General features: G+C 40.1%; 1 protein-coding gene across 1 annotated transcript; it reads left to right on the top strand.

Annotated features, from left to right (window-relative positions):
* Window positions 1–24,972: 24,972 nt before the first annotated feature.
* LOC135473161 (uncharacterized) lies at window positions 24,973–62,170 on the top strand. Its single transcript, XM_064753001.1, has 11 exons — window positions 24,973–25,122; window positions 34,300–34,467; window positions 36,877–37,044; window positions 44,530–44,645; window positions 51,217–51,398; window positions 54,937–55,087; window positions 56,068–56,124; window positions 57,037–58,187; window positions 59,071–59,351; window positions 59,838–59,929; window positions 60,492–62,170. The coding sequence occupies exons 1-11, from the start codon at window positions 25,046–25,048 to the stop codon at window positions 60,602–60,604; spliced, it is 2,556 nt and encodes an 851-aa protein (XP_064609071.1). The 5' UTR covers window positions 24,973–25,045; the 3' UTR covers window positions 60,605–62,170.
* The last annotated feature ends 9,919 nt before the right edge of the window (window positions 62,171–72,089 follow it).

The following is a 72,089-nucleotide window of genomic DNA, read 5'->3' as shown; positions in this document are numbered from 1 at the left end:
ATGATTGACCATAACAGTTGCGGTCTAAATCAAGCTACATAATATTACCCGGTACCCGGTTATAACTATACATATTGGTGTGTTTGAATGAGAATGCTACTATGTCACAGAATTATACCCATGGGAGCCCCGCCCTACATGTAGCTCCACAATGTTACTAGGTATTCAGAGAATTATACCCATGGGAGTCCCGCCCTACGTGTAACTCCAAAGTGTTAGTAGGTATTCACAATATTATACCCATGGGAATCCCGCCCTACATGTATCTCCACAATGTTCCTAGGTATTCACAGAATTATACCCATGGGATCCCGCCCTTCATGTAGCTACATAATGTTACTACGTTGTCACAGAGTTATAACCATCGCCACGATATGGCTGAGATATTGCCTATGTGGCGTTAAGCCATAATCATTCATTCATTCAGTTATAACCTTATAACCATGGTTTCCAACCTTACACTAAGTGGTTAACTGATTATATTCCACCTTACACCGTACTCAACAACATGTCACTTATACGACGGCGGTCAGCATTATGGTGGGAGGAAACCGGGTAGAGCCCCAGGGAAACCCACGATTATCTGCAGTTTGTGGACAAACCTTTTCATCAGACAAAAAATTTGAGAACCCTATAGTATATTACGAACCGATGGCGTTTTCGTCTGGAATCTGAACGATTGTAGTGGAGATTAACCCAAACAGCAGAAATAAGTATTTGCACGGAACGAACAAAATCCATGGTGATATCATCGTCCATTTGAAGTATTGCTTCATTGTAACGGCTTATGAAGCTTTGTCATTATTATGAATACACTGAAAACAAAATCTGTTAGACATAACAGAAACTATGTTGTCTGATTGATGCAGGAACGTATTATCTTATTGCAGCAGATTATCCTGTTGATTAAAACACTATAAAATAGAGATTGTATTAGATTTACAGATATTATGTTGAATGTGACACAGTATTATCTTACAGAAAAAGTGTTATGTTTCTTATCAGAGTAAAGGTAGACTATTGATTTTGAGGTCACTGGTCCAAAACCATATAAGCGTTTTCATCCAGTTAACATACCAAGAATTTATGTTCTATCAACTGTAAAGTGTTCTATAATTAGTAAAGTTGATTACCTTCCACAATGGGGTGGATAAAGTTATTTTTGTCAAAGACCTACAAGACAACAACAAAAATGAAGTGAAAAAAATTATTTGCTTGAAATTAAAGGTGCGTGACAGGATGGATTTTGATCTTCATGCGATAGGTGATTTCTTATCTTACCTCACGTCCTTCGCACTACGGTTACCTCGAAACACGATACACAAACGCTCTGGCGTATCGATGTTCTTCTTAGCCAATGCTATACATGGTGTTCTTGATGGATAAGTTTTCGATAAATGCATTACCTTTCCAGTTTGTTCGATCTACGCACCATAAGGGGCCCCGTGCTGGCAGTTCACCTGGCAGAGACCGCACTGAAACCATTGTCTGGCTGCCAGTCGTTGAATGGTCGTCTCGGACCAGTCAATACTGTCACTGATCTAATAGGCGTTATACCGGCGCTAATTAAAGAACACTCATTGTATGGAATTCTCGAGCCAATTCGAACAAGTTTGCTGTCAAACTTTTATCATGGAGATCAGCTTTTCATTGCCTGTTTCTTTTTTCCACTGTTAATCGATTAATGGCGAATCACGTAAGCAGGCACACAACACAGGTATTCGATGTTATTTTTTTTTTTTTTTTTTACTGTCTCCCGTATTTCGACAACCATTCATAGAAAGACACCTGAATATACAGCTGATGTATAACATACATTTGCCAAAATAAAACTTCGAATGATTTCTCAGATTAACTCAAAGCTGTCCATCAAACCATGTGAACATGTTAAGTGCCTAGTTCCATAAAGGACTGCAGAGTGTGTAAATCCTTTCCTTACTACTGGTTTGTGTACTAACCAAAACTTGTGCCGCAGTAATAGTTCAGAGGCTACTTTCACAATATTTCGTATGTCATATTTCTCTTGACTCTGCTCGTTAAAGGCGTTATCAAGGCCGTTTTTATAGGCCTACCTCGTAAGTTTTGTCCTTGTAAAACATTTCATGTATCGTGAGTTATGTATAAATAGGCCTATGTGACAAAATGACTCGCAGATGTCAGTCACCTGTGATTCGGTTTCCACAGCCAAGGTCACATATGGCTTGAGATCAACAATACATAAACCTATTCTGTATGGGTTAATGTACATGTGGGTTGAACGAAACAACCTTGTTTACATGTATATGTGAATTTGGAGTTACTGTAAAAAAAGTTATGATTTATTTCAGATAGATCTGATGTTATGTGAGCTTCCTTGAGACTTCGTCTCCAAACCGTCTGTTAGAGATTGAGCAGTTGACAGTGTAAATATAGATTGTATAAGAGTAAATTGTCTTTCATCTTACATTATCAATAAGGAGCTAAGTCTGTTAAACGATAAATGGATGCATTGTAAACATGGCAGTATAGCGGACCGACGGCATAATGACTTGGATGTAATGGAAAAAAATGTCCAGTTGCAATTGATCAGTAAATCGCAGCTACGAATGTATCTCAGTTCGACATTTTCAGGGTTGATTTTGTCCGTTGTGTGGACTGATATTTTTTTCGCGTTTCTAACGTCCTGATCTGACCGCAATTTTCATGGACGATTTGTCACGATTGAAAAAAAAACAGTACCTGGTTGCATCATTGTTGCTGTTTCCATTAGGCTTTGGACGTAATGAGTATGTAAGAGACAACGGACTGTACATAATGTGAAAGCAAACTATTATTTTGTATAATTACAATTACAAATTATTATTTGTATTGTTGTGAAAAGGCGTTCAGCTTAATATTTGGAATGAAACTATATGCACTGGGAAATGTTCTCTGATCATCGTTGGTATCCTTTTTCATATGTCCATCAATTGTTATTAAACTGCTAACAGCGAATCCACTGACATCTGTGGAAATTTCCTCGGGGTCATCTTTTCCAGTTATTTATACCTTATTCACATTTTTGCGTGATTTCCATATTGTTTATCAATTAATCGTTACTGTTTCAATCGATGGGTTGCTGACGATTGGTGTTACATTTATATACACTCTAAAAATAATCTTTTAAATTTATAGACCACTTTACTGTCTGAGTGATAACAGAATATATTATGTTATTGCTACAGAATATTCTGTTAAATATTGCAGACTTGCTCTGTTATTCCAACAGAATGCCATTGTCAGCGCAAGTGGGTATTCAAAGCGAATACGGAAATGTCCTGGCAATCACATTAGTATCAACATGGTTAGTTTCATCTCTTCTTTCCCCGACACTTAACACTGTGACATGGAGCTCGATTGGTTCGAGGGTAAAGTGACCGACATTTGTTTTCATGAGAGATCACAATCTAGTTTCTGAAAAGTCACGCATCTAAGAGAATGCAAATAGAAAATGACGGACAGAAATCCGTGGAAAACTCTATACCGGGATTTCCAGCGAATACAGATAAAGGTTTAACGAAAGACTCGTACAAGACAATGCATCCAAAATCACGAGTCAACCCGTACAACACCAAAAAAACATAGCGGCTACTTTATGCCAGTAGCCTGATAGAGTTGTCTTGAACGAGTTGTCCCGATATTTGGGAAGAGTTATACGAGTTGTCTTGTACCAGTTGTCCTGAGATCTTGGACGAGTTGTCTTGTATGAGTATAGTTCGTTGAACGAGGTGATCCGATACCAGCACTTCTCTGTATTTGCTTTTCAGAAGAAGCTTAATTCTTTGAAAAAGTTCTGGATTTCATTTCGTAAATCTTTACTATCCTCGATTAGACAGTTTGAAGAGAACAATTGGGAACCGAGACCGAAACTCACCTCAATCACCATGGAGCACCTTGTAGGTCGTAACTGCGCATACGGAAGTTTCAAATTTAGTTTGTTCATGCGAGTCTTGCAGAGATGAAGTAGCGATGGCCATGAATGACGCATATTACACGTAGCCCATCACTCTAACGTCCTGTGTTCAGGTTGATGGGGTATAATATAGTGCATATTATGTTGCAGTAACAGAAAATTATTCTACATACTAACAACACAATATTATATATATGAAAAAGTCAACAGATTGGTTCTGAGAGTGTAGCTCATTTGCCATACCAAAATAACTTACCTTGGGTCCTCAAACTGGGATAGAACAGATGGTGTAATCGCGAATTTATCGATAATTTTTAAGAGAGCATTTATCTTTATATTATCAAGCCGACAAGACCTTCTCTGAAGAAGATAACCATTATCAGAGATATGGTGTGAGATACATAGCCTTAATAAAAACCACATGTAGGCGTATAAAATGATAGCATTGATGGTTAAAACCTGTGGTTTCTGTTGTTCTTTCTGCGTCATCCACAAAGGGAAAGTCTGCATTACGACCTCAGCATCTCAGACTGACCGCTGGGATTTATGCACGATAACCCCAGCCTTCATACGCACGCTTTTATAAAACTGTATAGGTCTGAAAACTATTTCACCTCTTCTATTTCTGCAGTTATTTCAGTAAATTCTGAAAACTTATACAAACTCCCGCTTGAATTAAGTTCGTCATATACAAATGGTCCTCGACATATTTATCCAACATGGACAAGTATATTCACTGGTTGACAGGAAACGTATGAGTTCTTCACCAAAAAAAGCTGCTAAAATGACAACTGTATCCTGGAAAAACAGTCTGATTCTTCATCAAAACAAAGACAGAATCAAAAAAGACCTATCAAAAAAAGACAGAAGAAGTTAATGCGAAGCTCTAATGGTTACAAGTTAACAAGTACTTGATTTATACCAGGTGTATACCGTGCGGTTTAGATAACATCATACAAGGTTTTGTATTTGTCTCATTTCTGACGCGTCATCCAATATGGACGGATTGGTTTGCGCGAGAGAATCCCGCCTGTTGACTATCCCGCAGATGTACGGTATCAATAGAATCGTCACAAAGCATGATCGATGACTACCACAAACGTGGATGAAAAGCAGCCGGGCCAGGTAATGCAAAAACACAACAACCCTGTGTGAACAGCGAACAATGAGTTAAATCTAGAAATACCTGAAAGGTATAGCCAGACCTACAACGAAAGCACTGGACAAACACACGAACACGCCAGTGTTCTGCCACAAAGAAAAGTATGGATCAAAAATGAAATATCAACATGACAAAGACATAATATGTCATTTTGTGTTTCCGCTTGACAGCTAATCTCGTGTATAGATTACATGAAAACCTAAATGGCAACCGTTCAGGCACACGTGCCACACAGCAAACAGGCATAGGCTACTTCATGCCCCAGTGGTGCTGAAGTCAATGTACAGCTACATGTATGTATACGGCAGTGTGAAAAGCAATCTTTACGGTAATAACCCGTGTGCTCTTGCGTCATTTTAGAAAAGAACACCACCAATCTACAATATGTATATATTTACCGATACCTTCGATTTCCCCCACTGGACTGGACACAAAATCGAACCACTTTTATTTGGAGACAATGGATCTATCTTCCGCAATAAACACGACAATTGGGGACATAAATGTTTTATGTTGTGTATCAGTATGTACTATTCGATGAGTGGATGTCCCTTTTGACCATTTTATGTTTATATTTTTTATCATTACAAAGCAGTTTATATCTATAGGCTTTACCTAAAGCACCAATCTGTATATCTCGCGGTGGACATTGTTTGATTATTTGGAGACTTAAGTTGCCGCCATATTGCCTAAGCTCCGTCTGTCGTTTATGAATCTGTATAATGAAGGAGTCTGGCTAGTTCAAGGTTTGCCCCCAGGTTGCCTTTATTGTAACACCAGACAGTTTGTGCGAGGAGGTTATGAGTTTCTTGCGTGCCAATTTCTACCCCAGTAATAACCATATTGTGAAAGCATGCGCTGCTGATGAAACTTACAGTATGGGTACCTGGAGGCTACGGCTATGTACTTACTGAGAAAGGGTGTCTGACATGATATCATGGATTAAACAATGTAACCCCAGGGATACTAGGTCTCGGCCACCGATATGATGTGGGGCGTAGGCCGCATGGGGCATCTTAGTGTATGTGATGCGCAGAACATTGATGGTAGAACATTTTCTTCTGTGTCCAGAAACCCTAGAAAGAATTACGACTCAGATTCTTTAAATTTTGAAACCAAATGAAAGATGGTGGTGATCATATGTCTACTAGTGAAAATGAGTTTGATCACTACTGCGTGCCTGCCCCACCAATATAAACCAAATAGGGAAGATGATCGTACCTACAAGTGAAAGTGCGTGTTTACTACTTGGCTCCTCTGTTACTATAGACCAAGTAGTAAAGACAGTCGTGTTTGCAAGTGAAAGAGCAGGTCGATCATTATTATGTGGCTACTGTACCGTTATAAAACAAATATCCAAGTTTGCCATGCCTACAAGTGAGAATGCGCGTTGGTTACTGCTACGTGTCTACTGTACCACTGAAGAAATACCGAAATGTCTACAGGTGAGAACGTGTTGATTCTATTATGGGACTACTGAAAATAAGCAAATAACAAAGGTTGTCATGTCTACAAGTGAGCGTGCGTATCGATCATTACTTCCTGACTACTGTGCCACTAAAGCAAATAGGGAAGGTTGTCGTGTCTACAAGTGAGCGTGCGTATCGATCATTATTACATGACTACTGTGCCACTAAAGCAAATAGCGAAGGTTGTCATGTCTATAATTGAGCGTGCCTATCGATCATTACGGTACGCGACTACTATACCACTAAAGCAAATAGCGAAGGTTGTCATGTCTACAAGTGAGCGTGCGTATCGCTCATTTACCACGTGACTACTGTACCACTAAAGCAAATAGCGAAGATTGTCATGTCTATAGGTCAGAGTGCATGTTGATCACTAGTGGCTTCTGCATGTGTCAGGAAGTAAATGGCGACGGTTTTCACACCTACAAGTTGATGGTTATCATTACTACGTGATACTGTACTATAATGCCTGACTGAAACAAACAAGCCAATTGTCACGATATACGGGAAGGGTGTTCGTCCTGATTCCATGGCAAAAAAGGACTTATTAGTTTGTAAACATGTTTAATACTCGTTTTATTCCACACTGTTGATAGTGTGTAAGAATCTAAAATACAGCTGAACTTCCTTGATACAGTTGAATTCTTTTTGTGTGGCAAGATAACGCAAACACCGCACACAGACGTTCAAATAGAATTTTGTGAATGTCAGGTGAATGTCCGTCAGAAATATTTCCCTATTAAATCATGTCTTCGTTGTAACGATCAAACCCGTACCATTCTATTCCTTTGTGATACACTTATGATACATCTGGAATGTTACTGCGTTTTGAAACTTGTAAAGTGCTTTCACGGAGTAATTTTGATGGCTCTTTCCACGATGCAAAAGCATAATGAACATTTCGAAATTGCTGCCTTCAAGTCTGTATAGTATCATGTCGATCGTAATCTTCTTTTTTTCATTGAAGATATATAGTTAAACAATTTGCCTCGGAGGAAGAGGGGTGAGTTGTGGGTACCGTTCTCATTTAAGATATTTTGGGCCTAAGCTGTATATGTCTGTTGGGCATCCCTGTCTCGCCAGTGGCAAACTGATAACTTACAGTGCTGTAGTATTACAAGAAAACAATTCTCAGACTCACTTGCCCCCATTGCATTCGAATTTGTCTGGAACAGTGAGACTAATGATATACACTCATTGTTACATTTTAAATGCAGTGTCTGTAACATAAACATCAGTCGTTCAGTTGCACTATTTGGGCCATCCAACGACTATACTTACTTCAATGAAGCCACGGCTTCTGCCAACGTTGACATACGACTTCTGACAATGCTTATGTTCTGTCAGCGGCATGAGTCAATATGTCATAAATTTGCCCCAAATGTTGAGCAATCACTTGAAAACTAAAACCTGGATTTACTTAATCATTTTAGCGCCTTTTGAACAAGATATTGGTAATTGTTAATAGCGTAACATGCTGTTTGTGTATATTCAGTTGCTTCGTGCAATTTCTGGTGACATTGGAATTAATGGCAGTATGGATGGGCAAGAAAAGGTCTAAGGACAGTGTATACCAATAGTATTATCCCTGTGTACATAAGAAACCAGTTTTACCCGGAGAAAATCTATACCATAACTCCAGGCTTCCTATGCGATTCATGCCTGCATGCGGATTGGCGTCACGTGATCATAGCTTCGGTATTGTTCCAATAAAAAAGGGCCACTCGTCGGCCATTTACTTTATCAATGTTAAACCATTGATTTCGTTTTGTTAGTAGTAACAGACAATAAGCCCAGAGCCACACTGTGTGATGGGTATAAAGACACGTGGTTGTGGAGAGGAGGGTGAACACGACATGCAGGTGACTAGCGCTTTTAATCGATGAGGGGTGGGGCACTAAAGCCAGGTGAATACCAGAAGTGATGCATGCTGAACAAATAATAGAAAGTGCTAACCTACCTGAATAACAAAAAAGCGGCCAAAGAGAAATGTGCCAGAAAACTGCTGAACAAGAACACTATACACTTGGTAGACTTATGTTATCATATGCCATATTACAGTGTGATGTTATCAGTTGCCACAATACTGAGTGATGTTATCAGTTGCCACAATACTGAGTGATGTTGTCAGTTGCCACAATACTGAGTGATTTTGTCATTTGCCTCAATACTGAGTGATGTTATCAGTTGCCACAATACTGAGTAATGTTGTCATTTGCCACAATACTGAGTGATGTTATCAGTTGCCACGTTACAATGTGATCTATAATGTATTTACTTTTATGCCTTATGCACTCGCCATTTTACGTCGGGGTAGTCGCACCGTTATTCATCATTGTGGACCATGTAATGGATATTTCCGCGTTGACCTCGTCGACTCAGACTTGTGACAAATCTTTTCTTCTCTGAGACCAATTACTTATATCTACTTCAGCGATGTCTTAATATATAGCTTTCCTGCCAAGATTTACATTATTACTTCCTGCGGCGAAATTGCGAATTGTAATATATTTTGTGAAGCCGACCTTTTATTTTATTTTATTGCAAATAGCGCATATCTGTAACAGACCTTAAGTCATTGTGTATTTTACTATTTTAAATAGAAAAGATCAATCCCAATTCTGGGGGGTGGGGTGGGGGTGGAGTAAATGCTTTATGGTCTTTAAATAATTCCTTCTAGAAATGCATCTTAGATTATTACAGGCAACCTCAAGGTCTTACGCTTGTATTAGTTTATCCTCAAGACAGAAGGCCTGCTCAAATTCTGCTACATCATTATGTGGAGCCAATGCTAAATGAATGCATTACCAACTTTTGTTGATTGTTATATGAAAGTCATTGTGTGCAGCATCAATGCTATATGAAAGTCATTATGTGTAGCGCCAATACTATATAAAAGTCATTATGTGTAACACAAGTGCTATATGAAAGTCATTATGAGTAGCACCAATATTATATGAAAGTCATTATGTGCAGCATCAATACTATATAAAAGTCATTATGTGTAACACAAGTGCTATATGAAAGTCATTATGTGTAGCACCAATATTATATGAAAGTCATTATGTGCAGCATTAATGCTATATGAAAGCCATTATGTGTAGCATCAAGGTTATATGAAAGTCATCATGTGCAGTATCAATGCTTTATGAAAGTCATTGTGTGTAGCACCAATATTATATGAAAGTCATTGTGTGCAGCATCAATGCTATATGAAAGTCATTATATGCAGCACCAATACTATATAAAAGTCATTATGTGTAACACAAGTGCTATATGAAAGTCATTATGTGTAGCACCAACATTATATGAAAGTCATTATATGCAGCATCAATGCTATATGAAAGCCATTATGTGTAGCATCAAGGTTATATGAAAGTCATCATGTGCAGCATCAATGCTATATAAAAGTCATTATGTGTAGCACCAATGTTATATGAAAGTCATTGTGTGCAGCATCAATGTTATGTGAAAGTCATTATGTGCAGCACCAATTCTATATGAAAGTCGTTATGTGCAGCACCAATGTTATTTGAAAGTCATTGTGTGCAACATCAATGTTATGTGAAAGTCATTATGTGCAGCACCAATGCTATATGAAAGTCATTCTGTGAGGCACCAATGTTATATGAAAGTCAGTATGTGCAGCATGTTATATGAAAGTCATCATGTACAGCACCAGTGCAGTATGAAATACATTATGTGCAGCACCAATGTTATATGAAAGTCATTCTGTGAGACACCAGTGCTATATGAAAGCCATTGTGTGTAGCACCAATGTTATATTGTTATATGAAAGTCATTCTTTGAGGCACCAATGTTATATGAAAGTCATTGTGTGCAGCACCAATGTTACATGAAAGTCATTGTGTGTAACACCAATGTTATGTGAAAGTCATTGTGTGTAACACCAATGTTATGTGAAAGTCATTGTGTGTAACACCAATGTTATGTCAAAATCATTGTGTGCAGCATCATTGTTATGTGAAAGTCAATGACTGCAGTACCAATGCTCTATGAAAGTCCACGGCTTCAGTGGCCTAATGGTTAGAGCGTCCGCCTCGTCCGGGTCGGGGGACACCGGAATTAAACCCGGGTCATACCAAAGACTTAAAAACTGACACTTACTACTGCCTGACTTGCAAGCATTGAAAGGTTAGAGCAAGGAAACATGACTGGTTGACCCGGTGTCAGTATAATGTAACTGGGTGGGTTGGCATGCCTTGTTCATTATATGTTCACACACCTAATGCTTCGTCTTATGACTGAAAAGTTGCGACGTTAAACGCCAAGCATTCATTCACTCATTTTTATGAAAGTGACTATTTGCAGCGCCAAGGGTATACGATGGTCATTATGTACAGCACCAATGCTATATGAAAGTCTACTGAATCTTGTTCCAATCAACCTTTAATGCACAGCATAGCCGATATGCGTTCTCATATGTGGTCATGTATTATTGATTCTTATATACGTAACGAAAGGTGAACAGAATTTTGCACGTTTATTTATTTTTTGGCTAGTATAGCTGATTAGAATAAAAACGCCTTATTCAAATAAATTTCCACTTCCAACACAGAGTTTACAGATTTCGCCAGGTATCTGAGAAACAGGAGCGAAAGCTGGATTCGAACACGCGACCTCGATTAGTCAAAGGCTGGTGAACTTTACGGGGAGCGCCGCTTTAGGTAGAAAAGTCAACGGGGACTTTTTATCTGTACAGGTGCGAACGATACAAAAAGGCTTTGCAAAGGAAAGAACGTGTCACCAACACGACATCTTCGCCACCTTTAGGGGCCACAGTCCACAATCTATATGTCGCCATCATAGCGAAAATGCTGTCAGTCTGAATCATTTATTCATTAATCATTATATATCACCCATTCGCCGCTACATATTATTTGAAACAATGCCAGATGCACAGTTTTCACATAAAACATAAAAAGTCTATGATACGTCGCCTTCTCTTCACAAAATAACGCATGCTTGGCGCATCGCGAAACGTCATCCACAAAGCACTTCAACAACGAGACACGTAATCGCAAGATACCATTTAAAAGAGGCTTATCAAACAATAACCAATCAACAGAAACCTTATCAAGACCACACTATACACGCGCACCTCATACTCAGCAACTGCTTATTCTATTTCCTTGCTCGCGCCTACGTCGAGATACTACTATCAGCTCTAAACCATGAGTGAGCCATTTATCTTCTCACAACCTTCCCCTAGTTGTAACAAACTATACTCGTCATGTCGCAGAGGTCACCACGTGATACCATCATGCAGAGCCAACCAAGTAACATTATTTCAAACCAGGCTATCAGAATACGGTTTGTCTGCAAAATTTGTGACAAACCTTAGAGTGGTATCGGAGATAATGGCTTTGTAGGCGGAAACATGTTATTAAAACGGAGAACGGTCTTTTGCAAACGAAGTATATTAAATGCTATAGGCTGGAATAGAGAGTAACATCTGTCAGGCTAATATCATGGTGAACGCCGCCATCATAGATCTATATATATTTATTTTTATGAGTCAGTTTCTTTCGCTCTCAGTTTATTCTGTTTTGTTCCACGCTCAATTTTAAGAGTACTCTGAAGCCAGCATTATAAATACTTTATTGCCGGCTTTCAGAAATTATGCTCAGGTTTAGTAGCAAAGATTCACGCGCAAAATGTCAAGATCTTGTTAGGGGGCAGCTCTAGAGAGAATGCTAATGACACGACACTATCCCCACACCTCTTCATCATCAGCCCAAATCCATTCACCTCACCCACTCAAAATATCCGCCCACCCCAAATCCATTCACCTCATCAGCTCAAAATATCCGCACACACCAAATCCATTCATCTTATCCACTCCACACGATATGTGAGCACCTCGTCCACAGCAACAAAGGCTCATTCACCTCGTGCGCAGAACACCATATCCTTACAACTCCCATCAACAGCAACCCAAATCCATTCACCTCATCCGCACATCATATCCGCACACCTCATCTGCAGCAATCCCAAATCCATTCACTACGTCGGCACGATACCATATGTCTGCGCACCTCATCCACAGCACTCCAATTTAATCCAATTCATCCGCACACCACCATATCAGCACACCATCCACAGCAAGCCAGATTCATTCGCCTCGTATGCATGACACCATGCGCGAGATATCCATGTGATACATCATCCGCCCCACACCACATCTGCGCAGAGTAAAGCACCTTACTTGTACTTTCCCGCTCGAACAAAATTCCATATTTTTGCAATTGTGGCTGTATTTCACAACTACGCACTAATAAACGGGCAATCGGTATATTCAGCTAATCAGAAAACAATAATCTATAATTGGGATAATGAATGTAGTCCGAAAAATGCCCTGGAGGTGGGCTACTTAGCAGTTCAAGCTAATGTTTTGGGGATGACTTGGTGAGAAAAGCCATTAATGCGGTTGCACCTCAAGGCAACGTGGAAGTCGGGTTAACGGAAAACAATGGACTTGTGGAGTGGGCAGTCTGAGAGTTCAACTAGCTCTAGGCTGCGTTTGGATCAGGTATATCGCCCAGGGGCGGAGGGGAGTGCTATTTTCCAACGCATCCCACGCACCCGATATTCTCAGTAAGGTTGCGTTCACCAGTACTATATTGCATTAATGTTAATTTCCAGTTCACTGTTCTCTAATCCGTTAGATATGCTCAGTGGCATTTTCTATATGTATAATACCTTTGCAACGACACATTCATATTTATATCACCAGCTCCCAACCAATTAAAATGTCTTTATGGTTCGCTATTATTCTACACATAGATGATTTAGGCTATATCTTAACCTTTGAGTAGACTATAAACTGACTTCACAGCGGTCCAAAATAGACCAGATAACGCAAGCTAAACGGTAATCTATCACAAATGACGTCATGTTAAATGACACTGTCGTCCGCCGATCCCGTCTTGACATAAATCAATTGTATCAAACGGTTAACGATGTTCCAAAAGCATTGTTACTTAATACATGTATAATGAAGTTGTAGTCCTTTGGTTCGTCCAATACATAGTTTTGCGAACCATCGAAAAACCGAATCGAGAATAAACTCACAGAATTCATCTTTGTTGCGTTACAGTGCGAAAGGTAACAATTTGAAGTGTTTTTGCGGACGCTGCTCGCTCTGTCCAAACTGTCAAGGTAGCAATAATTTGTTATTTCATAACTTTCTCTGTGTCTGCTGTCTCGAACCAAGTATTACATGCTGCAATCGAAGTCCTTTAATTAATTATGTAGCAATGAACAAGACTAAACATTGGTTTATTTTGTAACAGAAATAGTTTCCAAATCCATTCAGTAACCGGTCAATAATATTTAACCAACAAACCAGATACACGTATATATACAGGTTTCGGTTTTTCCAATTCCATCTGGTGTGTTGGGTTGTCTTTGATGTTGTTATGACCTGTAGGTTGAGAGCAAAGAACAAATGGGGAATCTATTATAGCTGACCACACCAGAAACAGTCAAAGCTATCAAATTCCATGGGAAACAAACAGAAACCCTTGCTGCCAACATAAACGACTACAAACACTTTACCCTACAGGTTTCTCAATTATAAATATTTCATATACATGCATGTACTGGATTGAGTAATATATGGCGCGTAGGTCTTGTGAACAGCAGATCCGAGGATCAGTCCCGAATCATGTTCTACCTTAACATCGGTAATCCTGGTACTACCTTGCTGAGCTCCAAAACAGATGAATCGTACTTGTCGGCCCAGTTTTAGTATAATGTATCGAGATGGGGTGTCGTATATAGTACTTGTCTTCGGCATGGCATTCCAATGAGACAGCATTATAAATATTATTGTCACAGGATCTGGCCTGCTACAAGGAGCCGCCATCGTGATATGACTGATTAAATGTTGTAAACGACGTTAAACCTCACACAAATAAAAATTTTGTCAAATAAATTCAAATACATGACAAAGTAACCCGAAGAATCCAGCACTGACATAACCGATCGTTTTTGACATGATTCAGTTTATTATTACCACGCTTAACCCCAGGACTTCCTAATTCCCAAACCAAACATCTTTATACACATGTCCGAAAACCCTGTACATAGTTCACTGCTTATACATACCTAGCACACATGTAAAACGGCGAAAGATCAAATGATGAACAAAACGTGATGAATGGACAAACATGGTTCAGTATTGGTGATACATAAAAAGCTTTACCTGTATTCTTAGCGAACGGGTCTGTTTATTCACGGTGGAGCGCACATCACTGACACCGGGATGCCAAGAAGTGTGACGTTGACCACTTAGACAGACTCACTGACTCCCCAGTGAGCAATCGAGCTGCAGTTAACATTATTGATACATTACGTGCTATCAATTCTAGTTACAGGTGGTGAAAAATGAAACAGTTGTGCTTTTCGCTGTTTGCGTCCTGAGTTTTAGAGTTGACTATTTGGGGAGGGGGGAGGGAGGCGGTACAAGTCACGAATCCACTCGGCTTTTCCATCATTTTCACGCAGAAAAACTCTTCTTGCACACTTTTGTCCGATGACAAGGCTGCCGGCTTTTGTTGGGCAATCAGCGCAACACGGAGTCGGTTACAGCTCGGGCTGTCTTCCTCTCAGCACGCCGATCAGTCATGCTGCTCGCCACAGCTGCCATGTCCGCACAAGACCTCGCCTTCTTTAATTTCTCCGTAGTGCATTATTCATCGCTATCTGGCCGACCCGCGACCTGGGAGACTTATCCATCAAGACTGCTCGGGAAATGGATACGAACTCTTTGGTATGCATGCTACAGCCAACAACCGTGATAATACTGGCTTACATCGGGCCCAATCATATCAAATCATGCACTTCAGTAAGGTCTACCGCTTATATTTTATCTAATCGCTAATTCTAGACGCGTTATATAAACAAATTGCACTCGCTCGCCTTGTCTCGGGCAATCCCTGCGTTGAGCGCATATAGGGAACTGGGATTAGAACTATCCAACCTAAAAGATGCTGGATATGAAGATTAGCATTCAAGAATGTTCTTCACTGATGTAATTCAGTATACACTGTTTAACAGTTTTAAATTACACAGCTAACAATTTGATAAATCTCGGTGCGCGTTCAGGAAAATTAAACGCCAGAAAAACCTTAGATTCGAGCATAAAATGAATCCCGAAAATGTGTGGTTTATGATCGGTGGATAACTGGTTATCTAAGCGTACAGTTTGCTTTTTGCTAGGTTCTGGAGAACATTTGTCCATGAGTCTTCAAGGGCATGTTTTTCTTTTTACTTCTATGTTTTCCCCGATTGACCTTGGACGAAAATCAGTCAAAATTCGGTGGCTGGTTCAGTGTTCATCGTGATGATACTGTTTGTTGCCAGGAAAGTGCAAGGTCATGCCCCGCGATCCGCATGCCGCATATCTGCACTGATACATATATACAACGCCTCACTTCCTCACTTCCACCCAATACACCATTCTCTTGTGTGGAAGACGTTTGGTGGTTGAGAATGCGCAGAATTCTCTTAACCATCGAATTCTTATCTACCCGTTTTCGTTGGTAATACAGAATATTGTTCGAGCCAGGGCCTTAATTTATTCCCTGAGGATTCCGTCTAAATATACATAACCCCCAGCTAGAGCCCGTGTAGTTAAGAGGTCATATTCACGCCATGTTTCACACAAGGTGACGATGGTAACATTAACTTCCGATAGCTTTTCACGGGTCTGTAACTTAACCTCCGACCCATTGTGTGCTTGTACTTGAGGGAGAATCTTAGCACCTACACTGGTGGTGTTTTGCCAGGCGAACGTGCAGGGTGAGAAACGAGGATGACCTCCCCAATAGATCCTCTCCGTCCTCTTCAATTACTGTGGACTGGAATTTACAACCGCTTGGAACACCTCCAAACCAATTAGAATTCCCGACGGACTACTTACACAATTCTCTGTTGCAATATTTGCCATCTCATCGCCGTCTGTAGATAACATGACCGGGGCTTTTGGACAGCCGACTCGGCGAGAGTCCAGATGTAACTCAGCCCGAAATATGATCCACTGAAATCACCTTGTCGTCTCTCATGTTATACCGCCAGCGTCATGAAGGTCGTACACATTTATCACTCGGTATAGCGACGTATAAATATCGACAACGGAGTATGCTGCACTGTATGTCAGCATCTTCGCTTATATCGCCACATGCTGGCTGTTTTCCGGGAATATCTGCAATTTTCCTGAATATTTTTTATGTTATTTTTATTTCGTTCTCACGTAGCCGTCAAGATTTATCCATAAGAAGACACATATTTGAACCGACAGAAGACAAATGAAGCCCTGTTAGATTGGATTAAGCTGTTGTTGTTGCTGCTTTCTAAGGAAGCCTACTGTCCTGTTGCCCTTCTTGAAAACGTAATACAAAGCAATTTAAATAGCAGGAATTCGCTTAATCTTCAAAGGAACCGAAGTGAATGATAAGGACTTCAAGCACGTGTTGTCAAAACTTCAATCTGTTCATATTGTAAATGAAATAGTTTTTGTTCTTTCCACACAGATCCAGTTTGAAGTTTCCATTATAGAATACGATCCGTCATTTAACCACTGTCATGCCAATGTGCCACATCATGAAGTGGGTAATTAATAGAAAGAAATATGCTAATACGATGGGCTGGTTCCATCGGCTCTGTTACGATACCTTGTAACAATTCCTTCAAGCAGAACCATATTACAATCTGGGTCGCAGTATATCAATTAGATTTGACTTTTTCGGTGGGCATTAGGCTGGCCAGCAATGCAACCACTCGATGCCTCGTCACAAAGTAAAAAGCATGGGAGAGTGAGAGGAAATGGACAGAGTCGGTGTAAATCCCCCACGCGGATCGCTCTTGAGTAGCTAACCAGGCGATCTGAGGGAGGAAACGATGGTATTTTAACGGTTATCCCGTCACGGGTGGCACGATGATCTCGTCCTCTCTCTGACAGCGGCCCCGATTCTCCCAAGACGGATTACTGAGCCCAAGGAGCCAAGTTTTCCCATCCCTCCTCACGCTTGTCTTTCCAGACAGCTCCATCCAAGTCCATGCTCGACAACTTCTCCATTAGCGACGCGAGGTCTATTGGTGCTGCTTACCGAAAGTCGGGAGTTTCTGGTCGCTTTTCATGAGCACAGACGCCATTTACTAAGTGGACCACAGCTACGGTCGGGTAAAAAAGGCAATCAATCAATCAGCCAGTCACAATGTACTTTACCTTAATTTTTAGCTGAAGGGAAGGATCTACATTGTGTGTCTTGCCGTAGGAGATTTTGGACTTACATCTCAGTCCGTATATAGGTGTTAAATTCCACATACATGTCATTTCTTAGCATTGTCAGCTTTCTACCTGCGATTGTGAATTGATTTCTCTGAACTCCCCTTCTTGTAATTGACTTGAATTGTGGATTATTTTGTGTGTACAGGTCTCTCCCTAGGTATCACCTCTCACGAATATGTCGTCTTTTGTTTTAGATAACTTTGTTATTTGGATTCCCCTGTTAGATTTAAACGTCGTGCTCAAGGATTTACAAGTCATGACCTGTATGTTTTAATTCCCATTAAATGCGTCTTTCAGGTAAGTTATTTCGGCTTGCATTCTGTCCTTATACCAAGATTTTTTAACTGCATTTGTGATTGGCTTTTCATTTTGTATCTCTATATTTACTACCTCTACTCAATATTGCAACTGTGGATAACGCTCGTTGTTCACCCTCTGGGCATCCCTCGTTTCCAGCGCTGTATCCAGTTCTTAATTTGATGTCTGTTAACTAGGTATTATATAGCTATTAGCTTTTAGTAGTCACTATAATGTTCCTAGCACCAAAGAGAGACTACTGTACAGATGAGCAAGTATAATTCAAAGAGTCAGCTTGCACTTTTTGCAGTTCAAACTAAGGTCTACAAGCTCACCAACTTTGAACTTTATTCAAAGAAATATAGAGAAAATCCTTGATACATATATAGTTGAAAGAACAATGGTCACAATTGTTATAGTTTTATTTCAAGGCTGAAAAGCAAGAATATCCAAATTCTAACCATTGGTATTCTCCATTTTGATATTTTAACTCTACTCAGCCAGACGTTCGCTGATGTGACGAAACCTCAGAATGCAATATTCAAACATCTGTAAAACATTCATTGTCGTCACATTTTTTGCAAAAGCAATAGAACTGCTTGTTTCCAAAGAGTGTCATATACTCCATTCCAACAAATAAATAGATTTTCAGTTTTCCAAACCTAGTGTAAAGTTTAGACTGTATGTGGTTTAAAGGTTATCAGACGTATATGCACAGTGTTACATATTATAGAAATGCATGTGGTAGATGCAATCAACTTTGTTGAGACCGCACCATGAGTATTGCAGCTTCCAGGCCCCGCGATCTTAGTCTTAATTCAAAACTTCAATCATGAAAAATTGTGTATATTCCTTTCCGTTATTTTGTCTAAAATATTTGCTGAAAAGTAATTTACTCAGAAATTACATCGTAAAGTAAAATTTTGACCCTGTAACATAAGAAACAACAATTTTAATGCGATCTGAAATTTTGACTTAAGTCTAAGATTGCTTCGTAATTCCGGGGCCTGGGTCTGACATTTGGATACACATAGTTATTAACCTCGAATACAGTTTTTGTATCTAGACATGTGTTTCCCTACTTGGATACACCGTTTCCGTCTTCAGATCATCCGTGTTCCCTTCCTTGAATAAACCGTTTATGCTGTTTCCATTTCCAAGTTTCGATTTTCTACGAGTCGTTCTGTTGATACATGCGACAACGGCTAACTAAGCCATGGCAACAACGCTGTCTGTGAGTTTTAATCTCTAACAGTATTTGTGCTGACCCCGGAGCAAAGTAAGTCGTGGACAGCTAATCCGAGGAGTGCATTCACTGTCAGGTATAAATACAAGTTATCACAAGCTAAGCCCGCATGACAGGGGCAGAACCTTAATCACCTCTTAAGATTGTGAAAATACTGTGTTGGAGACTGACTTGTGAGTCTTACGCAGTTCGAGGAATTGTGTCCTAGATAGAAGTGTATACGATATATGTGGTGTGCACATTCACGCGGGAAGGACAACCGCCTTATGAGTTTACCGAGATATGTTCACTTAGCAAAGACTAATCTGTATATTTCCTCTGAACTACAGTGTCACTTAGGGAGATTTACCACTCATGTATGAAAGACTTTTCTATAAACAGCATATTGACACACAAAATTTGGTAGATTGCACCAAAAATATTCCTGCCATTGATTTTTGAGATGAACATGTTGTATCACGGTCACGTCACTGGTTATGTGATTTCTAATTCTAATTCTGCCATGTGACTAATCATGCGCTTTGGTAGCCCCATCCTTATGACAGAGCAAATGTATGCTTGTTTGCTTGGAGTTTAACGTTACTTTCAATAACGCTTCGATTGTATCGCTCAAGTGACTCCTTTTAGCAGATTTGTGCCAACTATATTGACTAATGGCCGACTATATTTTCAGCGCCATGCCAGGGAAGTATTAAGTTTTTAATTCAGCTTTTAAGGCGAATTTTAAGACTAAGTTATGACCACATTTGGTCCAGAAAACATCGGAACTAATGTAGTGCCTTGCAATTCCAACAATGCGATGTATAACCTCGCGGCATTATAATCCTATGGCCACATAACCAGATGTCTTTATCTTTGACTGAAGTCACATGTATTAGTTTCATCCTACCGACTATGAACTTATGTGCCTATAGGAAGAAATCTCAAAAGTGTCCAAAAATGTAATATATGTACCACATTATATGCCCATAAAGGGAAATGGAGATCTTTTCCCGCCAAAAGTAGTTCGGAGCAAAGTTCTGTAGTTGATTGTTCATTCCTGTCTTTGACTGTGGGCAAACTGGTCATCTAGTACCTATGTACTGCAAGAGAACGATGATCCTTCCAGTTTGGACCCGAGTAGCCATTTCGGGAGAAAATTTATTTATATATTTATTTATTTGATTGGTGTTTTACGCCGTACTCGAGAATATTTCACTTATACGACGGCGGCCAGCATTATGGTGGGTGGAAACAGGGCACAGCGCGGTGGGAAACCGGCGACCATCTGTAGGTTGCTGCAGGCCTTCCCACATACGGCCGGAGATGAAGCCAGCATGAGATGGACTTGAACTCACAGCGACCGCATTGGTAAGAGAGGGTCATTACGCTGCGCTAGCGCGCTGACCAACTAAGCAAGAGAGGCCCCCGGGAGAAAATGTATTTCTTTCCGTGTATGTCTTGGTCCTGTTTTCAGTAATAAAAACTCCTAGTGTAATTGCTTTTATTAACACGTATGAGTCCTGCATTTGCTTGCTTTAATGTATGTCATTTACTCCATTCCCTCTCCATTCCAATGAGGAGATTCACATCAGCTAAGTGAAAGGTCACTGCATGTGGAGTGGAGAAGGTTAACTTCGGCCGGTAATTTCGCTATTAGCTTCTCGGCAAGATCTTACTCGAAGACATCCGCAGCGTCTGTCACGCTAGTAACAGATATAACAGACATGATCTTCAGCAGAATCTTGTACATTCATCTCACAATCAAAAACACTTCCAACCATGGTAACTCACGCCACTCGTACATTGTTTCGTAGCCTTGTTTGCACATGACCCCATTTGTCGATCAGCGTTGAGATCACTGCCGGAGATTGATATCAAACCCATCTTCAGAGTTAATTAATGAGTTCGGCAGATATTACCAAGGCTCAATCACATAGCCCAGATGCATTAGACAGGCTCAATGATGCCCAGCCAAAGATTACGTATGGTATTAATCCGATCAGTTCAATTTCGTTCCAAATACAGTAGTTCTTTGCACAATATTAGTTTATTCTCAAACTAATCACGCCTATACACTACGATACAAGTAAGACTTAGTCCAAAACTTTTATGTCTGTTTGCACAGAAACCATGGACTACTTAAAGCGAATGGTAAAACTTCAGCCATGTGAAGAAGTGTGTTAATCTTTGGTGGAATGTATTTGGCTGTTTTCTTCATTCATTTTTCTTCTTGACCCCAACGAATTTCTAGGTTTTGTTAAAATTTAAACTATAGTGTGCTATCAATGCAAAAATGAAGGAAAGCATCATAGGTTTAAGTTCCATTTGGAAGCAAGAAAACGAGGCCCTAGGATCTTTACAGAGACAGTCAACAGAGCCCTGATGACAGAGCTTGGTGCTTGCCATTACCGCGCAAAGTAAGTCTGTTGTTAAGTTATAAAATCCTAACCTGGAATATGTCAATTACCACACCGTGCATACCGACTGAAGACTAAGTTCTACAGTAATGTGAGTCAATACTGGAACAGAAATAGCCACTCGCGTGTTTTATAGCTCTCATAATAATAATTAAGTTAAGGGTGGCGTAATTATATTACCACACCTTGCAATGCCCTGTATTTCTTCGTTACCCGACAGGTATAGGCCAAGCTAAATAGAAGCAAGCAAGACTAAATTCCTCTTCTATACGGTGTGTCAGGTGCGTTATAAAAATTACCTTATATACATCCTTCAAACAGTCCCGCCTCCCTCATGCGTTTCACCATTGTTTAAGTCTGCGAGTATTAGGGGATAATAAATATAGCCAAGCATGATATCGACAAACTGACTGTGTTTCACTCTCCTGTGTCTTTGACGAACTTTACTGTGTTGACTTGCTGTTTATGAACTCGCGACCGTGGCTAAGAACGGATATCAACCAGCATACATCATTTTTGTCCATTAGCAGCCGGCTAAATCAGCAGCGTATCACTTCCGGTGCCATATTTACAGCTGTCAATTAACCAACAGTAATGTGCTCGCGAACTGGTCACGTGGAAATTATTGCTGGTTTCATTGGTCCATCCTGTGTTAATGCGATCGCAGCTAAACTGTATTCCGTGTTCTGCTGATTAAAGCGACCATCAAACTGAAAGCCGCCTTCATTGTAGAGCCGGAGAACGAGGAGAATTCTTCCGCGAAAAAGGTCCAGTGCATCTAAAGTCTATCCGTTTCAAAACATCTACTTCAGAAAATTCGATATGGCCGTACATGTTTTAATTAGCTAAACGAAGCACCCTGGCTTGATCGATAAATGACTAGACGTGCCGAGGATGGAGGTAGCTGTTAAATCGGCCGCATTCAATTAACACATACCACAGTCCACGCAATCCACTCTTCTGGTCACAACTGACAAGTTAGCAGATATTTCCAGTTGCCCGTACTCCGTTGGAGCATTTAATTAACAACAAGTTACATAATTTATTTGTGGGTGTAAACAATCTGCACCTTTATTTCTCGGTGGCTGGTTTTGTTAAAACCGATAGGGGGTGGACGGACGCTTTAGTCTTTGCCGAGGCGAAAACGATTGGCTGTAATATCGATTGCACGGGCCAAGGGGATAATAGATTGTGCTTTTCATAGCTTTCTAGGTTGTGGAGGTGGGAACCATACCTCCGGGGTCTAAAGTATGAATTCGGAAGTTAATTGGGATCTGGGGAGAAGAAAATTATCCAATCTTTTAACAATATCGCTCTCTTCCCCGGTTCTTATCCCCTTTTCTCAGCTTTAGGTTCTAAAGACACATTCCTAAGTACACTTTTGAGAGGCGTAAAACTCAATCTCACCAAAAAGCCGAAAAAACAATGTTCCGCTTATTTTTCAACAGGTCCCCAAACTAAACAGCGTTCGTCATCTTCCCCAATGGTTATATGCTCATTAAATGTTTCAGTTAGTTATGTTCTTTTCTTTGCCATTTCAGATATCGGACATACATGGTTTTGCCTGTGTCAGACATTGGGAACAAACCGTGTCCCTGAGATCACGACACATCTGGCAGCTTAAAACGCGAGCTTCTACTGAGGAATTGTCAGAGGGGCGAAATCGGACAAGTTGCCAAGGGGGAAACCTATAAGGATGACAATGACGCACGGGATCATGACCGCCTGAGATAGCTCTCTAACCTTCCTCAGTGTAATCGCTGCTCGCAAGAGCGGCCAGAACGCGTCGGGATCGATCGAGAAAGCTACACTAGCCTGTAATTATCATATTATACAGGTTACGCAGTTTGTGAAGCCAGTTATTCCAGCGACCGGCGCGCCTGAAGGAAGAAAGTGAAACAAGCTCTCCACTTTCACCGATCTAAGCTGATAAATGCACAGGAAGAATGCCTCCAGGTACGAGCTGACAACTTTGGATGGAGATTTGGTGAAGGGATTTTTTGCCATATAGCCGTGGAAGCGGTTTGACATCAGCCAGTGGATGTCAGCCAGTCAGGAGGTTAGGTCTAACGGAGTTTCGATCGGTTCAGGAAGCAAGTGGCTGAGCGAGCTCAGTGAACAATACCTGGTCGTGGCCATCAACTGTGGAACCACGCGAGACCTTAAATCGGCGACCTTATCAATTACAGACTTAATTCCTTAGATACGAGAAAGCAATGAGCCACACTGTGTGACCGGGGGAGCCTTGTTCGCGCTGTGATGGGAAATTTATATGCCGCTTTAATGGAAACTGGACTCGTTTAAGTAGATGAATGGAGTAATTCATTAGACTTTTGCTACTTTCTCTCCGATCCGTTCCAGTTCACTCAGACTGCACGGTATTTCCACGTAGCCGGACTCCGTCAGTGCCACTGTAACCAAAGCTGACCGCTGACGGAACACGATTTGCCTTTTATTCCAGATCTCTCAAGGCTTTTGTTTCTGTCTCTTTCTCGTGTATCGGGTTCTACGTAAAGTTGATTGAGTTCACCTAACCTAAAAATTGTACTTTTATTTTACTCGGATTGATTTAACTCGATCAGTTCAATCTGTGTACTGTGCTTCAGTGTACGTTGTGGACGTATCACCATCCGAAACAAAGGGATTTTTTTTACGTGTGCAAGTTCTGTAGTTCACCACCAAAAATGTGAATTTTGAGGATTCCACGGAAAGTGTGCTGCATGTGCTCCAGTGCCTTTGATGAATTCAGTTCCATGTGCTTTTCTGATACTTTTTCTCGCTAGCTGGAAAAGCTGAATCCTTTCAAGACGGAAAGGTATATTGTCTTTGAAGATTTGTGTGTATTCTCCAGCCCGATGTATGGAATGGCTACGGGGCCCGTGGATCACACCACGGTAAAGGAGCCGGCCATCATGCTGGAGGCAGAGGCAGAGACTCTCCTGTCCAAACCACCGTTATCATGCGAACCTCCACGAAAATTGCAGAGATGCGACGCCGACTATGTGGACGCTTCAACGTCCTCTAAACTCAGTAACCGTGGCCGCCCCATAGGTGGATATTCGGACGCCGACATCGTCACCATGCTGCAAAGTTTACAGTCCGAGGTGGACATGATGAAAAATTCTATCTATGCCAGTATAAAAGACAAAGATTCGTGTCTCTACGAGAACATTGATTTAGCTCGGAAAAATAAAAGGTCGGAAAGTGACCCAAACTCTACGTACATGGTGACAGCGGCCCGGGAGAGGGGATTCCATAGATTAGCCTACATTGTCGACTCAAACTCACATATTTGCAGAAGGTAGGTCCACGTGTCTTTTTATTTAAGGTTCACTTTTGTATTATCCAGCTGATAATTATAAACAACACCTGGCGCACATATAGTTTCTATTAAATCTTCCTTAGCCTTGCTTTCTCTGCTGTTAAATCATTAAATTTGTCATCCTCTTTTACACTGGAAAAATAGGATCTATGTCTGTTTCTGATTTGTCATCTGAGCATCTCTTCGTTCACTGTGATATTGTTATTACATTACGTCTGCTTCATGATAAGTCGTAAGGAGCTCTATGGAAATTTTGTGAGCATTGATAATTGGTATAATGTGCCGCCTTTTTGTTAACAATAAAATATGCCGTTTGTGATGTGCATCGTTAAAAAAGGTGTTGTCACCAGTGCTGAGATGAGTATTTAATTAAATCTATCGGTATACACCGCAAATCGCTTTCCGGTCCGCCCTTGGCTAAATACGCTGATTTGAATTACTTAGTGAGAAAGTATTAAATCGAAATGAAATATTCTACAGCGGAGTCTAGATATGAGATAGCTGCGCCGAACCTCACTATGGAAACTGAGGGCTATACCGGAAATGAAACGGCTGAATAAGAACACCTGCCGCGAGATGAATTGTCAATATGACTGCGAACAAAACGTGATAATTGGAGAGGATCACACGTGGCTAATATCCCGTAGGTGTTGGGAATAGGTTACGTAAGCTGCGCTGATTGCAAGTGGAGTGCTGACTCAATAGCCAGGGTGATACCATAGATATTACACGACATGGCGTTATTAGAGCGTGAGGTGTGAAATAGCGTGTGTAACACCTAAACACAAGCTCTCCAGGCCGACCTTGGTAATTTAGCCCCATCCGTCATCCAACACATCTGTTCTAATTAATAATGTAAGGTGTTTAAAGTTGCCTCGCGGAGGTCAGCGACCAAAAAAAGGCAACGCGATGACCTTTTGTTCTCCTTTTTGAAGGTTTCCATGAGATGTTGATGGCGTGCAGAAAGACATCTCCTCGGCATGGACACCGTGAACTTGGCAGGCCTATACCCTCCAGCTAATTCCTTGATAGCCTGCCAGCAATAATCCTAACTGACAGGGTATTAATCTCCACAAAATTCCGTCCTAATGTGTCCTAGTGGTTTGTTTCTTTATTCAGTACGCATATGACAATATCAGTAAATCACATCAGTATACAGTTGTTGTTTCAAAATGTTGGTTCAGGCTTTACTTTGAAAACGATTTAAGTAGATGCGGGTGTGGTGAGAAACTAGTGAGAAATAATGCGACAAAAAACACTTTCTACAACATAATCCTATACTTCAAGCTTTCGGAGAGTACTTTCCCGATCATCAGGTAAAATGACAACTGCCACTTTTAAGTTGCCACTTTACCTGATGATGGGGAACGTACTCTCCGAAAGCTTTAATATAGGATCAAGTTGTACAAAACGATTTAAGTACCTTATATTTGCTTTGTTCCATCTTGGACATACCCCAAAGAAATCCACCTTTTCAGTGTGCCATTTCTATGTCGTTTCAAAGCCGCATGTTGTTATAATGGTAATTTTTGATTCTGATCAAGTAGGAATTTATCAGTATTACGTTTGATGTTGACTGACGTCATCCTTTAATTCTAACATTCTAGCGTATGATACCCAGCCATCTCACCTTGCACCATTCTCATAAAGGGCAAGTTGCATTCTAAGATTGAGCATTCACAGTCTAATATGGCCGTAAAATAAAAAAAATTACCTATGTCAAGTATTTGAGTCCTATTCTGTTCACAACATTGATCAATGGAAACTTTGCAAACCTGAATCCTGTTCCACAAACCTGTCGCTAGCAAAGCTGGTTGTAACTCCCATGGCAACGTATGGTAAATAGATATGATAATGAAACTTTTTACATACTTATTATCTCAATAACCTCCTAATCAATGGTTCAGATGTTAATAGATTTTATATTTAAGAATAAGTTTCTTGTAGTGTTTTTGAAAATAAAACTTTTTTATGTAACTAAAGGTATATATATAGTGTGTGTTTCCCTCAGAGATTGAACAAGATTGAGGTAAATACTCCATCAGGGTTACACACTCAAGGTTTAGCAATTTGCTTGTTCCGAATAACAAAAAAAACCAATTCATATGGCCATTGCCTGATATAGGGCGTGAAATATTACACGTATATATAACAGTATTCAAAATATCGAGATAATTGTTATCAAAATCGGAAAGGATAATTTGTGTAGCGAAAAATAAATGCGTTTGAATCTGGCGGAACTGGAACAGCGACCGCCAGATTACATATCATATGTTGTGGGAAGTTAGACAAAATCTTTTGTAAATATAATTTTAAAGCGCTAGCATTATTAGAGTCTGATACACATATGATACACAATTTCACCTACGGATGCATGATATTGGGTGTAATGTAGGATTCCATCCGGTCAACCGGACGACCCGTCGGGATATTTAACCTTAATGACATTGAGCACACGGTCAGCCCACGTTTCCTGTAAATCCGCCCCAAATGTCGTGACATGTAGGTGAGCAACAGACATCTAATATCAACCGTTAGTTTTGCGCGGCTTCCGCGAAAATCCAGAGAATCACGCGATGCTCTTTCCATGCTCAACGCGCGTCCTTCAAGTCTCCACTCGTTTCCACGTCAAGTGAGCAGTTTTATGGTCACCTGTTTACGTATAATTCCAACAGATGTACAGTCATCAAAAAATCCGAGCCGGGCCTTGTTAAATGCAATTAGAGGGGAAAACGATAATTTAGGATCTTACCTGCCAACTGCACCTTTCATACTCTCCATGACTGGTGATTAATTATAAATGGCAACAAAGAACAGAGGGCGTTTAAACATGAATAACGGTCATAAACAAGGATTTACCGGGGCACATAATGCCCACGTATTAAGTCATATGTATTTGTACGTGCGATGCAGGCTTAGTTAAGTCAATGGACATACGACGAATAACTGTCAATTACATGGAGTGTAGCCTACAAAGTGCACAGGTATCGAGAGTGTTGTTACATCTCTCTGTTACATTGTGGGCATATATTCTAAATATTTCACATACTATTTTCTATTTACTCAGTATTTTTTTAGATTATGGCGCAAAGTGATTTTTCTCAGCTTTTAATGTGTTTCAATGTCTGACCGTGTCTGTTTAAGCTTTGTATCCTTGTAAACAGTAGGATTAATCTTGTGGCAGTGGTGTGTAAAGATAACAAGAAACACATAACAACGTTGCTGCTCTTCGCCATATTCTTGTTTCAAAACAACCTGGTCATTCACAAGTGAAGTATTGTTTCTGCTGTCCACTGACAACCTTATCAATTTCCATAATGATAACCGATAAACTCGATCCATTATCGCGGAGTGCGTGAAGCCTTGCAAGCTTCCCGACAGCTTCTGTCGCCATAGTGACACTTCCTTGACAACAGCCATGTGAAGTGCAAAGCGGAAGCTGTGAAAAAAAATGATGCATTCTGGCTACTGGCCAATTAGAATTATATTAATATTAACTTCGCAAAAGTAAACAGCTATATAATATGTAATATAATAATTATATTTGACAGCTTATCACAATTTTCGACAAAAGAACTCAACTTCGTTTCAGCTTTTACATATGAAAGACAATGGTTTATCTAATTTGTAAATGATATAGATTATATTTCCAGCGTGTATAATTAGGCGTGTATTGCCGGGCGCTGTGGTTAATGAGTTGCACTGATTAGTATTTCTGTTTAAATTCTGCTGAAAGAATAACAATTGGGTGTATGAAATCTAACTTGCTATTAGGGAAATGCAAAATCACCTTCGAATCTAACTATAACTTTCACGTAATTGAGTGAGGTGAGTGCTTGGGGTTTTACGTCGTCCCTAACAATGTTTCAGTCACTTGACGACAAAGGAATCCTTAGAGTGCATGTAAATGTGCCTCCTTGTTGTAGGACGGATTTCCACCCCTCTTTTATCTAGTGCTGCTTTACTGAGACGCCTTACCGAAGGCAAGTAAGGCGCCCCGCTCAAGCCATTATACTGATACGAGTCAACCAGTCGTTGCACTATCCCCTTCATGCTGAACGCCAAGCAAGGAAGTTACAACTTCCTCTTTTAAGGTCTTAGGTGTGACTCGACCTAGGATTGCCCCTGGATCTACCGCTCCCGAAGCGGACGCTCCAGCAACTGTGCTATCTGGGCCGGTCATTCACGTACGTGATTTGAAGGTTCATGCATTTCTGAAAAGCCTAACTTTCTTACCAGGCAGGTGTGAACCTCTGACCATTAAATTCCCAGTCTCGAGCCCGGCTCTTGCTAGATCGGCTGCTGCTTGAAGTCAGAAGCTTTGTCAGGTACATGTTCCAGGCGAGGGGCGGTGGTTTACTCCGGACACACCGAATTTCCTTTGCCAAAACACTGTAACTGTTATAGAAAAAGGCATCATTAAATTTCAAGCACATAAAATATATATTTTACTGGTTCTAGAAAATTTGAATTTTATTCACAAATATCTCACCGTTTTCCTTCTTTGTCAGTCGGACCTGATGAGCAACACGAATATGACCCAAGACTCATTTCCAGATTGTGAAATAAATTTAGGATAATAAATGAGTGTCCTGATGTTGCGACAAAGCCAGGGTTTTAATAAAGAAAAAGGCATTCATCCTAAATTCTTATTAACATGTCGACTATTTTTTCATATATAAATGACAGCATACCTTTAATATTTGGACATATTAAAATAAAACACACACCTGCCAGCGTAAGCCACAAACAGATCAGTTTACACCCAAACGCATTAGACCGTCAAGTCGATATTATTTATTCTTTTATATCAGTTACCGGAAATGAGTAGAAATATCAAGTTTATACCATTAATGAATAGAAATATCAGGGTTTTACCGTCAATGATTAGAAATATCAGGGGTTTACCGTCAATGATTAGAAATATCAGGGGTTTACCGTCAATAATTTGAAATATCAGGGTTGTACTATTGTTGATTAGAAATATCAGGGGTTTACCGTCAATGATTAGAAATATCAGGGTTCTACTATTAATGCTTAGAAATATCCGGGGTTTATGTCAATAATTAGAAATATCAGGGTTGTACTATTAATGATTAGGAATATCCGGGACTTACCGTCAATAATTAAAAATATCCGGGGTTTACCGTCAATAATTAGAAATATCAGGGTTGTACTGTTGTTGATTAGACATATCAGGGGTTTACTGTCAATGATTAGAGATATCAGGGTTGTACTATTAATGATTAGAAATATCAGGGGTTTACCGTCAATAATTAGAAATATGAGGGCTATACCATTAATGATTAGAAGCTGCTAAAGGTCTTCTTATCGCATCACCCGAAAATGTCGAATTTGGAAGCAAATATGAATGAATTCTGTGAAGTATATATTATTCTTCTGAAGAATTCAACATGTCCTGACTTGACAGAGGAAGCCTGTATCAAATCATGTCGACACATCATGTCAGAACATCATGTTATAGCACATAATGTCGACACCTTCACAAATTTTATGCAATGTGCATTAGTTAAAACCCATTCCCGTATGGCTGTGAAACACAAAAATCATTAACAGACAGAAGCATGTATATAGATAGAGCAGATATATTCAAATATTAATTATTTCTACACCTCAGATAGATTCTCATGAATGTTAATTTTAAAAAAATGAAGCAATATAAAACATTTTCCTGTGAGCTGATAATCAAGGAAGTATGTATTTCTACTTCTGTACGGGTGCATTATTACAAAGTATGAAATGTAACCGCTAAAGCATATAAGGCGTGGTATGGAAATCATTTCTCAGGCCTTTACAATAAATAAACGATGACATATTTTCTCTGTCTAAATTCCCTTCCAAATTACCTATTTAAACCATGTACAGAAGCTGTAGCACAGGTGGTATATGGATCATTGCTTCCTGTGTTTGCTTTATAATTGGGGACAAAAGTGTAACAAGACCTACGACTGAGACCAAAGTATGGCTATTGACTTTATCGTCATCGATGGCTCACCAGCCAAATGATGTACAAAATGTATATAAGGTGTTTAAGTTCACATTTAGTTCATCATTCTGATCATCTTGTTATTGAAAAATGTAAAATAATATTTTTAATACATGTATTTACCACAGTGTAGTGTAAACGTTCAGGATCTCCTCTCAACCGGCATGGCATATCATGAAATGCTTATGAAATATACATATATATATATATATATATATATATATATATATATATATATATATATATATATATATATATATATATATATATATATATATATATATATATATATATATATATGTATGCGCAACCCGGGAAAATACGATGTGAAATAGTTTCATTTGGTCATCATTGTGCATCTATCTGTTTCACAGCACTAAATGATTCTAACTTTCTCTTAACCACTAATTTTGTGCATCATCTATGAAGCCGTTTGACACATGTAACCATTACTATGGCCATTAAATTGAAACTATGAAACTACGAAGTGAAATACATGTAATATCATTAGACATATAGTGGCATTTGCGACCTTGCCGTGTACAATTGTTCTGCGGAAGCACTATCTCTAATCCAATATGGCACACAGAAACAACACAGCTTGATTTTTGGTAAAATGCTTAGAAATTTTTAAGAAATTTTTCGTACGAAGCTAAAATGGTTTCATAGTATTTTTTTTACAAATCCTGTTAGTTTTGTCTTTCTCGGGTAACAAGCATTTGGCAAATACGGGTAAGTGTGTTACATTTTCGGGTATTTTACTTATTTATTTGACGGTGGCAAGCATTATGGTTGGAGGAGACCCGGGTGAAACCATGTTTTTAGTGACAATTTTGGCAATTGAACAAATCCTAACAAATATTTTACATTTTTGGGAGGTTTTGGTATTGGCCTTAACCTATCTCCACTGCGGATTTTTACAGGCAAAAAGAATAAATTTTTTGGTTTTTTATCGAATAAATAAAATAAATTTCCTAAAAAATAAGAAAACATTATTGTCTTTTATTTTTCAAAACAAACAAACTGCAAAAAGTGGTTCTAAGCAAACATAATATTAATTAATTTCACATGTGGAACGTTTTACCAACCTGATTTATCGAAAGACATTCATTACGTTGCATGATCCACTCTTTTCATGAAAGATTATACATTTTTATAAACTTATGTCTCATTATGTTAATTTTTGTATCTGAGTTACAACAGAAATCACTGAGCGACCTGATAAGAAAAAAATGGGGGAACAAAAGTTTCGGGATGAGTTGGAGATCAGATAACCGACAAAGCTATGCTTATGTCGGCTCTCCGAGGTATGGCTCGTACATTGTCCAGATGCCTGATATAACAGAACCCATGGGAATTATTAACATAACGTATTAAGCTATCGGACATGTGGAAAATCAAACCTGACCCTCTATCCACAGCTTGTCTAATAAACAACGTATTCTTCTAAAATCCGTCTGATAATTTCTGGCCATAAGAGACGTAGTAATGTCTACTGTATAACTAGAAACAATTAGCGTCCACAAAATTTGCAATGTAAACTATTGAAAATGAAGCCACTTCATACAATATCAACCAGCAAAGCCCTTTTCAATGATAATCAGTCTGTACGCCGTTTGTTTTGTTATCACTTCTATCCACATCCATATTTTCTGTTTCCGTTTTGTGATACTTTAGTCTTGATACGATCAAGCCTAGAAGAGTATACAGTGATTACGGCCTGTGAATAGTTCGGTGTGTGTAAATGTCTCCACGTGTTCACCCCGTGGCGCTCTGGTTCCCACCTCAACACCCGCTACAAGACTTCGCCATTAACTTCAGACTACAAAAGATATTATCTTTTATTAATGCACCAACAGTCAATTTAATAACAGGATCAGCTGTCAGAGTCATTTAGATGAGGTTTGTGTAAGGTTTGGTTTGTATTAAGAGATGGATAAATTAAGCGGTTCCATTTGTCATGCAGTTATGATTTCTGTTTTTCGACTGCATCATTTTTTGCGAGCGTTTTGATTTCAAACTGAATTATGAAATATGCTTAGGGTTATAAAGTGGCCAGGCTCCCTTGTTTAGCACATTGGATCATCGACCATAACCTTTATAACTGAAAGCGAAACATTAGGCTGATTGTCTGGCGTATATAATTTGCGTTTAGGAATCCTTAATTGAGTACGATTCTATAGTTATTATGTAAGGCTGGAGGTGGGGTTAAGAGACCCTTGTCGTTCAGGATGATTCGCTGTCTTTTGGAGTCGGGAAACACGTTCAGGCACATAAACCCGACCTCAGGCCGTCTGTAATTAAACACTGCCATTGATGTATTTGTCACTTTCGAATTAAAGAGCAAAATAAAATTTGAACAAAAGTTTTTGTTTTCATCACAGGGTGGTACGGGTGGGAAGACGGGGAATGATAGTTTCGCAGTGAAGTAACTCACCCAAAATTTATTCTTGCAAACATTTTGAGCAAAATTAGATTTTATTTCTAGAGAACTGACTGTTAAGATTTTAAACGCTGACGGCAGATATGCAATTTAATACTTTGTGTAAAGCGCAAATCGAATGCTAAGGTTGTGTTTATTGGCTTTACGTTGATAATGCGAATATATAGTGAGGCTTATTTTCCTATTTTCTTCCTGCTGGATTTGTTAATTCGATAAATGGATCTCGCAGTTTTGCGTAAATATTGATGTTTGTGGTGTTTATGCTTTGTGATACTTTTGTGACTTTTGCTCGTTGTTACTTGGCTTGGCATGCCCTTTGCAGGTGGGGGTTGGAGGTGTGTGTGTGTGGGGGGGGGGGTTGTTGAATTTAACATTACCCTGAGTCTACAGCGAACATGAGCCTAAATCTATATGAATATGGGGCCATGTTATTCAGTGATAGTGCCAATATTTCGCTTCTAAAGCAGAAGTTCAATATGCGGCACGTTGGACAACATCTGTTTCCTGTTCTCCCAAGAGATAACGGACGCGCAGGTAGTGATTTTCAGCCAAGTAATATCGATATATACATATACCTGGCTGTTTCGTGTAGCCCATAGTCCCACCTGAGGACTCGTTTTATCTCAGACTTTTGTCAGGTTAACTATCTGTCCGACGTCGCCCACAGGATTGTTGAGTGATATATATGCGTATCTGTGTGTTTCAGGTTTATTTGGCTATTGTTGCTGTTGGGGAGCCTGGGGTTACTTGCGTACCAGCTGATGGACCGAGTGGTGTTCTATCAAACCTTCCCCAGCCACATCAGTCTGGAGACGCGCTACCCCGAGCGACTAGCCTTCCCCTCTGTCACCATCTGCAACCTCAATCAATTCAGGTAACCATAGCAACCAGTTTGACATATCCTGTATACATAACTCGCATACGGAGTCTTGTTTTGTTGTCCAGACATATAAATGGTACGGCTTCCAAAAAAAAAAAAAAATCACAATGTGATTGCTCCCGCGAAAATTTCCTGTCACCCAGACAAATAAGTGAGAAATTGGTTGTCATGAAATCAGTCAACAATAGTTTGACTTCTCTAACTGTAACAGCCGCATTTCATATTACTCCTTGGCCCTTGTTCATTGTCTACTCCAGCCTACACAACATATACATACCAAAGAATTCATCACGGTTGTTAGAACGTGATATTTCCGTTTAAAATCAACCAGGTCGTAGACATGAAAAACATGTTTAGGATATTCTAAAGGAGTGTTTCATTAGTAAGCCTAGCTTGCCAAGAAAGGAGTATGAAATATGTTTGGAAATTCAAATTACAGTTCATTTTCGTGTAAGTAGAAGTCCGTCTTGTAGGCATCCTGTCAGACTGGATATGGCCTCAGATAATAGACGTCGTAATCAGTAACATAAACCATTGTATGAAGTTCGTGAATACGGGCGTATATTGGCAGAAATTTGCGTTCAGAATGCAAAATATCAAACCAGCATTCATTTCTAATTTCTCTTTATTTTTGAAATGACGAAATATTCCTTCTCACTCCTTGGGTAAGCCTCCAATTTAGATACATTGCTTTTGGACACAATCAAGTGTCTTAACCATAAACAGAACCACGAAAAGTTTCCTTTCTAGGTAAGACGTCTTATAATCTGGACACACTATGATTTCTGTCATTATGGCTTGCGTTCTGATTGGCATCGTCATTCTCTTGTCTATACTTCGGCTGGCCTTTACTTATCCCACCTCACCCCAAAACGTCAATTATGATCCCTTGCTAACTGTTAAAACACGTGAAGTATACACATTCAAAGTGATTTGAAGTTTCATAGATGCACAAAGTGTGTTATGGTTCTTGCAAAAAAACAATATTCTGAAGCAATTGGGGAGGTCGATGCCAGCGACGTATTGTCTTTGAAGAGCGTGTCGCCATGTTTGGGCATTTGGCCAGCTGCACAGTAATCCGGGTTGTGTTATAAAGCCTTTCTCTGTGGCAACTATACATCACGACAATTCCGAGTCGCTGTGCTTTATTCGGGCTTACACACTCGATGCCTAATGCACACGGCCTTTATGTAACTCCTGAACAAAAACCGCACGTTTGGTAACCTTGTGTGCAGGTCCTTTTGGTTGCGGACAGCCCTGCTTCTCTTCACGCTAGGCCCACTCTGAACGACTAAACCGCCCAGCCGTACCTCATCTAGAAAATTGCGGTGCTTTGGATCACGTCCCTTTTATTTTCAATACTAATTCCGTGTTTTAATCAAGGAAATGTATCCGTCTTGCGTGCTGGCCGTACTTTCACTCCATTCTGATTATAGAATAAACCAGTCGGCCTGTGATCTCAGGCCCAAACACACTTCCTCTTTCTCTCCGACACTTGCTCTCTTAGATTTCGCAGCAGTTTTCGGTTTGAACCTGTTAAAAGTAACACGATAACCGGGGAACATGTCAAAGAAAGCTTTGGTGCATCCAATGTGCAAGTCGGTGCTCGATGTATTTGATACGCAGTGCCTGACTAGACCCTTATAGACAAATATATATATACATAAAGAATTAGAAACATGTGCTCTGCCCTCCCAATTATCATCCAATGACCCATATGACACAATGTCTAGATTTGGACGTGAATTCTGACCATATTCCAAACAATGTGTAATCTCATTAGTGAGAGCTAGATCCTGTGCTGTTGCTAATATTCATGAGGCTAGTGGTCAGGCTCGTTTCCTATATGTCTCATTGGCGGGACATAGGCAGAGTAAATGCAACCAACACAGATACATTAATAAGTGTGTATATACGGCATTTTGATATTGTACCTAATTCAAATGCAGTTCCTGCCCGTGCAATGCAGTAGGGTACCTCAACCTCTAATTCGGGTTCAAGCTGAGCTGACCATTTTTCTCTTCTACTCAATGAGTAATATGTCATCAGTTTGCTCACACACACATCATTAAAGGTGATGGAATCAAGAAAAAAAACCTTAGGCTTAGGCTGTGTTACTTTAGATTGAAACGTTCCTTATTTATGTGCAAACTGACATCGTAATGCCCATGTGTTACAATACAACGGAGATATGTCCGGCTTGGACCTGAGTTACTATTGAAAAGGTATCTCATCAAAACAACAAAGTTATTCAAAAATATCACACGTTCATACGTCCAGTGTTATCGAATTCACAGGCCATTGTAAGAATACTAAAATGTTAAAACCATCTCATGTGTACCAAATGTCGTATTTATTCCATAACAATTGCTAATGTGTGTTTTGGATTCTCCCAAATTTCAGGTTGACAAAAACAGTGGATAATAATGTTTATAGTGTGCTACATAATTTACATCACCAACGAGAGTTACCGGGGAGTACGTACATGGTGGACGGAAATATTAGCCTAAAAAAGAACTACTCCGTTTTCCTACGTGAAGCGGCACATCAAAGAGAAGACCTCATTAACAGGTAAGCTTTAGAGTTATAGATTTTTGAGGAGTATGAAAGGGTGAATCGGTGTATGGTACAGGAGTAAACGTGAGTTTTCCTTCTTAAATTTGTGATGTACTCCACTGTTTTCCTGACAAATACATATCATATTAGGTGGAAGGCAAGTGGCCTTTAACGGACGTAAGACTTTATTCCTTGTCCCTGAAATTCCCTGTTCAACGCCGGAATTGAACCCGTACCCAGTTTTGTTTCCTTGCGAGTAATAGACAGCAGCGTTTTACCACTTGGTCACCACGTGTTCCATTGGATACAGTGTAAATTTGAAGCATGGTGTATAAAGTAGGTTTTTAGGCGAAGAGAATGTTGGTGGAATTTTGGCGTGGATGACAAGTATGGATAGAGTGGGTTTAAACTTTGGCGTGTGAACGTATGGTGGAATATTCGGGGTGATTAAGCTAAACGTGTTAATTAAAGCCCGACCCAGGTTGCCATGGCGAGTTTCAGTACACCTCGTTAAATCATGAGTGGCGAATGAGGCTTGTCTTGGCGGGGAATATGGCCATAAAATGGCCATGTTTTCAGGATAAGAACGCGGATCGATCGCGAAAGGTACTCGAAGGTTAAGCTATCTGCCAGTTAGCGCGTCAAAATTCAAACACTTGAGCGTGTTGACTCTAGCTGGAACGCCAGCAGATTTCATGTCGCCTGGGTTTCTCCTTGAAACTGAGACTGCTTTTTTCACGTGCAATTAAACATTGACCACAGAACTGGGTGAGAGGAAGGGAATCTAAGAGGGCAAAGCCTCTAGTTGAACTCGGGTCTCTTCGGGGAGTGTTGTGAAGAGTCACGTGACATACTTGGGATATTCCGTGCGAACTACTTCGCTCGGAGTCTTACACAACTCAGGCGCATTAATCGAAACTTATTCCACACGCTGGAAGTGTCCTACAGTTTTGTGGTGCCCTTGTAAAGCAGCATCTTGGTTTAACTATAAACATATGAATCATTGCCACAAAATGTGATATGATGTAGTAACACATGGAAAGTTCTTCGATTTAAAAGCAGTTTAGCATTATACAACACCAAATTTTTGCTTTGCAGCACCAGGAGGCCATGTATAAGTGTCGCATTGTCATGGTATGGCTTGGACTACAGTTTTATCATTGCATGTCACATTTTGAGCTACGGATGTTAAACACATTGGCACAAATTTGTACTCAAAAATGCAATGTTTAGTATTACATATTGCAACATATCCGATTGATTTTAATGAAAACAATATTGTAAAATCATTGTTTGTACCATTGTTACATATTTATCTAACCTACTGTACCGTCCTTGGGGTCAATTCAGAGTCGCGTAACATGTTGGAAGTTCAGTCGAGGACAGATTCAGGAGACTCCAACCTTTCTTACGACGTATCTTATAAATTGGTTTAATAAAGTAGAAAGTCGTTTAATTAACCTTTTCTCGGGCGAGTTGTAAGAGGATTGTACTGGAAACAATGCCGGTTAACTGGCTACAGATAGCTTCAGGTCGGATCGATGGTAAACCCAGGCGAGTGATATATTAAAAAGCCTGGGGCATCAATGACCACGCAGTGCTCCACTCTCGTCGTTCGTTCCGCAGTCTCGTAGACACTTTTGTATTCATCTGGTCTTGGCACCGCCGTCATAATGTAATGGCTTCGGCCTCGCGCATGCAGATGCGAGCCAAATCTATATTAGCTTGTCAACCTTCTAATGCGTCTATTGTCATCGTGACGGGCAGATATTTGCACAAATGCCATCATCTGATCGCCGGTTCCAATATAAGCCATCGTGTAGCTAGAGAGCCGGGAATTCTGAAGTCCAAGGTTCGCCTATTATCAGAGTGATAGTCTTACAGATCTACTTCGAAGATATGCTATTATGGCATTATACCAGAAAATTGACAGATACAGTACATTAGCTCAGCTGCCATTTATTGTCAAAACTTTTCCAATATCTATTTTTCGCAGGATATTTATTTCTGTATGTTATCTGCAATTATGAAACCGTCGTATATTGCGCTGTAGTTATGAGATAGATAGCGGTTCATCTGGCCACGGTTTGTCGGAAATGCAGACTTAAATCTTCAAGTAGATATTAACTGTGTTATGCTCTCAGTGTTATTATACTGACGAAAATCCAGTTGATATTTTCCATCGCCGTCAATAAATGTACGTCCCTTGCCATTTGAGGTCGACTTATTTACAGGCTAGAAGACTGCGATACCGTAGTAGTGTGCTCGACTACTTGTCAACAGCTCGTACAAGGTACACTCTATATACAGATCTATTCAGAAGGACCAGTTAAAGGACAAATTCGACGATGTTCCCGTATGTAAGGCAAAGTTATGTAAAACCAACACAAGCCATGCGATTTAAATAAATCTATGCTTGGACGTAATCTATATTTTCTGAATTTGATGACTATGTAGATTTATGTTCAGAAAAGTTGTCACATTTGAATGCAGGCCTTACACGTGGACGGCGAATCAAAAAGGCACGGCTGGAGATCTATGCGGGTGGCTATAGAAGACACATGGACGACCAGCATACGTCACAAACAGCATTCTAATCAGTATAGTTTTTACATTACATTAAGTATGGAATATTTATTTAACATGATAATAATGCACCATAATACAGCAGTTTCAGACTGGGCAGTAGGTATGCTCACGGTTGGCAGACACGCCTACATGTTGACACAGTTCGATGCAAATTTGCTACAACTGAAAACACGTGGGTACAAGACTTAGCGTTGGACGGTGGCCCCAAAAATACTGTTGTAGATCACTCTATATAAACGTAGGAGGAAACCCCACATGCCAGAAACGGGAATACTTAAACACATGTCGTATGCGGAACAATTTCTAAGCTGGAGACAATACACATTGGTGAACTGTGTTCAAGACAGTGTGTTGCATGCTCTAGCCGTTGGAATAGACACATGCACGACGGCACAGTTCGAAGCAAACTTGCCACAGTTGAAATTACGTGGCCACATGGATTACCCTTAAACGTTAATCCCCAAACCACTGTTAGAGATTGGACCAATAAGCATAACTAGAAGGTTCATTCATGAACGGCATATATCAGAAACAGAATGCAGCTAAGTAGATAAATACATTTATATTGTGGACATATATATATATGTGTGTGTGTGAGTGTGTGTAAGCAGCAGAAAATACAAGTTTGTGAACTGCGTTTGAGACAATACAGTGCATGTTCTCATATTTGGAAGACACGCCTACACGTCGGCACAGTTCCACGCGAACAAGGCACAGCTGAGGACAAGTGGCTACATCAGCGAGACTACAAGGCGGACACACAACGTTCATCCTTGTGTAATGTCTGCCGTCTACTGCTTGTTCACTGACAGCATAGTTCATCCCATTACAGCCGTGTCATCCCAGGATGACATTTGAAACTCAATATTAAAAGCTTTCATGGATGGCGCTCCGTCTATTTACCTAAATCGATGGAGGAGGCCAGTGTTAGCCGGCACGAAGGGCGCCCCATGTCACCTATAATTTCCTCCGTCAGTCCTGCTAGCGCCTTGGCCATCTTTCTGAGAAATCGGGGATAGGACAGCCGTCAAAAGGATGTTAAGTGAGGGCAAACTTAAGAGCGTCCATTCCACCACCTCTGTGTAATAATAGGATTTGAGGGTGATAGCGTCCTGGGCTAAAGTATAGGTTCCCCCATGGATAATTACCTCCCAAACCGCTTTCTATCAGCCAGACTTTTCTTCCTTTTTTAAAGGAGAAGACAACTGTTAACAGAAATTAAACCTTTCTGCGGCACAGTAACAAGAGGGTTCTTCACGGAGGGGGAAATCTTCTCTGGGTTTCAACAGAATCAATATTGGCTGAGGGTGCCGGATTACAGCTCCGCTGTGACCCATATGGCCTTAACGAAACTCCTTAGTGAGGTACCAGTCTAGCTCCGCAGCTCCAGACAACGTATTCCTATCACAGCTCATTATCCTTATGAAGTATGACACACAGACTTGTACCAAACGGTTATTGTCTAGAACACTGCCTTAGATATAGTCGATAGGATTCACTAATTGCTGCGCGTTTCCTTGAGTAATATACATATTGTACGTAGATGAACAATAAGCTTTACCAGACCTAATATACCAAACTTTGTCAGACCTGAAACCTAATAAAGATATGACAAAACTGTGTCAGACGGAGCGCATGACGGATTTGCAGTCCAACTTTGCCAAAGACGACGTCTGTATCATATATATATATAGTATTTCACTTTGTAAGACGTGAAGCCTAGCAGATGTATTGTACCGAACTTTGTCCAGCCTGAAATCCTATAGCAGAAGTTTGGCCACACGTTAGTGAAGCCTACAAAATAAGCTTATATTACATCAGTTTTGTCAACCGCGAAGCCCACAAGCATTGTTTGACAAGAAGCCCCATAAATGTCCAACCAAGCTTTATCAAACATGATGCATGGCACGCGTACCAAACTACTAAACTTTACCAGAGGTAGTGTTTAATATTTGAACGATCAGAAAAGATTTTGTCTACAGATATATATCAATACACCTATGTAGTGTAACAAAGCATATCTTGCCCTTCTAAATATGTCTTTACCGGCATACGATGTGCTTGGCTACGTATTATATTTAGACATAAAATTAGATATATCCCCTGAACAGTGGGCAGTTTGCCGTCAAGTTGGCAGCCATCTTGGATTTATCCCACAGTAAAACACAACGCTTTGCGTACATGTTGACAAGATAGTCGTCCGACGACACACTTTATTTAAACATTTTAGGCAAAAAGGCATGACTAAAATTCGTGTGTAAGTAATACAAGATGCAGAAAATCACACATTAGATTTGGGGAATATATGGAACGAAATGAAGACAAGTACATATATCTGTATGGACCATTTCTAACGACTTGGGGCCGATTCCACTAAGCCATTTCTGACTTTAGTCAAAATCTGAAATACAATCTCAAGGCTTATTTTTGGTTTAAGACATTACTCCTCGTCAGTGTTATCTTAACACAAATGTGTTCAAATTTCAATTTCCTGTAACAAAAACTAAGCTTCGTACAGAGTTTTTAAATTTTGACTTAAGTCAAAAAGAGCTTTGGGGAATCGGCCCCAGAGCCTGATTGTTGGAAAGCCCATTAGCTAACACCAGTAGCAAATCATATTCTATTCTGACGGTTTTAGCCAATGGTTTTAGCCAATGCAGTTGTCCAAACTAAAAGCATAACATCCGCGTGTTTGGTCCATATTTAATATACTGTTAGGCTTGTACATTTAGTTTGGAGTAAAGTACAGAATTGAAGACTTGCCTTAATGTAATATAATGTTGTTCATTTTATAATCTTATATAACAAGGAGCTAAAAAAGTGCAAATCATGAACATGCAGCTTAAATTTGTCTATCTCCGCAAGTAAATTTGGATGTTTTATGTTGGGGACATTTCCAGGATTGCACGACTGTGAGTAGATCGAGCAGAAATAGCTAGTTTCTTCGGTAACAACAACAACATCCTCAGCGCCTGTTTAACATAGGATGACCTTAAATTTACAATGATCCTCTATCACTGAGTAACCCTAATGTTTATGACCTAAATTTACCTGTAATATACTCTTTTTTTAGTTTTTTTCTTTGGGCATACGTGTGTGTAATGAGAACAACATTGACATGTTCTCAGCGGCACATCGGCGTTTCCAACATTTATCTGTTTATTTGACCTAAGAAATGCGTTTTTGTCTGATCTGTACGAATATCACCAGCTGAATTGACATGATGCCCACCATGTGCTTTACACATATGTATGTGTTGAAAAAGCGCATCGCAATTGCTCGCTTATAGAAGAGACTTTGGTAACGAAGTTATGTGCTTATAACAACATATGGCGTGGACGGCCGTGTAAAATACTCTGTCCATTAGTTATTTAACAGCGGTAAATGAGACAGGGGTAATGAGAGTTAGTTTTGCTGCTGGCCCTAATTATAGACTGAGGTTGATCAAAAATCGATCAAGTTTTACCTGCCCAACACCTAATTATCTTTAGAATCTCACCTTGTCTGAGACACACCGGGTGGCAGCGTTACCTGGTGACAAAGTGAAAACCTCAAAGCCAACTCGATAAAAAGTCCAGGAAATGAAACCATCGATTAGTACATACAGATGGATATTATTTCGAAAAGAATACGTCTGTTCGTTGATATCCGCCTCCCACAACACTCTCCCCGCGGTCCCAACCAGGGACATTGTAACCTGACAACGGGAGCCTGGCCGGAATCTTGCAGTCGTCACCGTCAAAGGCATTGTCAAGTCAATAATCAGCGCACTCATTTTTCTAAGTCTTTATGCATTCCCATTCTTCCTTTCAGCATTGTCAAGGCATTACCTATTTAGTAATGTTCTTTCATGAAATGCACAAGCCACACAATGCCCATACCGCACTCGCATTATACAGTGTATTCAGTGAAAGCTACCAGTAATCGTGTGAACAGTTCTGTGCTCTTAAAAGAAAACTGTTTTCCTCGAAGGATCATCCTGCTTCTTCAGTGACTGGTATTGAACATTGGAGTATTGAGTGAATATATTCCTCTAAAGCTGTACGTGTTGATATACTTTTATTTGATTTTCTGAAGCCTTAGTATGGGTATTTAATATTAAATGGTGGTCTGTATTAGAGATACCCCATTCTTCACTTCTCAGTACAATGGTAAATTGTGTTTGATGGAATCTTATTTAGCCCCATTGTATAATAATGACACGAAGATACATTCTTGAGATTGTTATTAGATGTTTATACATGTTTGATGTTCAACATTTATTGCCCGTGAAAGCTTTTCCTTGTTCACATTGCATACACATTGCATAGCTTCCTTCTTTTCCATCAATATTCTCAATTTTTAGAAAGTGCAAAAATATATTGTGAAATGGGTGTAAACCTAAGTGAATAGCTGGACGAAATGTCCACCAATGCAAAAGTTGCAGTCTCCAACGTTGCAAGATCTGTGTAATGTGACCAACATTTGTATAAGTACAACCACCACCAACACAATTTCCAAATTATCCAGCCTGTTGTGTTATATGTTTGTAATTTAACACGATTTTGTCAGTCAAGTAAAGATGAAGGTGTTTTACAATATAAACAACCCCAAACAACCTCTAACCTTGCCCTGGTTCCCGCATACATATACCATGCGTCCCGTTTGAATGGCGAAGGGGAGAGGGCAAGTGTTGCTGGCTCACGTAATCTAAAACGCTACCTCGCTTTGACTATCAAGCCATTAACCAATGAGGTTGCAATCGAATCTAGCTCAGGTACAAGACGAAGGCTGAAGGCTTACTCTAAATTCTCACACGGTTTCTTCTACTTATAAACCTGACCATCGCAATACAAGTTAATAATTCTTAAGCACTCCGTTAAATATCAATCAATCCATCACTAACTGACTGACTTTCAACTCTGTTTGCAGCTGTAGATGGCAAGGAGAGGCTTGTGACTGGAGTAATTTTAGCCCGGTCATCACTGATTTCGGCCTTTGTTACCTGTTTAGGCCTCCTCCAGAGAGCAGATATGTCCAAAGACAAGGTAACATATAATTCTTACTCCCTCGATCTACATTTATTGCATAACTGAAAGCTCTCTAAAACTGTTTATTTTCTGTGTTTAGTTCACAGTTATAATTCACCTATTTACTTATTTTTCTTAATTAAGGTCCTGGTTAGCATACCTTTTGAGGAACCTAAGGCATATTGTCTAATGTTTATTCCTACCTTTTGGGGTGGGGGGGGGGGGTGGCCTCCGTGGCCTTAATGTTTCTTTTCTGCCTGTCGTTTTATAAGTTACTTTTTATCCAGTCAGCGGACATTAATTGCATACTCATGCAATAGTCAGTTCATCAGTGTCCTGTTTATTTCACCAGATATATAGATTTGGCTGTAGACTCATATTTACCAATCGTCTATACATTAAATTACCTTAAATATTTATTTCATGGTTTCGCTGGTGTTTTATGTCGTACCCAAGGTTGTTTTCCTTCATGATCAAAACAATTCTGTTTTGTTTGTGAAGGTATCTTACAAAACCAAGCTAACCTGCAGTTGATATACCACTGAATTTTCTCTAGAAATGGATGCACCCTAACAATGATGGTGAACATTTATTTCAACAGAGATGTTCCGCCTAATGACTACATTGATCAGCACGTTGCATTAGTAGGCGTTTAGACACAACGACCTACGAGAAACACGTGTTTTAAGTGCGGTGCGCTGTTCACGCCAGCTGCACAGCTAGCATTTTATCACGTGTGGCTGTGTGTAAAATAAAGGTTGAAAGCTAGTTACAAATAGTCAGTTGTCCTTATCGAGACCACAGCACACCTCATAATGACTGTACCATTACCTGCAGCAATAAATCACAAAGGTAAATCCGTCACGTGATCTGTGTAGGTAGAAGTCCTGCTTGAGAATGAACATCAACTGAGGTAGAGGAAAATCATGTAACAGATGCGTCTCAACAGAACACACACTTGTATCATCAATCAAGTTCTTCTACCCGCAAGTCGCGTGTGTTTTCCGCACATGTCAACCTCTGTAAACCATGATAAAGATAGTTATAAAAACTTACATCATACAGAGAAAAACCAGAGCAGGGAAGAGAGTTTGATAGTTGGCAAATGGTCGCATGTAACCGATGAAACACGACCTCTTGTCAATTTGCCCGGGTCAGGGTTTTATTCTAATTGTTCATATAAATACACAAATGGTAGCATATTAAACACCCTCTAGCACCATGGCTTGAGCGGAATGCAGTGGTGTTAATTGCAATTTATAAGACTGTGTTGTCATCTCATTTAACATACAATAACAATGTAAAGGGACTAAACCTCGGAGTTAGTCAGTCTAACACCAGAATCATAGAATATCATGGTAAAAATTACATCTCAGGCGCTGCTGTGATCCCTTGTTGCCACGTCACCTATATTAGCAAAAAACAAGCAGGATCAGATCTTATAGAAAATACAAACTGATCGAGTGTATGTCATCAACTCAGTTTTCTCTCGCATTCCAACAAAATTTTGCTATTGAAGTATTTATCCATCATGCCAAAAGCGCTTTGTTAAGCATAATGTTCTGTTCCTTGCTAGAAAAATTTCTTAATCTTTAGTTATGTTTATTTTGATATTGTCCTACAATATCGATACGACGATAAAATTTTGATCGCTGGTTCTATGGTGTGGTAATACAATTTAAGCCAAATTGGAACACCCAACATCAAATGTTTGTACTTGAGATTTAGTTCAGAGTTGGTGAAACAGGCCCGTGGTCTAAGATTTTGCAAGCCTACAAGACTTTAGCCTGCACATTTGACAGAAATACTTGTTACAGTGGATGTTAAATCCCCGGCAAAATAGAACATTGGCCGCAGTAAATGACAGCTGCGAATCCTGAGGTTAAAGATTGAGCCAAGGTGAGAAATCTGTGTGAGGGCAAGTCGATCAGCGCCCCCTAGGCCTCCAGCCGTTGTTGTTGATCAGTGCCAGCGGCTGAGGCAGTCAGTAAAAATCACTTCGCCACATTCTGCTCGGCCTTTGGTATTAATCTTTTAGAGAGATAATTACAGCCGGGATGAAATATGCAACAGAAGCCAAACTTTAATTTCCGCGGACGACCACATACGGTGACCCACCCGTCAAAAAAGAACGATTTAACACCCGATCTGTGGATGTGTTTTTGCCAGATGATGTGCAGCTCGTGATCGCTACAGAAGGGGTTACATGTTATTACGCGTACAGCCAGCTATACTGTCAGTCAGCATGGGTCAGAGCGGAGAAAACTAACAAGAGCTGATTCATAAAATAACTGTTCTAAGGACAACTTTGGGATAATCAAACATGTAGGCGTTACTGTTTTGCAATCATAAATAAGTAAAACGAATAACCGAGAAAACATCGTTAATCTTGATAGTTCCCTGTTTGATTAGACGTCAAACAGAATGCAATCTATACGCTTTGTATAGTCTTTCTGCAGGTTATTGACACTTTTTTTCGTTACAACATTAAAGGATGTGAAGACGAACGTGGGATTTACTGGAGTCTTTTGGCCGTTTCTTTAATCAATTGTCTTCGAGATAATCCCATTTTCATATGTTTGCGCTTAAAATGCCAGTTTATTATTCCGAGGCCTAAGAGTAATTGGCTTATTGATTTAGTGTGGCTGCTATCTATCTTTGTCTTAATGATGGCGGGTTATAACTTATAAATATCTAGATTCTGCTTTATGAAAACTATCCAAATCGGAGAGATTGTATGATATACGTTCGGCCTGTAACAAAACATAAACCTGCACCCAAACATATCCGGTACCCTGACATATTCTATACCCTCACCTATCCTGTACCCCTACATGTCTGGTACCATCTCATATCCTGTACCCTCGCCTCCTCTGTACCCTCATTCGACCTTGTTCCCTCACATATCCGGTACCCTCTTATAACCTGTACCACCACTTATCCTGTACCCTCATATAATCTGTACCCTCATCTTCCCTGTACCTTCAACTACCCTCTACCATCACCTACCCTGTACCATCACCTATCCTCTACCCTCAAATATCCTGTACCCTCACATATCCGGTACCCTGACATATTCTATACCCTCACCTATCCTGTACCCCTACATGTCTGGTACCATCGCATATTCTGTACCCTCGCCTCCTCTGTACCCTTACGTACCCCCGTACCCCCACCTACCCTGTTCCCTCACATATCCTGTACCATCACCTACCCTGTAACATCTCTTATCCTGTACCCTCACATATCTTGCACCCTCACATATCCTGTAAGATCACATATCCAGTACCCGCACATATCCTTACATATTCTTTACCCTCACCGACCCCGTAAACCCCCACCAATTATGTTGTTCCCTCACATATTCTGTACCCTAACATACCCTGTACCATCAACTGTCCTGTACCCTTACTTATCCTGTACCCACACATGTCCTGTCCCCTCACTTATCTGGTACCTTCACAAATCTGGCGCCCTGGTATACCCTGTACATAGGCCTCTCCTGTACCCTCACATAGGTCTCTCCTGTACTCTCACTTATCTGGTGCCCTCACCATCAAATAACCTGATACCTTTAAATAACCTGTATTTTCAAATAAGCTGCATCTTCACATAACTGTGGAAATGTTATTGAACCTCAGTGGCTATCATTCGCCTCGAAGTCGATCAAACCGGGGTCGAGTCATACCAAAGACTTTAAAAATGGTACTTCTTGTTGCCCGGCTAGGTATTCAGCACTGAGAGACTAGAGTAAGGAAACAAGACTGGTTGGCCCCATGTCAGTATAATGGGAATGGGTGAGGTGTTATGTCTGGTGTCAAGAACACACAGCATATATATATATATATATATATATATATATATATATATATATATATATATATATATATATATATATATATATATATATATATATATGTGTGTGTGTGTGTGTGTGTGTGTGTACGCACCTAATGATTCCTGGTCGTCATGTGAAAAGTTGTTCTATGAATATCTGCTACATTATACTGCTAAGAAAAACGAAACATTTCGGCTAAAGATTTGCCTATATGCTGATAGATACAGCTCAAAATTTGTTTTGTCGTTGGTTTTAGGGCTGGTACTGGATGGTGTGGAATATGGAAAGATACCGAGATTGTCTCTAGGTTAGGCTTCGTAAGGGCTGTTAAAGTCTGCGCGGTTTATCGCATCTCACAAGCCCATATCCGAGCCCGTAAAATAGCAATTTATATTTCTTCAGCGCCGAGCATAAAATTTATCTCTGTCACATTTGGTGTATTGATTATTTGTGTGTGAAGTAACTTTCACGGTTTAAAGTGAAGTTCCAAAACGGCAAAATTACCCTTCGGTGTTAAATGATATTGACTTACGCAGGGTAGTGGCCCATTGTCTCCAGTAATCGGATTTTATGGGTGCGCTCGGTTTGGTCGCAATTTTCACGTCGCCTAAGCTCTTCTAGACACTGATATGACAGCATATTAGTTGGCAATTCATAGTCTTGCAAGCCCAGTGACCATTTGGGCTAAGAGTGAGAGGTTTTAAGGTTTACGACATGAAGAGCAGCGGGTCGGGAAGAGTGCCATGGGGGAGTTAAGTAGATAGACTGTCATCGACTCCGCGAGCAAATGGTACTACTTAAGCAAAAGTGGCGGACGGCACCTGCCCGGGTTGTGAAGCGGCTTTACTCTTTGGTTTATCAGCATGATTTTTAGGCATTAACTTCAGTTGAAGGGGATTTAGTGGAAAGTTGCATCTGGGCGAGTGCTTTGCTCGACATGCTATAGTTCCCTCATCGATTGTGTAAAGCTTCCTTCTAGGCTCTGAAGCGAGGCGGGAGCCTGCCGACAGCTGGCCCTCCAAACTCCCGTCATTGTCTAACCGCTGTCAAACAGGATAAACTGACGGGATTTCGGTTGATACCTTATCAATGGGACGAACGAAAATGCCTGGCTTGATATCGCCCCAATTCCCATCCATTAAACAAAATATTGTGTCCGGGAATTCTAATCAATATTAACAATAATTCCACTTTCATATTTTTGTGCTGAATTGGCAGGTTATAAATATTCCGAGGGCAAAGTTTGGCTTACGCCTTCGTGCTTATCTTTCCAACTGGTCAATACGCAACCTTGACTTGACCGAGTATTCCCATCCATTCAGGCATGTTTAGATCAGAGTGTTGAATAGGTAGAAATCAGATTAGCACAGGTTGTGTATTGATTGAGTAATGATTAAGTAACTGTGTAAACCGTTAGTTCGTTTGTGGCACATGTATAATTAAACCCATGAGATGCCGTAACAAAAGCTCTCCATTATTTGAAATTAGGCATTATTCAGTTTGTGGTTCGCACTTTTACTGCACTAGCTTTTCAAGGCGGCTGGCAAGCTTTCCATAACAGTAATGGGAAACAATCCAGTTTTCAAGTGTTTTCAATGCCACTTTTGAAATAAAGAACACAAGTTTTTTTGTGAAACCGCTCTGATAGACGGACTGTCGCCATTGTCCCAGAACGCAAAGTGGGTAGGCCTCCGATGACCTAAGTGTAAAGTCATGTACGCCTTCGCTACAGACCGGAAATCGCCCTCCTCCGAACGGATCGGGTCTGTATTTATAAGCGGGGAAAATGCTGGAATCGGACAGCCTCCATCCATCTTTGTAGAGGGTTTTGGCAAGGCCCCTGTGCTCAGACGACAGACACTTGGACACTTACAATTCCTCAAATAATTTATTGGCTCTGCTAGGGGCTGTTTGCCTTTATACTCTAAGGGGGTTTACAGTCCTGTTCGATTTTTGAACAGAAACAGCTAAAAAAAACGGTGTAAGTGCAGAGTGTACCCTTCTTCTCAAACTTTAAATAGCATAAACTGTTTTACGATACCATAATGTGTGCCTTTAACGTAATTGTGGATTACTCAACCTAATGTATTTCCCTTCCCCGAAACTGATAAGCCGAATTTGTCATTCGAAGCATAATATGTTCAGAAAATGCGCATATTGAGAATTAGCCCTCTAATTAACCTATCCAGTCTTTGTCCGCGGTACAAAACAGATAAAAGGCAGTCGAACAGATAGATAATAACGATTTGCTGCACGATAAATAGTTCCTCTGGTTTTGGGACCGGTTGCTTAATCGTATCAGTTGCTTCTGCTATATCACGCTTAATATCTGAGCTACAATGACATAAACATTGAGACCAAATAACTATTACACAGCTTTCTCAATCTGTCCTTTATAAACTTAGTTGCAGTATTATGTGGTATGATTTTCTGAATAAAGAGTTTGTCGGTCCAGATCGTTTGCGTCCTAGGAGAACATGGAATAAGGCGTGACAATCTGCAGAACTCTGCAGTGGCCTTCTCCCCATCGCACAAACCCAACACCTGCCATAGGGCATATTTCATGGAAGATTACTATCCAAATTCTATTTTTTCCTCGATGATAAGGCTTTGCCATGCTAGACGGGGCCAGCTGCGGAAGTAAACCTCGCCTTATTTCCCCTAGATTAACCATTTGCCAATTTTCCAAACATGCTCATCAACTTTCCTGGCTTTGTATTTAATTTCCTATTTTCCATTGTTGCCCTGCAGGCGCCTACAAAGGATTAACTTTGGTGTTGAACGTGGAGCAGTATGAATACCTCCTGGGTCCGAAATCCGCGGTTGGTGTCAAGATAGCTGTTCATGATCCGGACGAGATTCCCAGCATGCAACGCTACGGTATCAATGTGCCTGTAGGACGCCACACAGCCATTGGGATTAAAAAAATCAAGGTGTGTATTTTGTCTGCGGGGAAAATATTTACAGGTCTTTTTCTCATGCAGGCCCCCATACGAGCAATTAAATTAAAGTGAAAAAAGAAAGACAAGCTGTGTAATTTCCCATTAACCGCGTAATAACTCTTTAAGAAAAGTTCAGGGATGTTTCTGTTAAGGTATTATGTTGTTAAAAGTTCCAAATTGGGATTGATGACACAGACGGGAAGCTGTTCAGGTTTATATTCGGCGGAATATTCTTCTGTGATGTAATACACACGTCCTGTTCTGCCCTGCTATAGAACAGGAAGCGAGTCCGCACGGTTACAAGCGTTAAAAATTCTGAGTTTTCCGTTTCTTTGTTATATATAGATGCTTATTAAGTTGTGGGAATTATTTGTATGCTTATTGAGCTGAAATTTGTGAATGTTTTTATTCATTCAATCACGTTTAGGTTTAGATATGATCTTGGAAATTACTGGGCAAGGATAAAATGGATGTTACCAAGACATTCCGCTGATTACATGGTATGGATAGATTTACTCAACATGTTCCGAAAATGATTTATTTACTTACAAGAACTTGTAAATGCTATGGCTTTACAGTGATTTGTATTCTGGCAACATTTTTAATTAGAGATAGCTTTATGATGCTCACCCGTACAATTAATGGCAAGTGAAATTATTCCGGTAGAAATATTTTCCACCCCAGCGTGTCACTGGGAGACATATCAAAACTGCAATTAAAGCAGGAAAACAAATATGGCCGTCAACACTTGTGAACGAACTGTCAATATGGGAGGCATTATCAAAGCTATTTAATTCTCTGAGTCAGTGCGGAGAAAAATTGAAAACTCGATGGAGAGATCCGAGGAGTGTCAAACGCAGATTAAAGTCAATTGTGGAATTGACGGATATTCTTCAGTGATCCGGTTCAGTGGGTCATTGCAAGCCTTTTGGAAGCTGAACGATAGGCCATCGAGCTGGCTGGCCCGGAGAAGCTACTCAGTTAGGGATTACCCTATATAAAGATGAGCTAGGGTGTTTTCTCACTTTAGACAACACGCTGGGCTTCTGTATGTCTTTTGCAGCAATATCTTCAAGCGAACTTTCCTTCGGTTTATCCTGTCATGGAGTACATCGTCTAACAAGATCTCACAATACTTACCCCATCACTGTCTGATCAACCTGTTAGGAGGAAATTGCAATGATTGGGCTGCTTCTTTTGTGACCAGCAGCTCGACTGACTGAGAACATGGGGAGACAATCGCAAACCTCGTGCCAAATCTTATATCAGTGTGATACACTCATTGTAGCCCCAGTGACAAGATCTATGTCTCCACATCCTCTATAAAAAAAACTGCCCCGGTCATCGTCTGGACTCCACTGGACATTCCACTAAAGAGGACTCTGTTACGATCATTGACCTGTCCGTGTTTAAGCACATGAAGATTCCTCCATTTTGTAATCTCTCCCCGTTTATCTGTAATTTTGCTGAGGATTATCGATGCCAAGTTTCGTTTGGTCAGCGCCAGTTATTTATTGTCAGGTCCTTTATTGGCCTCACTCCTACAGCATCTGGCTGAGATTAATTGTTGTCCGCTAAACGTATTGGACGGCATCATTTGTTCAGAGTTTGAAACAAGTGGTAAAATCTCGTATGTTACATCTCAACGTTTTCCCGCAGAGATCCGTTTTAATGTATGGCGCAGAATTATAATGTGTTTTCGCAATTGATGCTTTATATGTCTTGTGTAACTGTGAGTCTAGTTGCCCATGCTCTAACTCTTGAGAGGTCTTTTCATTATACTTTATAAAAGTATATTTTTTGGGGTAATGAAAACAGCCTTTTCCGGCCTGTGCGCTCCATATTAATTTGCCAGCATGTAAACATGCACCAGCCTAAGCTTTATAGATCAAATTCCCCATCTGTTTTATTCTCCATTATGAAACCATTCAGCGTCTTTGTCTGCTACCTTTGGTAATGTTCCATTATGACACTATTCAGTATCTTTCCCTGCTACTTTGAGTAATGTTCCATTATGACACTATTCGATATCTTTGTCCGCTACCTTGGGTAATGTTCCATTGTGACACTACTCAGTATCTTTGTCCGCTACCTTGGGTAATGTTCCATTATGACACTATTCAGCGTCTTTGTCCGCTACCTTGGGTAATGTTCCGTTATGACACTATTCAGTATCTCTGTCTGCTACCTTGGGTAATGTTCCATTATGACACTATTCGGTATCTTTGTCCGCTACCTTGGGTAATGTTCCATTATGACACTACTCAGTATCTTTGTCTGCTACCTTGGGTAATGTTCCATTATGACACTATTCAGTATCTTTGTCTGCTACCTTGGGTAATGTTCCATTGTGACACTATTTAGTATCTTTGTCCGCTACCTTGGGTACTGTTCCATTATGACACTTTTCGATAACTTTGTCCGCTACCTTGGGTAATGTTCCATTATGACACTATTCAGCGTCTTTGTCCGCTACCTTGGGTAATGTTGCGTTATGACACTATTCAGTATCTTTGTCTGCTACCTTGGGTAATGTTCCATTATGACACTACTCAGTATCTTTGTCCGCTACCTTGGGTAATGTTCCATTATGACACTATTCAGTATCTTTGTCCGCTACCTTGGGTAATGTTTCATTATGACACCTTTCGATATCTTTGTCCGCTACCTTGGGCAATGTTCCATTATGACACTACTCAGTATCTTTGTCTGCTACCTTGGGTAATGTTCCATTATGACACTATTCAGTATCTTTGTCTGCTACCTTGGGTAATGTTCCATTGTGACACTATTTAGTATCTTTGTCCGCTACCTTGGGTAATGTTCCGTTATGACACTATTCAGTGTCTTTGCCTGTTACCTTGGGTAATGTTCCATTATGACACTATTTGGTATTTTTGTCCACTACCTTGGGTAATGTTCCATTATGACACTACTCATTATCTTTGTCCGCTACCTTGAGTAATGTTCCACTATTCAGTATCTTTGTCCGCTACCTTGGGTAATGATCCATTATGACACTATTCAGTATCTCTGTCCACTGCCTTGGGTAATGTTCCATTATGACACTATCCAGTATCTTTGTCTGCTACCTTGGGTAATGTTCCATTATGACACTATCCAGTATCTTTGTCCGCTACCTTGGATAATGTTCCATTATGACACCACACGGCACGCTGGCCCCCTAACTCTGGTCGTTTTTCATTATGTCCCTCTAACTATGACCATACAGTGGTTGCCTCTCGACTGACATACATGCAAACCGTTCCCTAGTTACGATGCCACGCAGCATCCCGTTCCCCTAAATCATGTCATCCTCCACCATGACATGTTGCAACGTTTGCTTCAAGACAATTTACTGCTCCAAACATCAAAGCGAACAAAAGATACGCAGGTGAAAACTGATGCATAACTGTCAGGTTTGCAATGTCATCACCATTTAACCTCGCTGAATATACCAGGCATGCAAGAATGTCACGGCTAAATACAACTGTGAATTCTAAGGATTATTATTGTTGTCTGATTGTAGCATGAATCTCTTCCTCAACCGCATGGAAGTTGTAGGCCAATCAAACGCTACTCCAGAGACTTCGGCCCCAACAGTTGTTTCTATACCTGTCGGCGCAAGGCAGTGATGGCGAACTGTGAATGTTCCATGCCATATACGTATGCTAAACCAGGTAAGTCGCCTCATTTAGTCCACCATACTAGGCTTTTACCTTAATATCACTTGGTTTCAATGAAAAAAAAGTTGATCCAGTTATTCAGTGAAGGTATGATCACCGAAATATATGAACATATATTATCGAAAAAAACATTTTTTTCCCCATTAAGGTGATTCTAAAGCGGTCTTAGAGATTATGTTTATCCCCAATTATCCAAACATATTGTATCCATGACAGTGCATGTTGTCTGTCACACAGGTAAGTCAGTAAGCCAGGAAACTATAAATGTTGTCACCTGGGACATTGTGCACTGTTTGAAATTTTTATCAAAACTCGCAATGTCGGTTCGACAAATACACCATTGCAGACGATCAGTTGATACTTGTCCTCCATAATGTGTCCATGTTTAACGAATATAAAACATTTCCAACTGTCTGACACAAACCGGTATGGAATAAAAAAAAACTTGTTTTGAACTGCTGTTTTAGCCCATGAACTGGTTTATAGTCCTGTCTCTAGTGGCAGGGATGATGTGTCTGTTAACACTTCAGGTTAGCAACCACTGATCCAGTTTAAAACGGCTTTTAATAACTGGTGCGGCCGCTAGTCGGTCCCATGTCGTAGCTTTATAGCCCTCCACAGCGGCTGGGGGTACCGAATCAGGTATCCGTGAACCACTTGACTGCTAATAGCGTCGTGTACAGCACTTGTCCGGCTTAAGCACCTGTAAAATCGAGCAAGAAACATCAGTCATATCTGTATAGAGAAGGTGGTGTTTAGACGCTATGAAGCGGCTCGCAAATTCGAGTTGATTGGATCACGGGAAGGGTAATTTCATTGCCTCGCCAGCCGGTCTAAAAGGATTCAGCACCTCGGTAAGAATTAACTCCGTTCTCAGTCAAAGTTTTCATGTGCAGCTCAATGGGCCCCTAGTGGTCACTGGCACGGAATGATGTTTCCGCTACCACGCTGATTTTTCCCATTTCCATTTTCAGGTTATCTGCGCCAATGCCAGTTGAGAGACTATGTATCCTGCATCGCCAGACCGTTGGGTAAGGGTAACGCCTCACAAATTGACACCCAATTAAATCCGAGCAGAAATTTCACGACTGACTGGCTGGGGAAATAAATTCACGCATCGTGGAGGAAAATTTCCACAATTGCAGTCTCTCCAGGGTTTACCTCTGAATTAAACTGAAGTGGAAAAAATGGAAATCTTCTGTGTGTTAACAGCAAAAGTTTCACATGACCCGAAAAAAAATGCGTCCGCTTTTAATATTCACGTGAAGACTTAAAATTTCCATTAAAAGCGTCTTAATGAATTTATCCCACACATTTTTAAGTAATGAAAGATTGTTTGAAAAAAATTAAACATAATATTCAAGTAATTTGTATAACTATTTCCCATTTTAGACATTTGTTGCCGCTTAAATCAGATTCAAAGATATCTTAAATCATAAATATCTGGAATTTCACTGACTGTGTCTTGACCGTTTGGGCTTTGTTATATGAACTGAACAAAACTGAATAACTGTGATATCTCAATAAATCCCGTTTCCCGATTTCATCTCAGATCAAAACAGGATAATTGTTTAAATTTTGTTTTCTGATTACTCCTAAGGATCATACCGGAATAACTGTTGTAAACTGATTTCCTTACCTCTTCTGAGACTCAAAACGCATTACACCTATTTCAGGATTTCGTCTCAGACCCCAAAAATTGGTTAATTGTTTTCTTTGTTATTTGCTGATTTCGTCTCCGTCCCAAAATCAGAAATCTGTTTGATTCTTATTTCTTCGTTTCTGGTCAAACCCAAAATCAAAATTGAATAACCGTTTGATTCTTTTTTCTTGATGTCTTCTTTCACCCAAAACTGGATAACTATTTGAGTTTTATTTCCTGATGTCTTCTCTAACCCAAAATTTGATATCTGTTTGATTTGTATTGACTGATTTCTTCTCAGATCCCAAACTGGACAACTGTAGCTCCAACTGTGCCATGGGGTGTCACAGGAACGAATACGACCCGGTAGTGTCCGAGGCCGCCATGTCAACGTACGGCGCTGAGAGTAAGGTCTTACAGCTAAGGCACAAGGCACCCCTGGAAGAAAAACTGCGCAAGGCAATGGACATGTATCACAGAGAAGATGATGTCATTTACGAATACGACAAAGATGTGCTTGCCAAGCTCTCACAAAGATTAAAAAGCCGAGACACAAACACAACCATATTGTCCGGATACCTTCAGTCCTACAACAAGAAAGAGGAGACATCGCTCAAAAGGCTGGAGGACTCATTTAAAAAGCTTAATGACTCTGTGAGAATCCATTACACGTTGTTTAAACAATCCAGCCATACGGCCTTCACTTTGTTTGTGAATCACATGGATAATATACTAAAGGAGATTGTAGACCTGGAGAGTTCTCTACAGCAAGGAGAGAGCATTATGTCCTTAAACCAAACTTTACTAAACGTCCTTTGGAAGCTGGACCAGTTGATCGACGTAAACCCGCAGCGTCTCCATTCGTCTGATCCCATGCTCAGCGAGATCACTGAGAGTGTGGAAGCTTTTCAAAAAGATCTTCTCGAGGAATATGGTCAAAGTTACGAGGAGTTTAAAGCCAAGAAGGGCTTTTATCAAAGGCGGACGTCAAGGATTTTGAACATCACTGGGTCTATGAAAAAAATCCTTACACGGCAGTATTACTTAATTAGAAACACGACTTTAAAACTGAGCGCACATGAGGCTAGAACACGTGACAACATCGATACGTTTTTCAGAGATATAAAATCCTTGTTAGACAATGAAATGAAAACTTTCAACGATGAGCTGAAATCCCTAAGTAATTCCTATGTCAGCGATCGGGCTGAAATTTTAGACTTTTTTCAAAACCTTGCTGAGATCAGCGGCAATTTCTCAAAAGGCATGGAGGGCGTGAACCAAGACTTGACATCTCTTGACACTCTCTCGTCTGAACTGAGGAAGAGGCTTACCACTGTCCGATCTGAACTGGCCAAACTCAGTAACGACTATCTTACAGGAGTTCACAACAAAAGCGACCTGGCTCAAAAGTTCCAGAATACCGGGATAGGCACCGCCATTAGCGCTGTTCAGGTGAGGACGTGATTAACACAGTCGATTCTGTAGCATCGACTGGCTCGACTGGCACTATAAATAAATAAGTCAATATATATATATATATATATATATATATATATATATATATATATATATATATATATATATATATATATATATATGATACATAATTTGCCAGATACTAGTACTTGGAAGAGAAAGTTGGTTTCTTCCAACTGTGAAACGGGATGACGGCGAGAGCCTACTCGTGTTAGGGTTACACGTATGTTAGGAAGGTTAAGTGTAGGTGATCATCCACGTTGTTGCCTGATCACCTGTCCCATGAAGCTCACCTTCGTGGGATAATGGACATTGTCTTGAAAATGGCGTAAAGCACAAATGGAATACATAAATGGACTGGTAAATAAATTGGACCACACGGCCAATCTCCAAAAAACCAGAGCTGGATTTAATGTCGCGAAACCAGTGATAACATACGTGATGCAAAATCACTACCCAGTTAACTTTAAAAGTGTTTATACCCTAGTGTGGCTACATAAACATGGTCACACATTCCAAACACGGAAGAAAAAACAACTGGCTCACACCACGTGATAATTATACGGTGTTGATTAATCATGCTCTGAAAGATCTTACCTTATTGTTACCTCAAAGTTCCATTTGTACTCAAGACTTCATTCAATTCTGGTCTGTTCTAAACATAAAGCAAGTATATAGTTTCATTATTTTATGCAGTGTTATAATAAAGTTACATTTAATTGCAAAATTACAAAAAAAATTAATAAATCATTTTGTACTTACCTTTAACATGGCAAAAATATTTAGTCAGACAAGTGTAGGTGTATTCTGTGTCAAAATCTCTCCATCTCATTCATACTTGTTACTTGTATATTTTCAGAGTTCTCTCCAAGATATACTAAATGCAGTCAACCATTTGTCATCGGAAGGTGCCAAGCTTGCAAATTCTGTCAAACCCATTGCGGACCGCATCATAGCCTTTGGGTTGATGGGCCGGAACGATGTTGATCTCGACCTTCAGTGGCTGACCTTCAAAGTGTTAATGGAAAAAGTGAAGCACTTCATCAAGGACATCCGAGATAATCTCCAGGCCATTTCGTTATACAGAGGAGAGCTGAAAGAATACATAAAAAGAACAAAAGTTGATGAAATATTTTATAGGTAAGCAGTGCGTGTTCATACATTCATGGCATTTGGCGCATATAAGGTTAATTTTCACTGGGACATATGATTGGGACGTTTATGTACAAACCTTATGAGTATCCGAGGATCTAAGACAAATCTAAGACATATGTGTGATGGGGGATCTCCCATAAGGTATTTCATTTACACTGTGCTGTTTAGGAATTTGAGTGGGTGAAAAATATAGTGAACCACAAACCGTCAATAGTCCTATACGTAAAAACTTCCTAATGTAATGCCTTAGCCGTACAAGCGAGAGCTGGACGCGACCTTGCGACTTCGTTGTCCAGGGTTCGAGAAGCTGAGGAGAGACCAGTTCTCCAGAGCGAACGGGCCAGCAAAATCTGTCAAAGTACAAGCTTAGTGTTGAGGATAGCTAGCCTTGTTATGCACTTCTTCTGCAATCCAATCTCGAAATCAATTCTACTTTCTCGATATCTCATGCTTTTTATTCCGTTTTTGCAGAAACAATTTTCTCCATATGGATATTTATTTCAAAGACCTCAGTGAGACGATAATATCACAGCGGCCGTCTTATACACTACTGGATCTGATATGTAAGTCCGCAAGATTTTGCTCAATCTTTTTATATCAGCTTTACTTGCCTCACTCAACAACTTGTTTCAGATCTAGTCAACAAGAAGGCATTGTGTTTTTAACTATCATTGTGATAATTGTTTCTATTTGCATGTTGATTATAGTCGGACAATATTTTGAAGGACCTTATCATTTTTATATGCTTAATTTAATTAATTTAATAGAATTTACTAGTAAATTTAGAAATCTTCACTGAGTATACTGTAGTAAACGAAGTATCAAAATCGCAGTTTAGGCCGTCAGCCGGTAGGCCTAAAGCAATATCTTAAGCCAAATTCCCAGAGACCAGTTTCATTGTTAAAATTTTCCAATAATTTCGGAAAGACACGCTCTTGTAACATCCGATGCACCAAATCAAGTATGTAGTTAACAACATTTGATGTTCAAACATTGTATCGTCCAAATTTGTATTACACACAATATCCTATAATGAAACAAAATTTAAAATGACTTGATTGCCGCTAAAAGCTCCTCCCAAGACCAGAATATTACCTTACAACAATTTTGTGTTTTCTTCGACAGGTGACGTTGGCGGTTCGATGGCACTATACCTGGGTGCTAGCGTGCTTACGGTTCTAGAAATATCTGACTTTATGTGCAAATGTTGTGATGTATACTGCGGAAAGAAGAGGTAGTGCTTTGTGGGGAACCTTAGTTCGTTTAGGGACCTGGAGTTTTGCCTATGGATGAATGATGTCTGTCCTTCGCGCGTTGTTCCATAAAATGGACGCGTTCTGTGTACTGTGGTTATCATTGTATATTCGTGACGCCTGATTGGAACAGCTGCAAAAATGGCCTGGCGAAAAGCTTGGAACATGTGGTTTCAGTCAGAATAGGTATTCCCACGCCTGACTTGTCACATATATATTACCTATATATGACGACAGACTCAACCTCTGCGTGGAAACTGAAACTATGTCAGAATTGGTTCATTGCTGACAGGAGCCATGTGAATAATTGTGCGGAATAAACCAAGGAAATTTACCCCGTACGGTATTCACAGGAAGTGCCAGAGGATTTAAACAGCAATGAAAACTTGTCTCTGGATTGAGGACTATCACCCAAATTGAACATGGGATATAATATACATGGTGGATATATCTATGAACGCTGAAAGCTTTAAACTGTTCATAACAAAAATGGTGGGAAATTAACGAGACGTCACTGGTTAAACACCACGTACATACATGTAGATATCTAGGGGAATTTACCAATGTGAATTGAAGTGTACGATAGGAATGGCTGTTGTTCAGTCTTGTATGGGGGAAATGACGCTGAAATCTGCGATGTTGAAAGAAATGTGTGATTGTATAGGATATAGCCTTGTACGATGCGCAGGTCTATTTTATGTTAAATCATGACTTGCTGCAAAACAGGTATGTTGTCAGAGAAACTGTTGAACAGTATATTCTTTGCTAGTGATGGAAGGGGAAAACGACCAGTGAGTGTGCATCTAACGGTAACGCCTTACTGTGTCTGGAAATTGTTTTGTCTTGATCTGTCTGCGTATATTACAACTAACAATGGAAAAATTGAACAGAAATTCGCAGACAATAATGATGAACATCGGTGGTAGCAACGTTGATGGGGATAAAATGAACTCCCATCAAAAGCTCGTGTGGAAAGTAAAGGAACCCACAAACTTACCATTGACGAGACGATAAATACAGCTAAACGTGAGAAACTGATTCGCCGCGATTTTAAAGTTTATATTTTATTTGTACATATAGTGAGAGTTCAGGGTAGTTTCTTTGTATGTCTGCTATATTGTAAGTTTGGTTTCGGACGCTATTTCAAACAGTGCTATATTAGCGGTGTTTTTGCCTTCGACCAACAAGTTGCTTTTTTAAGTTAGGATTACTATGTCTACAAACAGAATCAGTTATAAACCTAATGCTGGATGTACCTTTTTGTTAAGAACTAGGGGTCTCAAACAGCTTTTTCTGAGTCAATATTTTAAAATTGCTTGCATTTATTTATGTAAATATGTGTAAATATTGCAGAGAGGTGACAATTGTTTTTGTATGATGGAAATGATGGAATATATCAACACAACTGATCGTTAAAGAAGTTGTTCCCCGTAGCATAATTTCTAACGTCTTATGTATACTTACGTGCTTTGTTCATAAACCCATCATATCTTGTACAAAATGAGTACATCTAAAAGTGACTATGTAATGCTTTTTGATCCATACATGCCGCCCACAAATAAACTTGCTTTCTATTATGAACACGGTGTGTTTGTTTTTCAATGTTAATTTACAAATATCTGAACCATATATACAAACTATCATGAAGAACATTTTTGTTATCTGCTAATATTGTTGGAAACGTCTGGTGCTGGCGTTTAGTGTTTTGTTCAAATGGTCTAGAGATGTACTTCTTAAGCAACCGATCAGAATACGACTTGTTTATTGGAAGAGAATTAAGGTACATTTACATAAAAAACAAAAGACAGTCGTTATTGTACTATTTTAGAAAGCATTTTCTTGCCTTGGCACCCTTAAATTTGTCGTTTAGATTTGAATCTTTGATACTTAGTTTTAATCTTGGGGAAATCACGTTTTCAGTAACGTTATAATGTAGTATGTGAATATACAATTTTTAAATGGCTATATATAGCGACACAATTCACGGTTTTGTATTTTGTTTTTTTTTTTCTTTTTTTTTTTTTTTTGCTACATTTGAATGTAAATGTGGGGCAAAAAATAGTAAAGCCCAAAGCCTTGTAGTATATGACCCCAATAAATCAAAAGCAGTTGAGCTCACAGAACATGTGGATCCGTTAAGTATCAGGCTATGCACGTTGAAGGAGGATCTGCGCAAGCCTTCAGCAAGCTTCACCAACTTTATGAGGTTCTCGAAGAAAATGGACAAGTAACCGTTTTATGTCTTCTATTGACTTGATCCATGGCAAATTGAAATCGCAAACTGACTCGCTGAGGCAGGTAATCTCACTGGCCGACGGGGTTCCGTGGAAGACTGGCACTGTCGTTGACAGGCGGCTATGTACACGGGTCCTTGGTCTCTGGCCAGACCCAACCTACACGTCAGCCAGCTTAATACCGGCCCTTCAATGGTTTCCTTGAAGCGAAGCCTTAAATCCTCTTTCAATATTATCTTGCCGTTGTCATGGCAATAACAGGTTTGAGCCTCGTAATCTGCTTGGGCAGGTGCACAGTGCAGGGCCGAAACCTTCCTAGGGCCATCGTTCGATAATTTGTCACAACGCTATCAGCTGAATACCCAACCCTACCTGTTTCACCCCGTTTGCTCTCAGGGTGCCTGCGAAACAAAACCCTGATGGTGATCTGGCCTAAACATTCACCAAACGTTCATTGCCTCTCTTGGAACACTTACCCCTGGTCTTTTCACATCTCTTTTACTACATGGCCATTAATGCCAACAAAAATCCCGTTGCAATGTAGTATAAAGATAAACTAAGGTTTCTTTAATTGTTTGTCGGTACTACATTAATGTTCACATTAACGACCTTTGCTAATTAATGGCCCTATGTATCGACGTTTTTACTTTTCGTTCATTTAATTCAATTGCAATCCCGTTTTGCACTGATTAGGAGCTGAAAATCGGCTTTCGTGCATATGTTGGGGTTCCACGCAACATTTAGCGTTTTCAACACTCTTTTTGTAAATCAACATCAAAGCCGTTTGTTGAAGGTTTCATGACTACCTTGTTATATTCAGTTCTATTCATTTGTATCTGTTCATTTGATGTTTTATTACCACGAAGCTAATGTTGGAAGCAGCGTAGTTGTCTTTAGCACTATCATATATTCTTCGACCCTTTCATGTATGAAAGATACGACCTTTTGCATCTGTTTACCTTATTATTTTGGTGACGCAAGTGGGACGGTCGGCCTGCAACCTGTGGATGGTCGTGGGTTTCCTCCGGGCTCTGCCCCGTTTCCTTCCACCATAATGCTGGCCGCCGTCGTATAAGTGAAATAATCTTGAGTACGGCGTAAAACACCAATCAAATAAATAAATAAATAAATTTTGGAGACACTGGTTAAGTTGACCAATTTCAGGGCTCCACAGAATGCACAAATTTATCAGCCAACACAGAATATACAATGTACACAGAATTTGCTTGAACAAACATCTTGCAAACATGTGAAATGGTTAATAATTACAGTACAGTCACTATACGAACGGGTTCAGTCACGGGTGGAAATGTGGATGGTGCCTTTGTCATACCGTAACAAATTTGTGAACACTGACCTTTCATATCCTGCTTATTTTGTGTATAATTCCGAAACAAAAGTAGAATATTCCATAGCATAGTTTGAAAACCATTAATGGGTGTGCCAAAAGATGAACTTTATAACCTAAGACACGCCATTAGATCAGTGTTTCTTTCATTTCTTAATGTGCAATATGCTTTATATTCGAATTCCTGCTCCTTGCTATCTTCGTACCTCTTCTTACTATATTGTTCCAAGAATTTATGCTAGGTTAGCGGACCTATTATATTTATCTAAGTATTTGAAAGAAAACGGTGATTAAACCTGACGTTAGTGTCAAAATATGCTTGCTTCAAAAACAAAAAAAAATGTATTGCACCCATATTTCATGACCAAGTCTACGAAGAAGTTGATCAACAAACAAATTAAACGTTTTGATGTGTATAGTTGTTCCTACAGCAAGGTTGCTTATAGTTCAAATAGTTTCTTCTTAAAAAACTCTTAAAAGAAACACAAAGCAAATATGGTAAATATTTTCTGGATGTCTTTAAACCTTGGGAAATTCCACCTCAAAATATTCCACTGCAATTTATTTACTGTATCCGGTCATGTTTATGCTATGAACCATGATCGATACAGCAATGAAACCAACCTCTACTTTTGAGTTATCTTTTGGTGGACTATAATGCGGATTTGTTTTTCCCAGACGTTCTTCGCAAAGTTACACAACTCAACAAAATACTGAATTGATATGTTATGATCAGTCATTCGATTTATGTAGTGACGAGGAGGTTAATTCCTATTCCCATATTTGCATCGATAAACCGTTTATTTCAGTTAAACATTCCTTATATTGTTTTCCTCGTTAATTTGGAATGGGTGTTATATATACACTTTGCATGTAGTCATTATAATATTTCCGGCAGTATGTGTAAGTATGGGCCAATGTCAGGCGCTTTACTGTGTTTTGTAGTCGGATATTTTGGATTGCAGATGGCTGTTCCTAGTGTAAATAAACCCGGTTCCCGTGAGTAAAGCCTGTCCAGTGAGAAAAAGGCACCGTGATTGTGAGTCACCACTTTCGGGCAACGCAGTAAAGCAGCGAGGTCGCTTAAAAACTAAAAAGCCAAATAAAAGCCCCAAAAATGCGAGTCTCCAAGGATTGGGGAATATCGGAATTAAATCATATTTTATGGCCATCCTATTAGGCTAAGTTGTCTTTAAAGCGACGGGGCGTTTTGTCGTCTATTCCTGTCATCATGTGTAGAGACCGGGGATTTATTGGATTTGTCCATTCACGCCTCGTGCACGAGAACCCTCGGCTCCAGTCCTGACCCTTGACCTTAAAGCCAAGATTAGCAGGCTTTAAATCCCATGTTGACGTCACGAAACTCAGACTTACCACCATAAGCAGTTAAGTACTGAGGTTTGGTACAGAGGCCTTGTAGTGCTAACTTTGGATATGATCCAGAGAGTTTAAAGTTTGATCCGCATTAGTTTGGAAAAGCTTTATCGAAAAGCAAAATCCTTACTTAGTGATGATAACCAAAAAGCACTGAGCGGGGGTAAATGGCCAGCCAGATTGGAGACCCTGAGGTAATGTGTTGAGCACTCTTCGCATAAACTCCTCCGAGGGGTTAAAAGCCGACTACCTTGCAAACAAGATAACTTTTGCCATTCCCTTCCATTTTATCAAAGCTTAAACTCTATTAAGACTTATTACAAATGTCACTCCCTTTTTCAACATGATCACAGCTGGTATCCTGATATTATATTTTTGAAGCATGCAGCGAAATATTCTTTGTTTCATCTGAGCCCATCAATTTAGATTTTCACAGGATTTATCAGCGCTGTGATAAAGAGGAGAAATGAATGCAATTGTCAAAACATTTAGACGGCGGACTGATGTAACTGTTGGAGATAACAGTTGCCAAAGCTCCATGTCGTGGACAAGAGATCTCCAAACCTAAACCCACGCGGTTGATTTTTCATTACATTTTGACTTGAGCATGTCATATGTACAAAATGTTTAAAGGAGAAGAAAACTTAAAACAATGAAACTGTAGACTGAAAAGAGCACATTTTTTCTATCTGGTGGTGCTTGCTGCATAATTTTGCGATTTAAATGTTTGAAGGAGAAGAAAACTTCAAACAATGACACTACAGACTGAAAAGAGCACATTTTTTTCTATCTGGTGCATAATTTGGCCATTTTTCTTTGCCATACACGTAAAGCCTGAAAACGGCTCATTCAGTTCATCGCGTCCTCCATCTTTAACACCCTGTAATTTATGCTGGGGGTGTGTTGCCTCTCAGCTAGTGAGAGTCGTCAAATCTGTCCGCTTGTTCGTATGAACTCGGAACCCACGTCCAACATTCCGGTTTCCCGATCGTCAAGCGGAAAACGAACTGTACTGTTCGCTACCTTCTGGGAAGAAGAGTTCTACCGGAAATGTATGAACTGCACTTCGGCGGTTCCCGATGGGAAATCTCCTCCTAAAACAGAAGACTTCAGGACTAGTTCTTAGGCAAAATGGAGTCGCCCACAGCGGATAATTTATCAACTTGAGGTATATATCAGAATTTTTTATGGCATGCACCTGCGAGGAAGTGCATACTCTTTTCAATGGTATTTATTTGATATTTAAATTTTTTTTTAAAGCGTACAGAAAAGTTCTTTTTTCATGATGGCAATTTGGAAGGTTTTAGGACTATAATGATGCGTCACTTTACATAATTTTTTTTTGCTTTAGTTTTGCCTTCCTAGGAATTATCATAAGTGGTGATATATCAACCTCATTCCGATAGTTCATTATCTCCACATTGTACGAGCATCATTTTGCTGTCCCAACGTCACTACATTTGCAATGCAAAATTTAGACACCAGTGATGACACTGCATACATCTAGTCGCAGTGTAAAAGCACGACGTAGTACATGCATGACACTATTGACGACACTCTCTGGTGCCTACCGATGCACGAACAAAAGGTCCATCGATCTGTCCTATAGGTACCCAGTGATGACACTCTCACCGGACACAGCTGCACAGTGTACTAACACCAGACCAACCTGTTCATGAGACACCATTGAAGATACTCTGGGTCACAACTGGTCCTCGGAAAAAGGGTCTGCGGAAAAAGGGTCGACCTGTCCTACAGGCATCAATGATGGCACTCCATCCAACCAGAGTTTACTAACGTTAGGTCGACCTGGACACAGCCAGTGCACCAACAGCCGATCGACGGCGGGCTGTCTAGTCACAATTGATGTACGAACACCGGATTAGACACCAATGATGACACTCCACAGAATCATACTGTACCAACACCCGGTCGACCATGCCCATGAGACGCCATTGATGACACTATCTCTGATAATCACCGGTGTACAAAACAAATGGTCCACCTGTTCTTCAGACACCTACGGTGACGCTCTTTGTAATCACAATACAGGTGTTACACCTTAAAAATAGCGTGCTAAGTATCACAGCTCTTTGTTAGCCACCGTAGACTGCATAGTGCGGAAAAGGGGATAGAGAACAGCGAATCTAGGAGGAGCTAAATACGATTTCCTATCCAAGCACACATAAAAAAAGAATACTTTGACTAAGTGGACTGATATAAATGGCGCGTACAACAGACGGATAGTCATAAATTACACGTTCTATTTACATTGCGGCATTTAGGCCAACTGTCTGCCTTTTTAGTTCAAAGACCAGGTGGCATCGTAACAGAAAACGCTTGTTTTGGCCGTTCAAACTGCTTCCGGCTTTCTCCTGATACCGAAATACGAGCTGAAATGGTGTGGGTTGAGTGTATAAGCGACTAATATACCAGCCAGGGGCTTGTACATCATGTCTGATGTGGACAGTTCACGACGTGCTGTTACCGTGCCCGCCACAGTCGGCCTCTGCCCAAGGAGTAGGTCGAAGCGAGTCTTGACAACAACTCAACCGTAATCCGATCCAAAATCTCCATCGGCTGAGCTAACAAATGGCAGCGTCGACCAAGTTAAATACAATAAAACCCCATAGAAACCTTTTGTACGGGTTGATTATCGATTCGAGTGCCGATAATTGGCAAACAATCTGCGCGCTTTTAATCAGAACACCTTGATACACGGTAAACAAACATTTCGAGTGAAGCCTTGGTGTGTGGCAAGAGACCATCGCGAGGGTCTGCGCCTGGAGACGTCTGTTGTGGACCCATCGCTAGAACATCCGCCACTAAACCTCATTGACCGCCCGATCTGCTGGGTGGATTTACATGCGTGCAGCTTTGTTCGGAGGCAAACAACCAGCCCCCAGACAACTTCAGTTATTGTATTAGACTGACGCTAATATCCATACAGTGGCTCAGTTGGTTAGCGCGCTAACGCAGCGTAATGACCCAGGAGCCTCTCACCAATGCGGTCGCTGTGAGTTCAAGTCCAGCTCATGCTGGCTTCCTCTCTGGCCATTCGTGGGAAGGTCTGCCAACAACCTGCTGATAATCGTGGGTTTTCCCCCGGCTCTGCCTGAGTATATTCTTGAGTATGGCGTAAAACACCAATCAAACAAATAAATAAATAATATCCCTACATGTAGCCTACAACATTATGCTTGTTTGATACTTGTACAAGGTACATTAACATTGCTTAATAAAGCACCAATCAAATAAAGATATAATCAAAATGAACAGTGCTGTAAGATAATACTACAGCACCAATGATGTTCAGACTGTGTAGTAAATGGAAGCCTTTTATTTACCATCTATAGGTCTACAGGGACAGTGAATGATTCTATGGCAGAGCTCTTCCAATATACTCAAACTTGGATCATATTTGTAGTTCGCCTATTTGCAGCTTTTACTCTATTTCGTTTTCGAACGAAACGGTTTTTTTTTTTCCTTCCCTTTTTTCAGGAATTGTGCAGACACTTTGTTAACATCGATCAAACTTGAGATCAATAAACACTGATATTAATCAATCATTGTCATAAACATTGTCAAACTACCGACTATAGGATCTTTTAAACAGCTCTCATATCATCTATCTCAGCAGTGATGAATCTTTCCCGTCAAAATGAATTATGATCTCGTGCGTGCATGTTAGATTTCTCTTTAGAGCGACGCTGTGCCTTTTCGTTTTAGGCTTATACCTGACAACGCTCCAGATGAAGTTCGACCTGTTCAGAAAAGAGTTATGCATGTCCCTGGCCTGAAATGGCTGAAACATGTGTCTGAGGAATTCAAGCTTTTAAGAGAAACGGTCCTATTATATGGGTCGCATATAAGGCTATGGTTGCTGAACCATACATGACCATGCTCTGCGCTGGGACAATGATTTTTCTTGATGAGCCTTCCCGTCAGCCATCGGCGGTTACATCCGTCCTTCTCCAGACTCCCAGTCACACTCCGTCAGTTCCCGTGGCCGTCTCCACAAATTATTGCCCTTCCGCAGAGTACAATAAGGCTTTGTCATACTCCCTTATGGTACAGAAAACAATAAACCTCCGCTAGTTATGCCCGCCATATGTAGAAGTCCGCTGAGCGATTTTAGAACCCGACAAAGGCGAGAGGAAATGCTTAACCGCCGTAAAATGACATTGTCGCCTTTTATTTTTCGCAGTTCCCCAACATTTTCGCCACCAGATTGGTTGATATCTTTTTCATTTGACCCAGCGGGAGGGAGGGCCTCGGTAAGACCTTGAGCCGTATACTTGGACAATATGTAGTGGTATCTTCGCGTTTGCATAAATGACAAGAACTGTCTGGGCATCTCAAGTACGATGCCATATAGTGGTGTCAAATATTTGTCGAAAGACGAGAAATGATTTTAAAATTCAAATTATTTCAGTAATTACAACCATCTATAGATGGCAATATGCATTACAAAAGTGACTTGAGGCCATCAGATTTCAGTGAACGAAACTATTATTATCAGGCAGCATATATCGGAAAAGTGTTTTCCTACACTGAAAGGTTCTTACAATGTAACGAGCCTCGAGACGAATTGATAACTGGGCTTTCACACGCTGTCAGGTTTAATGCTGAAGAAAAACCGTCCAAACATTGGCCCTAAGAAACAAAATAATGACAGCTGGAACTGAGGCACAGAGTCGTTATCTGTAAAATCTCACAGAAAGTGGCTGGCCCAAGAGATACAGCTGTCGTAATGCAAAATCAGGCTTCCGAACATGAAACTTTCTTCAACATGAAAGGACAAACAGGTTAAACATTGGTCAAGCCCGTAGAATGCAAATCTCGCTCTAATTTAAAACATGATTTCGCTGTACATGAATTTTCTTCAAAATCACGTCCAGTATTAGTACTTAATTTTCAAAGCATCTGAAACGGTATTTCTGATATAAAACCCGCAAACCTGACCAAACCACGAATATACGGTGTTCTTTGCATTCTTATCATTAGATATATATACACGTACTATATTAACATTATAAATAATCTCATAACAGTACATACCTGTTGGACATTTCCGGTATCCTCTTTATTCATTACATTAATGCTGTGAGTTCAAGTCCAGCTTAAGCTGGCTTCCTCGCCGGCCGTACGTGGTAAGATCTTGCAGTAGCCTGCGACTGCCGTGGGTTTCCACGGGTTTTGTACGGCTTCCTCTGACCAGAATGCTGACCGCTTCGTATAAGTAAAATATTCTTGAGTACAGCGTAAGCATACTTTGAAATATTATATATTCGTGAGTCAGTTATTTTTCAGACAGGCCAAACTAACACGGATCGATCTAACGACTAATTTAAACTTAAGTGACAATGACTCCCATGCCAAGTGGGGATTAATTTGAATATCGGCACACTGGTATATGGTGTTACAGTGTTATAGACAAAAATCACATCTGATATTTTGATGTACTTGGCAGTAGGGTTAGTAGGTTGCAGATCCCTGTCATGACTAATTGTTCAGCCATAGATAATGTGCCAGTTCCCAGTGGCAAGCTTTAGAGTAGGTAGATTGCAACAACATTGCTGCGGACCATATGAACGCCTCGGTAGATTTCTCCCTCCACCATGTAGCCTCAGCCTGTCACTGTTATCTGGGAGCATTGCTTATATTATATTGCAATTCTTATTTATGTATACTCAATATATTTTGCATTGTGCACCTATATTCTTCTTATTTACATCAGCTAGCCTCACCAGTTAACGTTCTACTTCAGTTCAGAAAAATAGGTGAAAATATTAATAGGTGAAAATATTAAAATGATATGAATTAAATCCAATGAAACTAAGCAAACACTACAGTCCAGAAGGATTTAAAATAAATAATGCTGTTTAACCTTATAACTGGCGATTCATCAAAAAACAAAGTATTCAGCAGTTTCCGTGATACTTCCCCCTGTTGACGTGTAATCAGACAGATATGACGTAAGCCAGTTGTAATGTCAAGAGCGATTGAAAATACACTTCGCGCTTTGTGACATTACGCCAGGCAAAAGTGAAAAGAGCAAAAATCCCTTATGACTTACAAAAACGGCTTCAATACATTTCATGTTTTTACATTTAACAACTGAACAACGTGCTCCTTATCATCTAAGTCTTTTATTTTAAGATTTGGACACAGGTTTAGCTCTTTAGATAAAAACTAAATATAAACGATAAGTGGTAGTATCCCATTGGTTTTGTAGCCAGACACCAAAGATGACACGCTCCTCGCTTCGATTGTTAAAGTTACCTCACCAGGCTCGTGTTTGCTTTGATTCTATTATATAACCTTTATGACAACACCCGAACCTTATACCTGGCTGTCTGGGGTATATTTACAAAAGTGTCACCAGCACACAATCATGGAGCGGCAAGGCGTACGCCTTTGGGATCGTATTGCGTTACAGTAAACATTGCTCTGTTTGCCATGTATCCGCACTGATGGTTTGGTGATTGTTTATGTAATTACGGCAAACCAT

This window comes from Liolophura sinensis, chromosome 8 (assembly GCF_032854445.1).
Source record: "Liolophura sinensis isolate JHLJ2023 chromosome 8, CUHK_Ljap_v2, whole genome shotgun sequence".
Classification (NCBI taxonomy): domain Eukaryota; kingdom Metazoa; phylum Mollusca; class Polyplacophora; order Chitonida; family Chitonidae; genus Liolophura; species Liolophura sinensis.
The sequence above is the reverse complement of the archived record's forward strand: the minus strand, read 5'-3'. Positions and strand labels throughout refer to the sequence as shown.

Coding starts and splice junctions, on each gene's coding strand:
- LOC135473161 (XM_064753001.1), top strand. CDS start 25,046: ATGGTGACAGCGGCCCGGGAGAGGGGATTCCATAGATTAGCCTACATT. Junction 25,123..34,299: donor AACTCACATATTTGCAGAAG/GTAGGTCCACGT, acceptor TGTGTGTTTCAG/GTTTATTTGGCTATTGTTGC. Junction 59,352..59,837: donor GTTGATGAAATATTTTATAG/GTAAGCAGTGCG, acceptor CCGTTTTTGCAG/AAACAATTTTCTCCATATGG.